The sequence below is a fragment of the Protopterus annectens genome, chromosome 2.part0 (genome assembly GCF_019279795.1).
Source record: "Protopterus annectens isolate FY-2018-M chromosome 2.part0, PAN1.0, whole genome shotgun sequence".
Classification (NCBI taxonomy): domain Eukaryota; kingdom Metazoa; phylum Chordata; order Ceratodontiformes; family Protopteridae; genus Protopterus; species Protopterus annectens.
The window spans coordinates 1,695,627,267-1,695,699,355 of NC_056728.1; positions in this window are offsets into that span (position 1 = coordinate 1,695,627,267).

Here is a 72,089-nt window from a genome sequence, read left to right on the forward strand (position 1 = left end):
CTGATGTTCTTTTTGTTTCACTGTTGCAGTTATTACATTTGAGTAATCTGCTGGCTGGTTGCCCTCAGCCGGCCTGATTAACAAAGTCTTGGGTCCTGCGTCTGTTGCTGTCCCTTCATCCATGACGTCTGGTCGTCGGGGGTATAAAACATGCAGCCGACGCCATTACATCAGTCTTTCGACGTGCGATTCCCGAAGCAGAAGCAGTTTGCAAGTGCCGGTCGGCTGACTCCTGAAATTTTTGTTTTCGAGTTTCAGATCCGTAGTCTTCAACTAAAAAGCTAAGTACCCCGTTGGGGAAACTTTTTCTTGCTCCTTACCGATGTCAGTAAAAATTAATAATTGCATTACTTGTGGGAAGCAAGTACCTCATAAGGATTTTTATTTGTACTGTATTTCTTGCCTAGGCTATGACCACAACCTACCTTGCTGTCGGTTTTGTGCTTTATTTAATCAACGCACTATCAAACGTCTGTACATTTTTGCTTCTAAATATTTTGGCTCACGCTTTAATTATCCAGAAATGTCATCAGTTAGCAATCAGACTACTGGAATTCCTTATTCGCAAAGAAAAAGACAGGCCGTTGAGGTCCAAAACTGCCGACGACACTTCTAAGCCAATCACCAGTTCGCCGGTACTCAGTGAGGCACTTTCGCAGCCCCTGATACCCGCTACTTCTGATTCGCAGGCCTCTACTGAGACCCATTTGGAGTCCAGTATGCCGCGTGATGCTTCAATTATGGAACCTGTGGATGTGTCTACCTTGGATGGGTCCGGAGCCGCTGTGCAGGCGCCGGCTTCTGAGGGTGTTTTTAGGCCTACAGATTTTGTATTAGACAGGCACCTTCAAAACTAAGGCCAAAATCTCGACCTATGCCTAAAAAAACTGCCTGGCCCACATGTGCAGGCCCCTATGCCTAAAAAATGGCTGAAGATTTAATTACTCTGATCAGGGGTAGCCAACCCCCCCCCCCCTCTTCTAAGAGACCTAGGCAAGACTGATTATGAATCTTCTGAACAGGATTCTATTTCTTCTGACTCTTCTAATGAACAGGAATTGTCTATACCTACTTATGAGGACCATTCCTTCTGCTTCTCCCCCTGAGGATTTTTCTTTTGGGGAAACTTTCCATACCTTAAGGGAACATTTCCACTGGGAAAGTCAGGATTTCTCTGAATCTAAAAAGAGACTTGGGGATTTTCTTCTTCCTCAGCATAGGCCTTTGGCTATACCTCCTGTTCTAGACATAATTGATGTTTTTTCAGAATCTAATATGGCACCTGATTCTCTGCCTCCGGCTCCTTGTAAGCCAGAGAGATACTACAGGGATGTTCATCGTGCATACAGCTGCAGTCATAACAGATGGGTTCTCCTGCCGTCAGGCGGATCCTCGGTCGGCCGAATTCCAAAGTCTAGGTCCGGCGTCGGTTGTCGTCGCTTCTTCCCTGACGTCAGTGCGACAGGGGTATAAAAGAACCAGCCGACGCCATTTTCTTCAGTCTTTCTTGCCGCGCGGTGCCCGAAGCAGAAGCAGTTCGCAAGTGCCGGTCGGCCAGCTCCTGAAATTATGAAAATTTTACAACGAAGTCTTCTTGAAAGCTAAGTACCCCGTTGGGGAAACTTTTCTTGCCTCAGACCGATGTCAGACAAGTTAATAATTGTCTTTCTTTTGGGAAGCAAATACCGCATAAGGATTTTCATTCCCTCTGCATTCCTTGCTTAGGCCCAGACCACGACGTCTCGGTCTGTCGTTTTTGTGCTACATTCAACAAACGCACCATTAAGCGTCGGGCGGAGTTCGCCCAGCACTATTTTGGCAAAAAATTGAATTATTATGTCGTCTGATACTCCAACTCCAGTTTTGTCTAAAAAACGCAAAGATAAGGACCGACACACGAGGTCCGCGGCCTCTACCGACACCACGCCAAAGCCGACTACAGGAGGTCCGGTACTCAGCGAGGCGCCTACGCAGCCCCTGCCTACCGACAACACTTCATTGGCGGTGTCTTCTGTGCCTGAGGTCGCAGGCTCCTCAGCCCACACCCCGACTACAGATACCGAAGCCACTCTTGGTGGTGAAATTCAAAATGTAGACAGGTCTGCCTCCTCTCAGTGTCTTCAGACCTTCCTCTTCTTTTTCCATCAAGGCTTTTACTAAGTCTAAAGCAGCCATGCATTCTTAGAGACCAGCTACACAGGGCCCTTCTCCAGGCCCCATGCCTAAAAAACAGATGCTTAAAATGGCTGAGGATTTAATTACTCTGATCAGGGGTTCTCAACCCCCCCCCCCAGAAAAAAGGCCCAGAGTGGAGGAAGAATCCCCCTCCTCTGACCAGGCCTCCATTATTTCAGAGCACTCGGATGAACAGGAACATTCTTACTCCCCTTTTGAAGATTCTGATGCAGAGGAGTCCATTCCCTCAGTCCCCCCCCCCCCCCAGAGGATTACTCATTTGGGGAAACCTAGCATTCCTTAAGGGAACACTTCCACTGGAAAGGCCAAGAGTATTCAGATTCCAAGAAAAGGCTTAGGGATTTTCTCTTGCTACCTCAGCAGAGGCCTCTGGCTATACCTCCTGTCTTAGACATACTAGATGATGTGTATTCGGAGGCCTGCCTTAACCCGGATTCTTTACTTCCTGCCCCAGTCGAGCCTGACAGGTACTACCGGGTTCCTGACTCACACCAATTTCTATATAAAAGCCATGCGGCTGACCCTGAAACTATCTCACAGGGCCCAAAGGGAATTAAGGCCTCCACTGCTAAAAATCCATTACCTTCCGAGAGAGATTCCAGATCTTTAGAAAGGTGGGGAAAAAAGGTATACACCTCGGCCACCTTAACCATGAGTGCATTAAACTGCCAGTTCCATATGTTAAAGTATCAACAGTTTTGGTTACAGTTGAGAAGCAAAATGTCACAACCTGAACAACCAGACTTGAAGGAGTTGCAGGATTTGATGCATAGTGCAGAACAAGTGGGTAAACATACCTTGGAATGTGGTTTTGATGCTTTAGAGGCCTCATGTAGAGCTGCTGTTACAGGATCAGTCATATGTAGACATGCCTGGCTCAAGGAGAAAACCTTACCAGATCATGTCAAAGCTAAATTACTAGATGCCCCTCTACAAAAGGATGTATTATTTGGTGTTAAAGCTGAAGAGGTATTAAAGAAAATGGAGGAAAAGGCTAAATCAGTGCAAACAGTGGAAGATTTTCTACAGGTACAACCCCCACGTTTCAGTAGAAATTGGCCTTCCAAAAATTGGACCTTTCCAGCCACGGACAGACCCCAAAGAGGTAGATACAGGCGCCCGAGGGGCAGAGGGCAATCTCAAGGATCGTTTAGAGGCAGACAATGGCATGCTCCTACACAGAGGTGGTGAAGATAGTTCGCAGCTATTCAGAAAACAAGACCAATGACTTTCCCCTTTGCATGCCAAGCAAGGCTCAAATGGCAGCACCCTCAGGCGGAAAACTGGCATTTTCGAAAAATTGGCATATTGTCACAAAAGACAAATGGATACTGGACATTATAAACAGAGGCTACAAATTCCATTTTCACACCTTTCCAAAAATGAGAGGCATGCCAAACCTGCCACACAATCAAAGGGCAGAGGCACAAAAACAAATTTCAGATCTCATGGACATGAAAGCTATTAGAGGTACCTACTCAAGAACAAGGTCAAGGTTTTTATTCCAGACTATTCATAGGTTCATACTAGGCTATCTGCCCTAGGGCATTTATAAGCCTAGCCAGAGTGTGTATGGCTTTCGCCACCCATTTTAAATTAATTTTGCTATGCCCTTTTTCGAGGTTAGTATACTGTGCCTGTGTCTAACAGTGACACAGAAGTGATACCAGGGTAAACCTACGATCTCCCATCCACTCATCAAGATTCCTCTTGAAGAGAGTCAATGAGGACTCTGCCTAACCTGGACTGGGATTTTATTCAGTGAAGGGAGCCTCTGGGTTATGAATCTGTCCCTCCAGCATGTCCTATTTATTTCAGTGCTGAGGTTTAAGTCCTCGAGCACGAGCTCGATGGGATTTGGATTTTCTGAGGTGCAGCATGTCCATTAATTCGGGTTGGACATGGCTTTATCGTCAGGCATAGATCGCCTCTGAGCAGGCGGTATGCCACTGAGTAGAGCTGGAGTTTCTTTAACCGGCAGCATCGGCATCTGTTTGAGCCCCTTGATCCTCTTGGTGAGGTACTTTTGGGGTCTTTCCAGTTGCTGCAGGTGCCTGGTAAGGTACATCCCAAAGGGGCATTGTACTCAATTACGGGCCTGATGAGGGATGAGTAAAGAGGCACGATGACCTCCCCTGATCTAGATGTGAATCCCTTCATGATTAGATGGGCTATATAAAATGTTTTTCTAACCACTTTGGCCACGTGGTTGTCAAATGAGAGATTGCTATCAACTTGGGTCCCCAGGTCCCTAATTACGTCTTCTGTACTTAATGGATTACCACCTATGTGGTAATTTGTGGGCACTTTGTTTTTGCCAAAGGGGTTGACTATACACTTTTTGGCGTTTAGCTTGAGGCCATGGCTCTGGCACCAGTTGTCTGTTTCTATGAGGCCCTTTTGGAGGATGCTTGTCGGCTGGAGAGTCTATTATGGTGCCCAGTTAGCAGTCATCTGCGAACTTGGTCAGCCACAGTCCTTCCATGTTAGCCTGTACCTCCGAGAAATATATACCGAACAAGAGAGGTCCCAAGACTGAGCCTTGTGGGATGCCACTTGTAACTGGTTTGGAGTCTGACATGGCTCCAGCTATTCTAACCATATTGGTTCTGTCCTTGAGCCAGTTTGCAACCCATCTAGTGACATAGGGGTTTATATTTAAGCCGGTGAGCTTATCTATAATGCCCGAGTGGGGTATTGTATCGAAGGCTTTTGCGAGGTCCAGGTAGGCTGTGTGGACCACCTTCCCCTTGTCAATGGCCTTGGTGACTGTTTCAAAGAAATCGACCAGGTTTAAGAGGCAGGATCTGCCCTTAAAGCCGAACTGGGTAGGATCCAGTGTCTGTAGGTCCCCAATATCTTTATAAGGTCCATGATGATCCTTTCCATAGCTTTGCAGACCAAGCTAGTGAGACTTATGGGGCGATAGTTTCCAGGATCCGTTGAGGCACCACCTTTGTGGAGAGGGACCACTGTTGCTGTATGCCACTCTTTGGGTACATATCCTGTAGTAAGGCTGAGATTGAACAGTAGTTTTATGTTTGGGTTTAGCTCTTCTTGGAGTTCATGTGGGACGCAGCCCGGGACACCGTCTGGTCCCATTGATGCTGTGTTTCTTGCTTTGGAGAGGGCAGCTCTTACCTGAGCATTTGAGATGTCAGGGGGGCAGCACTCTGCTGGGATAGATATTAGCCCTTTTGGTGGGGAGGGGGGGGGAGAAGTTTGCGCTGAACCTGTCAGCTAGGATGTTGGCAATGTCTGTGGGTTCGGTGTATTTTTTGTCATTTTGGACTAATTCTGAGCATATCTGGGAATTCCCACCCAGGTTCCTAACAACTAAAGAAAGCCTTGTGATTATCCTTGGTGTCCTATGCAATTTTTCTCTCGAAGCTGGCCTTAGACTATTTTATGAGTGCCCATAGTTTTTTTGCTAATACTGATCAGAGATGCCTTCCCTTTTTGGGATTTTGCTCTCGTGTAGTAGCTTCCTCCTTCTATTGTATAGTTTGTTTATGGCTGGGGTCCACCAGACAGGACGTCTGCCTTTGGAGGATTGGGTCTTGGTTTTATTTGGGATTACATGATCCATGCATTCCTGAAGGTGTTCATAGAATGTGTTTATAAAGGATTTTGTGGTCTGGGCCGTATTATCCACAGGCCTGGGGGCTTTGAAGGATTCCGCCTCGGATGTTCATCGTGCATACAGCTGCAGTCATAACAGATGGGTTCTCCTGCTGTCAGACGGGAACTCGGTCGGCCGAATTCCAAAGTCTAGGTCTGGCGTCGGTTGTCGTCGCTTCTTCCCTGACGTCAGTGCGACAGGGGTATAAAGGAACCAGCCGACGCCATTTTCTTCAGTCTTTCTTGCCATGCGGTGCCCGAAGCAAAAGCATTTCGCAAGTGCCGGTCGGCCAGCTCCTGAAATTACGAAAATTTTGAAACCGAAGTCTTCTTGAAAGCTAAGTACCCCGTTGGGGAAACTTTTCTTGCCTCAGACCGATGTCGGACAAAGTTAATAATTGTATTTCATGTGGGAAGCAAATACCGCATAAGGATTTCCATTCCCTCTGTATTCCTTGTTTAGGCCCAGACCACGACGTCTCGGTCTGTCGCTTTTGTGCTACATTCAACAATCGCACCATTAAGCGTCGGGCGGAGTTCGCCCAGCATTATTTTGGCAAAACATTTAACTATATTATGTCGTCGGATACTCCGACTACAGTTTTGTCTAAAAAACGCAAAGATAAGGACCGACACACTAGGTCCGCGGCCTCTACCGACACCACGCCAAAGCAGACTACACGTGGTCCGGTTCTCAGCGAGGCGCCTACGCAGCCCCTGACTACCGACGACACTTCATTGGCGGTGTCTCCTGTGCCCGAGTCGCAGGCTCCTCGCCCACACCCGACTACAGATACCGAAGCCACTCTTGGCGTTGAATCTCAAAATGTGGACAGGTCTACCTCCTCTCAAGGTGTCTTCAGACCTTCCTCTTCTTTTTCTATCAAGGCTTTCACTAAGTCTAAAGCAGCCATGCATTCTATGAGGCAAGCTACACAGGGCCCATCTCCAGGCCCCATGCCTAAAAAACAGATGCTTAAAATGGCTGAGGATTTAATTACTCTTATCAGGGTTCTCAACCCCACGGACAAAAGGCCCAGAGTGGAGGAAGAATCCCCCTCCTCTGATCAGGGCTCCATTATTTCAGAGCACTCTGATGATCAGGAACATTCTTACTCCCCTTTTGAAGACTCTGATGCAGAGGAGTCCATTCCTTCTGTATCCCCCCCCAGAGGATTACTCATTTGGGGAAACTTTGCATACCTTAAGGGAACACTTCCACTGGGAAGGCCAAGATTATTCCGATTCCAAGAAAAGGCTTAGGGAATTTTTCTTGCTACCTCAGCACAGGCCTCTGGCTATACCTCCTGTCTTGGACATCCTACATGATGTTTACTCTGAGGCCTGCCTTAACCCGGATTCTCTACCTCCAGCCCCAGTCAAGCCTGACAAGGTACTACAGGGTTCCTGACTCACACCAATTTCTATACAAAAGCCATGCTGCTGACCCAGAAACCATCTCACAGGGCCCTAAGGGAATTAAGGCCTCCACTGCTAAAAATCCATTACCTTCCGAGAGCGATTCCAGATCCTTAGAAAGGTGGGGGAAAAAGGTATATACCTCGGCTACCTTGACTATGAGGGCCTTAAACTGTCAGTTCCATATGCTAAATTACCAACAGTTTTTGTTATCACAATTGAAAAGTAAAATGTCACAACCTGAACAACCAGACTTGAAGGAGTTGCAGGATTTGATGCATAGTGCAGAACAAGTGGGTAAGCATACCTTACAATGTGGTTTTGATGCTCTAGAAGCCTCATGTAGAGCTGCTGTTACAGGATCAGTCATACGTAGACATGCCTGGCTCAAGGAACAAACCTTGCCAGATCATGTCAAAGCAAAATTACTAGATGCCCCCCCTACAAAAGGATGTATTTGGCGCTAATGCTGAGGAGGTATTAAGGAAAATGGAGGGAAAGGCTAAATCAATGCAAACTGTGAGATTTTCTACAGGTACAACCCCCACGTTTCAGTAGAAATTGGCCTTCCAAAAATTGGTCCTTTCCAGCCACGGACAGACCCCAAAGAGGTAGATACAGGTGCCCGAGGGGCAGAGGACAATCCCAAGGATCGTTTAGAGGCAGACAATGGCAAGCTCCTACACAAAGAGGTGGTGAGGATAACTCGCAACCATTCAGAAAGCAAGCCCAATAACTTTCCCCTTTGCATGCCAAGCAAGACTCAAATGGCAGCACCCTTAGGAGGAAAACTGGTATTTTCAAAAAATTGGCATATTGTCACAAAAGACAAATGGATCCTGGACATTATAAACAGAGGCTACAGATTCCATTTTCACACCCTTCCAAAAATGAGAGGCATGCCAAACCTGCCACACAATCAAAGGGCAGAGCCACAAAGGCAAATTACAGATCTCATGGACATGAAAGCTATTCAAGAGGTACCTACGCACGAACAAGGTCAAGGTTTTTATTCCAGACTATTCCTGGTACCAAGGAAGGGAAAAGATTGGAGACCTATTTTGGACCTATCCATCCTAAACACATTTCTACTGCACCAAAATTCAAGATGCTCACTCTACAGCAGCTTCTTCCCATGCTGGGCAAGGAGTCTTGGCTGGTAACATTGGACCTCAAGGAGGCATACCTGCATGTCCCAATCAGACAAAATTGCAGAAGATACCTCAGATTTCTTGCAGGTTCAACCCATTATCAATTCTCTGCATTGCCCTTTGGCTTATCTACTGCGCCCAGAGTATTCACGAAATGCCTGGCATCAGTAATTGCCTACTGCAGACTTCAAGGGGATACAAATATACCCCTATTTGGACGAATGCCTGATCCAAGCAGACAGCAAGCACATTCTTCTGAAACATCTGGCTTATGTAATAATGTTGTTGAACTCTCTGGGATACACAGTCAACAAAAAGAAATCAAGACTAATACCCTCTCGGAAAATAATTTTCCTGGGTGCCAACTTGGACACAAACACCCAGATGGCCTACCTCACGCCAGAGAAGCAGGGGCAACTAACTCAATACTTCAGAGCACTAGCAAATTGCACCAGGCTGACTGCAAGGAAAATCCTGCAGGCTCTGGGATTCATGGCATCTTGCATCTTACTAATCCCATGTGCAAAGCTGCATACGAGGAAACTTCAATGGTACCTGAAAAATCTATGGTCTCAACACAGCCACAGTTTGGAAACAATAATACCACTAATTCCATGTCTTCAAAAGGAATTCCTGTGGTGGGCTCAAGCATGCCAAACAGGTCTTCCATTCAGCAAGCCTCAAGCAAATCAAGTCATCACAACAGACGCCTCGGACTACGCCTGGGGGGCGCACATGACAGATTCATTCATTCAGGGCAAATGGTCCCAAAAAGAAAAGCACCTTCACATCAATCAAAAGGAAATGCTAGCAGTAATAAATGCTATTATAGCTTTCAAAGACCTTCTGCAACCAGGTCAACTATTGATGAGGACTGACAACACCACAGTTATGTGGTACATAAACCGCGAGGAACACATTCATACCCCCTATGCAGACTGGCCATGTCACTTTGGAACATGGCCATGGACTTACAAATCGAACTACAAGCACAGTATTTGCCAGGCAAGGAAAACACGCTGGCAGACAACCTAAGCAGAAATATGACAGATCCACACGAATGGAAGTTGCATCCAAAAGTTTTTACAGAGATAATACAAGCATGGGGGAAGGCCAGACATAGATCTCTTTGCCTCCCACAAAAATCACCAATTGACAAAATTCTGCTCAAGGATTTTCCATCCAAAGGCCTGGAGAGTGGACGCTCTCTCTTTCAGTTGGACATCAATGACAGTTTATGCCTTCCCACCTCTTCCCCTGCTGCCCAAAGTTCTATTGAAAACCAGTGCAGACAGACCAAAGATAATTCTCATTGCTCAAGACTGGCCAAGACAACACTGGTACCCACTCCTGAGGAGCCCGACACATTCTCCGCCATGGACCCTGCCTCTAATGCCTCTTCTGACTCAGCACACCTTCAAAACTCTTCACAGCCAGCTAAAAACACTCAATTTAGCCACATGGAAGATTCCTTAGCATCACAGCAGACCCTACTCTCCAAGGAGGTGCAGGATGTCATTTTGGAGGCCAGAAGGCCGTCAACTAGAAAAGCTTACTCTGCAAAATGGAAAAGGTTTTGTGTCTGGAATGAGAAAAAGGGCCAGGATCCTGGAAAACTGAATTTACCTCAAATACTACAGAATCTAGCTGAGCTGCTAAGCAGTGGACTTTCATTCTCCTCCATCAAAATCCATGCCTCAGCCGTTTCTGCAGAATACAACACTGATCCACCCTTATTCTCTCACCCTCTCTTAAGACAGTTCCTCAGAGGGGCTAAGAATCTAAAACCCCCAAGGAAACAACCAATACCTGCTTGGGATCTCAATTTCATTCTGGAAAAACTGACCTTGCTTCCCTTTGAGCCAGCTGCCTCATCAGATTTGCAATATTTGTCCTGGAAAACAGCTTTCCTTCTGGCTATTACCTCAGCTCGTAGAGTTTCAGAACTACAAGCTCTCATGGCTGTGCAACCTTTTATCATCTTCCATCAGGACAGAGTTTCCTTACGAACCAATCCATCCTTTATGCCAAAAGTGGTATCCAGGGTAGCTTTGAATCAGGCCATACACTTACCTACCTTTTATCTTAATCCTCAAAACAAAGGGGAGAGATTACTACATTCCGTGGACATCCACAGACAACTGCGTTATTATTTGGACAGAACAAAGCCTTTCAGAAAATCAGAACAGCTCTTTGTGTCCTATGCTATAGGAGCTCAAGGAAAGCCAATTTCCAAACAGACAATCTCAAAATGGATAATCCACTGCATACGCTTTTGCTATTCCTTTCATGGCAAAACTGTACCTACAGGCATCAGATCTCACTCCACGAGGGCCACAGCTACCTCTGCAGCTTTCCTCAGAGGAGTGCCTACCAAAGATATTTTGGAAGCAGCCACTTGGAGTTCTGTGCATACCTTCTCCAAGCACTACCACCTTCCATTATACTCCAAAACTAGAGCAGGCTTTGCCACTGCAGTCTTGCAGGGCATCCTGGCTCCTAGTTCCACCTAGTGCCTACCACCCCTTTCTTAGCTTTGAAATTCCACCCATCTGTTATGACTGCAGCTGTATGCACGATGAACATAGTACAGTTTTGTACCTACCATAAATGTAGATGTTAGAGTGCTAATACAGCTGCAGTCCAGGTTTCCCTCCCTCCTTCCCCTCTTGGGACAGGCCTATTGGCTATCACCTCCTCATACAACCTGATTGGGTTATTCATTTATGGTGTATTTGCTTGCAACTACTGTATTTTGATTATATTGCATTGCTTTATTACACAAATTTATGTATTGCCTTCCGTCTGGGGGCACCTGATATCTGGGGCAAGAAAAACTGAAGAAAATGGCGTCGGCTGTTTCCTTTATACCCCTGTCGCACTGACGTCAGGGAAGAAGCGACGACAACCGACGCCGGACCTAGACTTTGGAATTCGGCCGACAGAGGACCTGCCTGACGGCAGGAGAACCCATCTGTTATGACTGCAGCTGTATTAGCACTCTAACATCTACATTTATGGTAGGTACAAAACTGTACTTTTTGAGGAGTGTGAAATTTGCTTTAGAGAAGTTTTTCACTGTGGTTTTCTGGGCATGGGGTGGGGTCGGGATGTGAATATCCAGTGAGATTAGTTTATGGTCTGATCTTACCAGTGAGGGATACACTTCTGGTCTGGAGCATAGAGTCCCCATGTTGGTGATGTTCAGGTCCAGTATGTTTTCCCTTCTTGTGGGAGTGGTAACAAGTTGTTCCATAGCATTTGAGTTTATAAATTCTGGGAACCTTTGGGCTAGGGTGTTGGAGCTAGAGTAGTGCTCCCAGTCTATGGTTGGGTAGTTGAAGTCACCCAATATAATGGTGTTTGGAGAGACCTTCATATTTTCCAGTGTTCTCAGGAAGGCTGAGTGGGGTTCCTGGGTATGGGAGGGTGGTCTGTAGCAGGCTATAAACTGGAAGGCAGTTTTACCCACTGTTAGTTGCACATGGATAGTCTGATCCATCGTGCTGTGCCACCAACCTGGAGGTGTGGGTAACTTTGACGAATATTGATACTCCCCCTCCTTTTGTGGTTCGGTCCAAGTTTTGGGGCCGAAAAGCATGGTATGAGGTATAACCTTGTAGTGCTGGGGTGCTCTCGAGAGCCTTGAACCAGGTTTCTGTTACTGCACAGATATCGATGTTCTCCATGCTAAGGAGAGTTTCGAGTGCGTGCATCTTGAGGTTTAGACTTCTGGCTTTGAGTAGCATTACTCTTAGTTTCTTATCCATTGTGATACCTATGGAGGTGGGTTTGTCTTTTGAGCCTTGCCTAAAAAAGGCACTATGGGGGTAGCAAGAGCCTTTGCCAATATCCGAAAGCCCAGGGGTGACAGGTGCAAGCCATCCCTAGCGAAGCATCGTGGCTTGTCGAGCATGTCATCCCAGGCTGACAGGCATTGGATCCCCTTTGAATGACACCAATACTTAAGCCAATTGTTGAAATTGATAATCTTGTCTTCATACTGTGGCATCATTCTTGGTGAGGGTAAGATGCTACTCAAGGTCAGGGTCATACCGGCCTGGGCTACATGCTCAGAGAGCTCCTCTATGTCTCTCTTCATGTAGTCCAGGGAGGTACGTCTCGGGTCATTCACACCAGCATGGACAATGACTGAGTCATATTTGTACTTGCCTTGGAGTGACCTGAGTGCTTGTGTTATGTGGCGGATCCTAGCGCCCGATAGGCAGCTTACCATGACCTTCTCCTTGTTCAGCCTGGTGAGCGGGACGTCAGTGTGCCTGATGATAGTCACCTATTACAAGTGTATCAGGTGTGTTGTTTAGCCTTAAGGGCTGAGACTGTTCGGCACACTGGCTTTGTGAGCTATGTGTTGCACGTGTTTTGTTTTGGGGTAGCGGTTGCTTAGGTGTCTGCTTTGGAGGTCTCTGCTGCTTAGGCAGATTTTTATTTAGAGCCTCCAAGTATGTTTTTGTGCGTTTGTGTTTGGTTTGCTGTCGTGGTAGGTCTATGTGAGACTGGAATTGTAGTGAGTGTGGTTTCCTTCTCCTGACTGGTTACGCCAGTACTGAGTTGAGAGAGCTTAGCCTCCAGTTTGGCTATATGGTTGCATCTCTCACATGTGTTAGAATTTGTTGGGAGGAGGAGAGGGTTGTCTGTACATTAGGCAGTTGTAACATTGCCTCAAGATTCCCAGGTTCACCAGCTGGACCGGAGAGGAGATTGACAACTGACCTTTGGACATGCTAGAATAGTATTGGGAATTCCTTTATAATTGAAAAAAGGGCCAATGGGGAACAAGTTACTCAAGGGGAGTTTGTGAGGGTGTAGTGCTTTTAATTTTTTAGTGCTGACTTATATAATTGCTTTAGTGAGCAAGTGCTAGGCTTTAGCGTAGGAATAGGGTGTTTATTATGAGAACTAGATCAGTTCCAAGGCTCAAACCCAAATAAGCGGCTGCTTTCGATGCAGCTATGCACAAAATCACGCAAAGCCGTGCTACAGCGGGTTTTATACAGGCGGACTTGAAAGAGCTAGAAATTGGCCCAAAACGGCCAACAGACTACCAGATTCCTGTGCTGGGAACACTCCTCCAGGGACAGATAGGCTGCTCCAAGCTCCCCACTGCCACTGGTGAACAAAGAAGCCTCCCTCTATCCAAGAAAGGAAATGGCAACACAGGAACTTTCCAAAAGTCCAGAATACAGCAAAGCCTGTGTTTGGACTACTCTAGGTCAGGAAAGATGGGAAACAAGGATAACTTCTTTTTTGCAACAAACAGCAGGAAATTGCAATAAATATGTAACACAGGCTAGCGCACTTGAGTGTGTAGCCTCAACAAGTAAATGCAACAAACAGGACAAACTTTAAAAGTGCAGGTGCAAAAACAACTTTAGACAGTTTAAAACAGTTCAAGAAGCAGAAATATTTGCAGTTTGGCTAGATCGGACAGTCGCCCAGGTAGTAGCAGGAAAAAACACTTTTATCAGGTTAGCAGTCGCTCTTTTAGTCTCTCTGCTGCTAGCACCACTCTGCGGGACCACGAGGAGCTTGGCTGAGTAGTAACAAGCGCAAAAACCTCGCCAAAGCGGTTTTACTGGTACCAAGGAAGGGAAAAGATTGGAGACCTATTTTGGACCTATCCATCCTAAACACATTTTTACTCGTACCAAAATTCAAGTTGCTCACATTACAGCAGCTTCTTCTCATGCTGGGCAAGGAGTCTTGGCTGGTAACATTGGACCTCAAGGAGGCATACCTGCATGTCCCAATCAGACAAAATTGCAGAAGATACCTCAGATTTCTTGCAGGTTCAACCCATTATCAATTCTCTGCATTGCCCTTTGGCTTATCTACTGCGCCCAGAGTATTCACAAAATGCCTGGCATCAGTAATTGCCTACTGCAGACTTCAAGGGGATACAAATATACCCCTATTTGGACGAATGCCTGATCCAAGCGGACAGCAAGCACATTCTTCTGAAACATCTGGCTTTTGTAATGTTGAATTCTCTGGGATACACAGTCAACAAAAAGAAATCAAGGCCAATACCCTCTCAGAAAATAATTTTCCTGGGTGACAACTTGGATACACACTCCCAGATGGCCTACCTCACGCCAGAGAAACAGGGGCAACTAACTCAATACTTCAGAAAACTAGCAAATTTCACCAGGCTGACTGCAAGGAAAATCCTGCAGGCTCTGGGATTCATGGCATCTTGCATCCTACTAATCCCATGTGCAAAGCTGCATATGAGGAAACTTCATTGGTACCTGAAAAACCTATGGTCTCAACACAGCCACAGTTTGGAAGCAATAATACCACTAATTCCATGTCTTCAGAAGGAATTTCTGTGGTGGGCTCAAGCATGCCAAACAAACAGGTCTCCCATTCTGCAAGCCTCAAGCAAATCAAGTCATCACAACAGACGCCTCGGACTACGCCAGGGGGGCGCACATGACAGATCGGTGCATTCAGGGCAAATGGTCCCAAAAAGAAAAGCACCTTCACATCAATCAAAAGGAAATGCTAGCAGTAATAAATGCTATTATAGCTTTCAAAGACCTTCTGCATCCAGGTCAACTATTGATAAGGACAGACAACACCACAGTAATGTGGTACATAAACAGGGAGGAACCCATTCATACCCCCTATGCAGGCTGGCCATGTCACTTTGGAACATGGCTCTGGAATTACAAATCGAACTTCAAGCACAGTACTTGCCAGGCAAGGAAAACACGCTGGCAGACAACCTAAGCAGAAATATGACAGATCCACACGAATGGAAGTTGCATCCTCAAGTCTTTACAGAGAATACAAGCATGGGGAAGGCCAGACATAGATCTCTTTGCCTCCCACAAAAATCACAAATTGACAAAATTCTGTTCAAGGACTTTTTATCCACAGGCCTGGAGAGTGGACGCGCTCTTTCAGTTGGACAACAATGACAGTTTATGCCTTTCCGCCTCTTCCTCTGCTGCCCAAAGTTCTATTAAAAACCAGAGCAGACAGACCAAAGATGATTCTCATTGCTCCAGACTGGCCAATACAGCACTGGTACCCACTCCTGAGGAGCCTGACGCATTCCCCACCATGGACCCTACCTCTAATGCCTCTTCTGACTCGGCACAGCTTCAAAACTCTTCACAGTCCGCTGAAAACACTCAATCTGGCCGCATGGAAGATTCCTTAACATAACAGACCCTACTCTCCAAGGAGGTGCAGGATGTCATTTTGGAGGCCAGAAGACCGTCTACTAGAAAAGCTTACTCCGCAAAATGGAAACGGTTTTGTGCCTGGAATGAGAAAAAGGGCCAGAATCCTGGAAAACTGAAGTTACCTCAAATATTACAGTATCTAGCTGAGCTGCTAAGCAGTGGACTTTCATTTTCCTCCATCAAAATCCATGCCTCAGCCATTTCTGCAGAATACAACACTGATCCACCTTTATTCTCTCACCCCCTCTTAAGACAGTACCTCAGAGGGGCTAAGAATATAAAACCCCCAAGGAAACAACCAATACCTGCTTGGGACCTCAATTTCATCCTAGAAAAGCTGACCTTTCCTCCTCTTGAACCAGCTGCCTCAACAGATTTGCAATATTTGTCCTGGAAAACCGCTTTCCTTCTGGCCATCACCTCAGCTCACAGGGTATCGGAACTACAAGCCCTCATGGCTGTGCAGCCTTTTATCATCTTCCATCAGGACAGTTTCCTTACGAACCAACCCGTCCTTTATGCCAAAGGTGGTATCCAGGGTAGCTTTGAATCAGGCTATCCACTTACCTACCTTTTACCTCAATCCTCAAAACAAAGGGGAAAGACTACTACATTCCTTGGACATCCACAGACAGCTGCGTTATTTGGACAGAACAAAGCCTTTCAGAAAAACAGAACAGCTCTTTGTGTCCTATGCTATAGGAGCTCAAGGGAAGCCAATTTCCAAACAGACAATCTCAAAATGGATAGCCCACTGCATACGCTTTTGTTACTCTTTTCATGGTAAAACTGTACCTGCAGGCATCAGATCTCACTCCACAAGGGCCACAGCTACCTCTGCAGCTTTTTCTTCAGAGGAGTTCCTACCAAAATTGGAAGCAGCCACTTGAAGTTCTGTGCATACCTTCTCCAAGCACTACCACCTACCATTATACTCCAAAACTAGAGCAGGCTTTGCCACTGCAGTCTTGAAGGGCATCCTGGCTCCTCCTAGTTCCACCTAGTGCCTACCACCCCTTTCTTAGCTTTGGGATTCTTCCCGTCTGTTATGACTGCAGCTGTATGCACGGTGAACATAGTACAGTTTTGTAACTACCATAAATGTAGATGTTAGAGTGCTAATACAGCTGCAGTCCAGGTTTCCCTCCCTCCTTCCCCTCTTGGGACAGGCCTATTTGCTAACACCTCCTCATACAACCTGATTGGGGTATTCATTTATGGTGTATTTGCTTGCAACTACTGTATTTTGATTATATTGCATTGCTTTATTACATAAATTTATGTATTGCCTTCCTTCTGGAGGCACCTGACATCTGGGGCAAGAAAAACTGAAGAAAATGACGTTGGCTGGTTCTTTTATACGCCTGTCGCACTGACGTCAGGGAAGAAGCGACAACAACCGACGCCAGACCTAGACTTTGGAATTCGGCCGACCGAGGACCGCCTGACGGCAGGAGAACCCATCTGTTATGACTGCAGCTGTATTAGCACTCTAACATCTACATTTATGGTAGGTACAAAACTGTACTTTCCTGACTCACACAAATTCCTTTTCAAAAATCCTGTTGCAGATCCTGAAACCATTTCTCAGGGTCCCAAGTGCATTAAGGCTTCTACTGCTAAAAGTCCTACCCCTTCTGATTCCAGGGCACTGGATAGATGGGGTAAGGAGGTTTACACTTCTGCAACCTTGGCAGTCAGGGCTTTAAACTGTCAATTTCATATGCTAAAATATCAACAGCATATCATGGGACTGTTTAAACAGAAAATGTTAATTTCTGACTGTGGAAAACAAAGATTTACAGGATTTATTGCATTCAGCTGAACAAGTTGGAAAATATACTTGCAATATGGTTTTGATTCTTTGGAGGTCTCTTGCAGGGCTGCTGTAACTGGGTCTTTGCTAAGAAGGCATGCTTGGCTCAAAGAGCAAAATCTGCCTGATCATGTTAAAGCAAAATTGTTGGATGCTCCTTTACAACGGGACCATCTCTTTGGTAATGAGGCTGAAGAAGCTTTTAAAAAAGATGGAAGATAAAGCTAAATCTGTGCAAACAAAGATTTCTTACAAGTGCAACCTCCAAGATTTAGTAGGCACTGGCCTACTAAGAACTGGTAATTTCCAGTTCCTTCAAAAGCCACTCAAGTCAAACCTAGACATTCCAAAGGCTCCAGGTTTCAGTCACAAGGAACTTTCAGAACAAAACAATGGGGTGCCTCCTCTTCCAAATCTGGAAACAAGACACCTCCCTATGGTAAGCAGTCTAAATGACTTCCCTTTACACTTACCAAGCACTTACCTTTTAGCTGCCCCTTTGGGGGGAAAACTGGCTCGTCATGCAAGAAACTGGCAACTTATAACCCAGGACAAATGGGTTTTAAATATAGTATCCCAGGGATACAGATTTCATTTCCACACATTGCCAATTCCAAAGGAATGGCCAGACCTGCCCCCAAATCAGTGTGCAGAGGCCCAGAAACAAGTACTTTCCCTCATGAGCATGGGGACTATTCAACCATTACCAGAAGAGGAAAAGGGACAAGGTTTCTGTTCAAGAATTTTCCTGGTACCCAGAAAAGACAAACCATGGCGTCCAATTCTGGACTTATCTACTCTAAACACCTTTCTGGACATTCCAAAATTCAAGACGCTGACTCTTCACCAGTTACCTTCCTATGCTAGGCAAAGATGCCTGGTTGGCAACTCTAGATTTGAGGCTTACCTGCATATCCCAGTCCGGGAATCTTACAGAATACCTCTGCTTCAAAGCAGGCTACTTGCATTACGAGTTCTCTGCACTGCCCTTTGGCTTATCTACTCCGCCCAAGGTCTTTACAGAGTGCCTGGCTCCAGTAATTCCATTTTGCAGGCAAAGAAATATTCAAATATATCCATACCTGGAAGATTGTCTAATTCAGGCAGAAAACAAGGACACTTTTCTAAACTGGCATTTGTAAAAAGGGTTCTGACTTGTCTAGGGTACACTATAAACGAAAAGAAATCGCAACTGGTACCCTCTCAAAAAATTACATTCCTGGGTGCAAGCTTGAATACAACTGCCCAGATGGCTTTGCTTACACCAGAGAAGCAAATTCATTTGGTGACTTACTTCAAACAGGTGGCCACAAAAAAACGGCTTTCTGCAAGGCAAGCCTTGGGGTTCATGGCCTCCTGCATTCTTCTAATTCCATATGCAAGACTGCATATGAGGAAACTTGAGTGGTACTTAAGTCTATTGAGTCAGCAATGTCACAGCCTGGAAACAATGATTCCTATCATACCTTGCCTGCAACTAGAGTTCCTATGGTGGGCAGAGGCCTGCCACCAAAACAAGGGACTGCCATTCACACACCACCCCCTGCCTCCCAAACCCTAACTACAGATGCATCTGACTGCTTGGGGGGCACATCTGGCAGGGAAGTGCATTCAGGGCAAATGGAGCCCAAATCGATTGCACCTTCATATCAATCAAAAAGAAATGCTAGCTGTACAGAATGCTCTGACAGCCTTCAAGGACTACCTTCATCCAGGACAATTAATGATAGACAACACCACAGTTATGTGGTACATAAGCCGAGGGGTACACACTCCTACCCCCTTTGCAGACTAGCCATGGCATTGTGGAACACTGCCTTGACCCATCAAGTACAACTACAAGTTCAATTTCTGCCAAGAAAGTTGAATACTCTGGCAGACAAACTAAGCAGAAATCTCATGGACCCACACGAATGGAAACTGGAACCATGGATTTTCAACATGTTAACACGCAAATGGGGGAGCCCAGATATAGTTCTGGGTTGAGGAAAAAAGGTCCATCAGTTGGACAAATTTTGTACAAGAACTCATAAAAAAAAAGCCTGGAAAGTGGATGCTCTGTCCTTCAGCTGGCAAAGCCCATCAGTCTATGCCTTTCCCCCTCTGCCTCTGCTCTCCAAAGTTCTACTTTGTCAAACAGGACAAACCAAAAATGATTTTGATTGTTCCAGACTGGCCTCGCCAACACTGGTACCCACTCCTGCGCAGTGTCGCACCTTTCACCATGGCACCTGCCTCAGATACCTTACTGTCTCAGCAAAACAACCAAATTCTGCACACTCAGCTCCAAACTTTGAATCTTGCAGCGTGGCTTATTGCCTAAATTCACCCATAGCATCCCTCAGCAAACCTGTGATGGATGTCATTTTGGTAGCGAGAAGGCCTAGTACTAGAAAATTTTATGCTGACAAATGGAAAAGATTCTGTGCTTGGAATCGGTCTCAAGGGATAAGCACAACAGTGCCCAACATTCCTCAGATTTTACAATACTTAAGTGAGTTGCTTTACAAGGGCCTGTCCTTTTCTTCCATAAAAATCCATGCCTCAGCCATTTCAGCTCATTACAACGCAGAACCTCCCCTCTTCTCTTATCCTCTGCTAAAGCAGCATCTCAGGGGGGGCTAAAAACTTTAAGACCACCCAGGAGAGCTCCAACCCCTGCCTGGGACCTCAATTTTGTATTGGAAAAGCTCACTCTCCCTTCTTTTGAGCCAGCTGCTACTGCAGACTTAAAATTTCTCTCCTGGAAAACCGCTTTCCTTTTAGCAGTCACTTCAGCTAGAAGGATTTCCGAATTACAGGCTCTTATGGCAGTGGAGCCTTTCATCATTTTTCATGCGGACAGGGTATCTCTCAGGACCAATCCATCCTTCATGCCTAAGGTGGTATCCAGTGTGGCTTTTAATCAGATCATTCATTTGCCAACTTTCTTTCCCAATCCACAGAACAAGGGGGAGAGGATTCTGCATTCATTGGATGTACACAGACAACTTAGATTTTACTTAAACAGGACAAGATCTCAAAGAAAATCTGAACTGCTGGTGGCATTTGCTGCAGGGGTAGAGGGAAAGGCTATTTCAAAGCAAACCATTTCCAAATGGATAAGCCATTGTATTCGTTGCTGCTGTATGCACCATGGAAAAACTATCCCCCAGGGGATCAGATCCCATTCCACCAAGGCTGCATCTACTTCTACAGCCTTTCTCAGAGGTGTTCCTACCAGGGACATTCTAGAAGCTGCTACCTGGAGCTCAGTTCATACATTCAACAAACATTACCATTTACCTCTTTTCTCTAAATCCAGAGCGGGCTTTGCCACTGCTGTCCTGCAGGGCCTTATAGCTAGTCCTAATGCTGTATACTTCCCTCCACCCAACCATAGCTTTGGGAATCTACTCAAATGTAATGACTGCAACAGTGAAACACGAAGAACATAGTACAGATGTTCATCGTGCATACAGCTGCAGTAATCACAGATGGGTTTTCTGCCGTCAGGCGGTCCCTCGGTCGGCCGAATTCCAAAGTCTTGGTTCGGCGTCGGTTGTCGTCACTTTCTCTTCTGACGTCAGTGAGGCCAGAGTATACAAGACACAGCCGACGACATGTTCCCCAGTCTTTTTTGGCGCGCGGTGCCCGAAGCAGAAGCAGTTCGCAAGTGCCGGTCGGCCAGCTCCTGAATTACGAAAATTTTGGAAACCGAAGTCTTCATTAAAGCTAAGTACCCGTTGGAAACTTTTCTTGCCTCAGACCGATGTCAGAAAAAGTTAATAATTGTATTTCTTGTGGGAAGCAAATACCGCATAAGGATTTCCATTCCCTCTGCATACCTTGTTTAGGCCCAGACCACGACGTCTCGGGCTGTTGCTTTTGCGCTACCTTCAATAAACGCACTATTAAGCGTCGGGCGGAGTTCGCCCAACACTACTTTGGTAAAGCTTTTGATTATAAAATGTCGTCTGACACTCCAACTACCGTTTTGTCGAAAAAACGCAAGGACCGACAAGCGAAGCCCGCGGTCCCCGCCGACACCACGCCAAAACGGGCTACACGTGGTCCGGTACTCAGCGAGATGCCTTTGCAGTCCCTGACTACCGACGACACTCCTTTGGCGGTGTCCTCTGTACCCGAGACCGCTGGGTCCTCAGCCCTTTCCCAGACTACAACCACCGAAGCCTTTGCTAATGTTGAGCCTACTAATGTGGACAGGTCCACCTCCACCCATGGTGTCTTTAGACCCTCATCTTCTTTTTCTATTAAGGCCTTTACTAAATCCAAAGCAGCCAGGCACCCCAAGAGGCCTGTTGCACAGGGCCCATCTCCAGGTCCCATGCCTAAAAAAACAGATGCTTAAAATGGCTGAGGATTTAATTACTCTTATCAGAGGTTCTCAACCCCCTCCAGACAAGAGACCCAGAGTGGAGGAAGATTCTCCTCTTCTGATCAGGGATCCATTTTATCAGAACATTCTGATGTAGAGGAACATTCTTACTCCCCTTTTGAGGATTCGGATGCAGAGCAGTCTATTCCTTCTGTATCCCCTCCTGAGGATTTTTCCTTTGGGGAAACCTTGCACACCTTGAGGGAACACTTCCATTGGGAAGGCCAAGACTTTTCAGATTCCAAGAAAAGACTTGGGGAATTTCTTTGTTACCTCAACACAGACCTCTGGCGATACCCCTGTTTTGGACATACTTGATGTTTATTCGAGGCTTGCCTCAACCCAGATTCCTGCCTCCTGCACCAGTCAAACCTGATAGGTACTACAGAGTACCTAATTCTCACCAATTTCTCTTCAAAAGCCATAATGCTGACCCTGAAACCATTTCACAAGGCCCCAAGGGATTGAAGGCCTCCACTGCCAAGAATCCACTTCCTGCAGAAAGTGAGTCAAGATCTTTAGAAAGGTGGGGAAAAAAGGTATATACCTCGGCCACCCTAGCCATGAGGGCCTCAAATTGTCAGTTTCATATGCTTAAATATCAACAGTTCCTGTTATCACAATTAAGGAATAGAATGTCTCAACCTCAACAACCAGATTTGAAGGAGTTACAGGATATGATGCATAGTGCAGAGCAAGTGGGTAAACACACTTTACAATGTGGTTATGATGCCCTAGAGGCCTCAAGTAGAGCGGCTGCTACAGGATCAGTCATTCGCAGACATGCCTGGCTTAGAGAACAAAACTTGCCGGATCATGTGAAAGCTAAACTTTTAGATGCTCCTTTACAAAAGGATGTGCTGTTTGGTACTAATGCTGAGGAGATATTACGGAAAATGGAAGAAAAAGCCAAGTCTATGCAAACTGTCAAAGCCTTTTTACAGGTCCAACCACCACGTTTTAGCAGAAATTGGCCTTCAAAAAAACTGGTCCTTTCCAGCCACTGACAAGCCCCAAAGAGGTAGATACAGGCACAAGGGGCAGAGGGCAATCACAAGGATCATATAGAGGCCGACAATGGCAAACTCCAGCACCAAGAGGTGGCGAGGACAGTGCCCAACAATACAGGAAGCAAACCCAATGACTCCCTCATTTCCATGCCAAGCACGTCTCAGCTGGCAGCACCTTTGGGAGGAAAACTAGCATTATTTGCAGACAATTGGCATATTGTCACAACAGACAAATGGATCCTGGACATTATAAACAAAGGCTACAAATTTCAATTTCACACTCTTCCAAAAATGAGAGGCATGCCAAACCTGCCACAGAATCAAAGGGCAGAGGCACAACTACAAATTTCAAAGCTCATAAGCATGAGAGCTATTCAAGAGGTACCGACTCACAAACAAGGTCAAGGTTTTTATTCAAGACTTTCTGGTACCAAGGAAAGGAACCGACTGGAGACCCATTTTGGACTTATCCATCCTAAACACATTTCTACTCGTACCAAAATTCAAGATGCTCACATTACAGCAACTTCTTCCCATGCTGGGCAAGGAGTTTTGGCTGGTAACATTGGACCTCAAGGAGGCATACCTGCATGTCCCAATCAGACAAAGTTGCAGAAGATACCTCGGATTTCTTGCAGGTTCAATCCACTATCAATTCTCTGCATTGCCCTTTGGCTTATCTACTGCGCCCAGAGTATTCACAAAGTGCCTGGCATCAGTGATTGCCTACTGCAGACTTCAAGGGATACAAATTTACCCTTATCTGGACGACTGCCTGATCCAAGCGGACAGCAAACACATACTTCTGGAACATCTGGCATATGTGACACGGTTACTACATTCTCTGGGATACACAATCAAAGAGAAATCAAGGCTAACACCATCTCAGAAAATAACTTTCCTGGGTGCCAACTTGGACACAAACACCCAGATGGCCTACCTTACGCCAGAGAAACAGGGGCAACTATCTCAGTACTTCAAAATACTAGCAACAAGTACCAGGCTTACTGCAAGGAAAATCCTGCAGGCTCTGGGATTCATGGCATCTTGCATTCTTTTAATCCCATGTGCAAAGCTGCATATGAGGAAACTTCAATGGTACCTAAAAAATCTATGGTCTCAACACAGTCACAGTTTGGAAACAATAATACCAATAATCCCATGTTTGCAAAAGGAATTTCTATGGTGGGCCCAAGCATGTCAAGCAAACACAGGCCTCCCATTCTGCAAGCCTCAAGCAAAGCAAGTTATCACAACAGACGCATCAGATTACGCCTGGGGGGCGCACATGACCGACAGGTGCATCCAGGGCAAATGGTCCCAAAAGGAAAAGCACCTTCACATCAATCAAAAAGAAATGCTAGCAGTAATAAATGCAATTACAGCTTTCAAGAACTTCCTGCATCCAGGAATATTACTGATAAGAACAGACAACACCATAGTAATGTGGTACATAAACAAACAAGGAGGAACACATTCATACCCCTTGTGCAGACTAGCCATGACTCTTTGGAACTTGGCTCTGGAATGGCAAATCGAACTTCAAGCACAATACCTGCCAGGATTGGAAAACATGCTGGCAGACAATTTAAGCAGAAATATGACAGATCCACACGAATGGAAGTTGCATCCTCAGGTGTTTACAGAAATAATCCAAGCGTGGGGGAGGCCAGACATAGATCTTTTTGCCTCCCACAGGAATCAATTGGAAAAGTTTTGTTCGAGGACCTTTCATCCAAAGGCCTGGAGAGTGGATGCCCTTTCATTCAGTTGGACAGCATGGACAGTTTACGCATTCCCACCTCTGCCTCTTCTGCCCAAGGTGCTTCTGAAAGCAAGAGCAGACAGACCGAAGATGATACTGATTGCTCCAGATTGGCCAAGGCAACACTGGTACCCACTGCTAAGGAGCCCAACACATACTCCTCCCTGGTCCCTGCCTCTAATGCCTCTCCTGCTGACTCAGCACAACTACAAAACTCTTCACAGTCAGCTGAAAACACTCAATCTCGCTGCATGGAAAATTCCTTAACACCACAACAGACCCTACTCTCCAAGGAGGTGCAGGATGTCATTTTGGAGGCCAGAAGGCCATCTACTAGAAAAGCTTACTCCGAAAAATGGAAGCGGTTCTGTATTTGGAATGAGAAAAAAGGCCAGGACCCTAGAAAACTGAACTTGCCTCAGGTATTACAGTATCTAGCTGAGCTGCTGAACAGTGGACTTAAATTTTCTTCCATAAAAATCCATGCCTCAGCCATTTCTGCAGAATTCAACACGGATCCACCATTATTTTCTCACCCACTCTTACGACAGTTCCTCAGAGGGGCTAAGAATATAAGGCCACCAAGGAAACAACCAATACCAGCCTTGGATCTTAATTACATACTAGAAAAATTAACATTGCCTCCTTTTGAACCAGCTGCTTCAACAGATTTGCAATATTTGTCCTGAAAAACTGCCTTCCTTCTGGCTATTACTTCAGCTCGGAGAGTTTCGGAACTACAGGCCCTCATGGCGGTGCAGCCCTTTCTCATTTTCCATCAGGACAGGGTTTCCCTTCGTACCAACCCATCATTTATGCCTAAAGTGGTATCCAGGGTAGCTTTAAATCAAGCCATACACCTCCCTACCTTTTACCCCAATCCTCAAAACAAAGGGGAAAGGCTGCTACATTCTTTAGACATCCATAGGCAGCTACGTTACTATTTGGACAGAACAAAGTCCTTCAGGAAATCAGAACAACTCTTTGTGTCCTATGCTGTAGGGGCTCAAGGGAAGCCAGTTTCCAAGCAGACTATTTCAAAGTGGATAGGCCACTGCATACGGTTTTGTTATTCCTATCATGGGAAATCTGTTCCTACAGGTATCAGATCACACTCCACCAGGGCCATAGCTACCTCTACAGCCTTCCTCAGAGGAGTTCCTACCAAAGATATTTTGGAGGCAGCCATTTGGAGTTCTGTACATACCTTCACAAAACACTACCACCTGCCCTTATATTCCAGAACAAGAGCAGGTTTTGCCACTGCTGTTTTGCAGGGCATTCTGGCTCAACCCAGTTCCTCCTAGTACTTACCACCCAGTGCGTAGCTTTGGGACTCTACCCATCTGTGATTACTGCAGCTGTATGCACGATGAACATAGTACAGTTTTGTACCTACCATAAATGTAGATGTTCGAGTGCTAATACAGCTGCAGTACAGGTTTCCCTCCCTCCTTCCCCACTTGGTAAAGGCATGGGGCCTGACAACCTCTTCATACAAAATGACTGGGTTATCCTTCTATGGTTTATTTGCTTGCTAACACTGATTTTGGATTATATTGCATTGCTTGTATATTCATATAAGCATAATTTATGTATTGCCTCCCTTCTGGAGGCACCTGACATCTGGGGCAAGAAAGACTGAAGAACATGGCGTCTGCTGTGTCTTATATACTCTGGCCTCACTGACGTCAGAAGCGAAAGCGACGACAACCAACGCCGGACCAAGACTTTGGAATTCGGCCGACCGAGGGACCGCCTGACTGCAGAAAACCCATCTGTGATTACTGCAGCTGTATTAGCACTCGAACATCTACATTTATGGTAGGTACAAATCTGTATTTTGTGTATACTTACCATAAATGTAGATGTTAGTGTATTCACTGTTGCAGTCCTAATTACCCTCCCTCCTGCCCCCTATTTTTCTCTGGCTATACCTCTACTTTCACTATGCTTAATAGCCCTTTTGGTGTATTTGCTTTTGGGATTGGAGGTATATTTTTTGTGTGTTTAATTTTATTTGCTCCCCATTTGGGGGGCACCAGACATCTGGGACAAGAAAAACTGATGTAATGGCGTCTGCTGCATGTTTTACATCCCTGACGACCTGATGTCATAGAAGGGACAGCAACTGATGCAGGACCCAAGACTTTGTTAATCAGGTCGACTGAGGGCAACCTGCCAGCAGATTACCCAAATGTAATGACTGCAACAGTGAATACACTCCGTAACATCTACATTTATGGTAAGTGTACACAACTGTACTTTTTGTGATTTGTTCAATGCCCAAACTGTCGTCATGCTATTTTTGTAGCCAAATATTTTCGATGTTCTTCGTGTTTCTCTGCTGAAGTCATTACATTTGGGTAATCTGCTGGCAGGTTGCCATCAGTCGACCTGAATAACAAAGTCTTGGGTCCTGCGTCAATTGCTGTCGCCTCTTCCATGATGTCACGTAGTCAGGGGTATAAAACATGCAGCCGATGCCATTTTATTCAGTCTTTCTTGTGAACTGCTTCTGCTTCGGGCACCGTGCTGCAAGTGCTGGTCGGCAGACTTGTGAAACTTTTGTATTCGAGTTTCAGAACCGAAGTCTTCAAAATAAAGCTAAGTACCCCGTTGGGGAAACTTTTTCATGATCCTTACCAATGTCAGTAAAAGTTAATTGCATTACTTGTGGGAAGCAAATACCTCATAAGGATTTTCATTTGTACTGTATTCCTTGCCTAGGCCCAGATCACAACGTGCCTTGCTGTTGGTTTTGTGCTAGATTTAACCAACGCACTATTAAGCGTCTGTATATTTTTGCTTCTAAATTTTTTGGTTCAAGATTTAATTATCTTGAAATGTCGTCTGTTAGCAATCCATTTACTGAAGTACATAAACAACGCAAGGAAAAAGACAGACTGTCTAAGTCTAAAACCAACAATGAAGCTTTTAAGCCAGTCGCCGGTACTCAGTGAGGTGCTTTCGCAGCCCCTGATACCCGCTACTTTGAGTCTCAGGCCTCTACCGAGATTCATTCGGAGTCCGGTATGCAGCGAGATATTGAACCCGTGGATGTCTCTCCCTTGGATGGGTCCAGAGCCGCTGAGCAGGCACCGGCTTCTGAGGGTGTTTTCCGGCCTCAACATTTTTATATTAAACCAACTCCAGCAACAAAAACCAGGTCAAAAACAACCTCTGTGTCTAAAAAAACCGACGCATGAGCCACATGCTCAGGCCCCTATGCCTAAAAAACAGATCAAAATGGCCGATTTAATTACCTTGATCAGGGGTTCCCAACCCACACCCCCCACTAAGAGGCCTAGGCAAGGCACTGATTATGAATCTTCAGATCAAGTTTCCATTTTTTCTGATTTCTCTTCTGATCAGAAATGTTCTATTCCACCCTATGAGGATTCTGATGCAGAGGAATCCATCCCATCTGCATCTCCTCCTGAGGATTACTCTTTTGGAGATACTTTGCATAATTTAAGGTAATATTTTCAATGGGAGTCAGGACTTCTCTGAATCAAAAAAGAGGCTTGGGGATTTCCTTCTTCCTCAGCATAGGCCTTTAGCTATACCTCCTGTATTAGACATTGTTGATGTGTTCTCTGAATCAAGCATGGCTCCTGATTCCCTGCCTCCGACTCCTAGTAAGCCAGACAGATATTACAGGGTTCCTGACTCCCACAAATTTCTATTCAAGAATCCTGCTGCTGATCCTGAGACTATTTCTCAGGGTCCCAAGGGTGTAAAGGCCTCTACAGCCAAAAATCCTACCCCTTCTGATAGAGATTCCAGGGCACTGGATCGATGGGGAAAGAAGGTTTATACGTCTGCAACCTTGACAGTCAGGGCTTTAAACTGCCAGTTTCATATGCTTAAATATCAACAGCATGTTATGGGCTTACTGAAACAGAAAATGATTATTTCTGATTTTGTGGAAAATAGAGTTACAGGAATTAGTGCATTCAGCAGAACAGGTTGGAAAGCATACTTTGCAATGTGGTTTTGATTCCTTGGAGGCCTCTTGTAGGGCTGCCATTACTTGATCTGTGATTAGAAGGCATGCCTGGCTCAAGGAGCAAAAATCTGCCTGATCATGTTAAAGCTAAATTGTTGGATGCCCCTTTGCAGCATGATACTCTGGTAATAAGGCAGAAGAGGTTTTAAAGAAAATGGAAGACAAAGCTAAATCTATGCAAACTGTAAAAGATTTCTTGCAAGTGCAGCCACCCAGGTTCAGTAGGCACTAGCCTACTAAAAATTGGTCATTTCCTGTGTCCAACAGAGCTACACAGGGCAAATCCAGGCGCTCAAAAGGATCCAGATGACAATCACAGGGTTCTTACAAGTCAAAGCAATGGGGTGCCTCCACCTCCAAATCTGGAAGAAACTAAGCACAACCCTACAGTAAGCAGTCTCAATGACTTTCCTGTAACATCACCAAGCACTTATCTTTTGGCAACCCCCTTAGGGGGAAAACTAGCACTTCATGCTCAAAATTGGAAGTTAATTACCCAGGACAAGTGGGTATTAAACATAGTATCCCAGGGGTACATATTTCATTTCCATACTTTGCCAATTCCAAACGGATGGCCGGATCTGCCACAAAACTAGTGGGCAGAGGCCCAGAAACAAGTAATGTCCCTCATGGATATGGGGGGGGGGGCTATTCAACCTGTACCAGAAAAGGAAAAAGACGAGGATTTTACTCTACTTTTCCTGATACCCAGAAAAAGACAATTCGTGGCACCCAATACTGGACTTATCGATTTTGAACATGTTTCTGGACATTCCAAAATTCAAAATGCTGACTTTACAACAGCTTCTGCCTATGCTAGGCAGGTATGCTTGGTTAGTAACTCTAGACTTGACGCATACCTGCATATCCCAATAAGGGAATCATGCACAAGATACCTTGCTTCAAAGCAGGTTTTTTGCATTACCAATTCTCTGCACTGCCCTTTGGCTTATCTACTGTGCCCAGGGTCTTTACAAAGTGCCTGGCACCACTAATTGCTTTCTGCACTCAGAGGCATTCAAATTTATCCTTATCTGGACGATTGTCTCATTCAAGCAGAGGGCAAGGACACTCTTCATCATCTGGCGTTTGTAAAAAGGCTTCTAGCATGCCTAGGGTACTCCATAAACGAAAATAAATCACAACTGGTACCCTCTCAAATAATTACATTCCTGGGTGCAAGCTTGAATACAACTGCCCAGATGGCATACTTCATGCCACACAAAGGTAACTGAGATACTTCAAACAAATGGCAAAAACCCAGTTATCTGCAAGACAAATTCTGCAGGCTTTGGGGTTCATGGCATCCTGCATTCTACTAATTCCATATGCGAGGCTGCATATGAGGAAACTTCAATGGTACCTATAAAGTTTATGGAGTCAACATTGTCACAGTCTAGAAACGATTCCTCTCCCTGCCTGCAACAGGAGTTTGTTTGGTGGGCAGAGACATGTCACCAAAACAAGGGACAGTCATTCACTCTACCCCCTGCCACCCTAACTACAAATGCATCAGACTATGTTTGAGGGGCCCACCTAGCAGGGAGATGCATTCAGGGCAAATGGAGCCCAAACCAAATGCATCTGCATATAAACCAGAAAGAGAGAATGCTCTGACAGCCTTCAAGGACTTCATCCGGGACAACTACTGATAAAGACGGATAACACCACAGTTATGTGGTACATAAACAAGCAGGGGGGTACACATTCCTACCCCTTTGCAGACTAGCCATGGCCTTGTGGAACACAGCCTTGACTTACCAAATACATCTTCAAGCTCAGTTCCTGCCAGGAAAGCAAATTACTCTGGCAGACGACCTAAGCAGAAATCTTATGGACCCGCACGAATGGAAACTAGATCCACAAACCTTCATCATGTTAACACAGAAATGGGGGAGGCCAGACATAGATCTATTTTCCTCTCCCCAAAATTATCAGTTGGACAAATTCTGCACAAGAAATCACAAAAAAGCATGGAAAGTGGATGTCCTATCCTTCAGATGGAAAAACCTATCGGTCTATGCCTTAACCCCTCTGCCTCTACTCTCCAAGATCTTACTAAAAGTCAGACAGGAGAAACCAAAAATGATCCTAATTGCTCCGGACTGGCCTCTCCAGCACTGGTACCCACTTATAAGGAATATGTCTCACCTTCCTCCATGGTACTTGCCTCAAATACCTCATCTACTGTCTCAGCAGAACGATTAAATTCTGCACACTCCGCTCCAAAGTCTGAATCTTGCAGCATGGCTAATCAACTAATTATTCAAACATCATCTCTCTCTCAATCTGTGATGGATGTCATTTTGGAAGCCAGAAGGCCTAGTACTAGATAATCTTATGCTGATAAATGGAAGAGATTCTGTGCTTGGAATCAAGCACAAGGAATAGACGCAGCCAAACCAATATTCCTCAGATTTTACAATATTTGTCTGAGATGCTTGACAAGGGCCTATCTTTTTCTTCAATAAAAATCCATGCCTCTGCCATCTCGGCTCATCACAACACAGAGCCTCTCCTCCTTTCTCATCCTTTGCTTAAACAGTATCTTAGAGGGGCCAAAAATTTAAGGCCTTCCAGAAGATCACCAACTCCTGCATGGGACCTCAGTTTTGTGCTGGAAAAGCTCACCCTGCCTCCTTTTGAACCAGCAGCCACTGCGGATATAAAATTTCTATCTTGGAAAACCTCTTTTCTCTTGGCAGTCACTTCAGCAAGAAGGGTTTCAGAACTACAGGCCCTTATGGCAGTGGAGCCTTTTATTATATTTTACCCGGACAGGGTGTCCCTCAGGACCAATCCTTTTATGCCTAAGCTGGTATCCAGTGTGGCTCTTAACCAGACCGTTCATCTGCCAACATTTTACACAAATCAGAACACGGGGGAGCGGATTCTGCATTCATTGGATGTACATAGACAACTAAGATTCTACTTAAACAGGACCAAATCTCTAAGAACATCTGAGCAACTACTGGTAGCATTTGCTGCAGGGTCAGAGGGGAAGGCTATATCAAAGCAGACTATTTCTAAGTGGATAAGCCACTGCATTTGTTTCTGCTATTTGCACCATGGTAAACCTGTGCCTAAGGGGATCAGATCACATTCCACTAGGGCTGCCTCTACTTCTGCAGCTTTTGTCAGAGGGGTTCCAACCAAAGACATTCTAGAAGCTGCTACTTGGAGCTCTCTTCATACCTTCACAAAGCATTATTTACCTCTCTTCTCCAAATCCAGGGCAGGCTTTGCCACTGCAGGGCCTTATAGCCACTCCTAATGCCATTTAGTTCCATCCTCCCATCCATAGCTTTGGGATTCTACCCAAATGTAATGACTGCAACAGTGAAACACGAAGAACATAGTACAGTTGTGTTGTACACTTACCATAAATGTAGATGTTAGAGTGTATTCACTGTTGCAGTCCGGGTTACCCACCCGCCATCCCCCTTTCTATACCGTTCCTTTTCTTCACTATACATAAAAGCCTTTGTGGTGTATTTGCTTTTAGTTGAAGGTAGTTTGTTTCTAAAAGTGCATCTATATATTTACTGTTTATTTATATATATTTGCTCTCCATTTGGGGGGCACCTGACATCTGGGGCAAGAAAAACTGAATAAAATGGTGTTGGCTGCATGTTTTATACCCCTGACGACCTGACGTAATGGAAGAGGAGATGGCAACCGACGCAGGACCCAAGACTTTATTTAGGCCAATTGAGGACAACCTGCCAGCAGATTATCCAAATGTAATGACTGCAACAGTGAATACACTCGAACATCTACATTTATGGTAAGTGTACACAACTGTATTTTCTCGATCTTTGTACTGCGAAATGGCTTCATTAAGCCATCCGACTACCGATCTTCCGAAGCAACGCAAGGATAAAGACAGACCGCATAGGTCCAAAACTGCTGATGACGCTTCCGTTAAGCTAGTCACCAGTCTGCCAGTACTCATTGAGGTGCTTTTGCAGCCCCTGATACCCCTACTACAGATTCGCAGGCCTCTACTGAGACCTATTCAGTCTCTGGTATGTCTCGAGATACTTCAACTATGGAACCTGCGGATGTCTCTACCTTGGATGGGTCTGGAGCCGCTGTGCAGGCACCGGCTTTTGAGGGCATATTGAGGCTTACAGACTTCCATATTAAACCATCAGCATCATTTCAAATTAGAAGTACAGAATTCCTCAGGCCTAAAACTCTCACTGCGCCTAGAAAACCGACTGCCAAACCGATGACTCAGGCCCATATGCCTCAAAAACAAATGCTTAGAATGGCTGAAGACCTTATTACCTTAATTAGGGGAAGCCAGCCTTCCCCCTCTAAGAGACCTAGAACCTATTTTCTTTCTGATTCTTCTGATCAGGAATCTTGTATTTCTGCTCCTTCTGACTACCAGGATTTGCCCTTATCTACTTATGAGGATTCTGATGCAGAGGATTCCTTTTCCTTTGCTTCTCCTCCAGAAGATTTTTCTTTTGGTGAAACTTTGCATATCCTTAGGGAGCATTTTCGTGGGAAAGCCAGGACTATTCTGAGTCCAAAAAGAGGCTTAGGGATTTTTTTCTTCTGCTTCAACACAGGCCTCTAGCTCTCCCTCCTGCTCTGGCTGTTGTAGATTTTCTTCTTGGAAGCTAGCCTTACCCCAGACACTACCTCTAGCTCCAGAAAACCTGACCAGTACTACAGAGTACCTGACTCTCAAGTTCCTCTTTAAGAATTCTACTGCGTTTCCAGAGACCATTTCCCAAGGACCAAAAGGCATTAAGGCTACTGCTTCCAAAAACCCTACCCCTTCTGATAGAGATTCTAGAGCCTTGGGTGGGGTAAGAAGGTTTACACTTCTGCTACTTTGGCCATTAGGGATCTAAATTGCCAGTTTCATATGCTAAAGTATCAGCATATTATGGGACTACTTAAACAGAAAATTGTTGATTCCTGAATGTGCTGAACACAAAGACTTGCAAGATTTAATGATTCTGCAGAACAAGTTGGTAAACATACTTTGCAATGTGGTTTTGATGCTTTAGAAGCATCTTGCAGGGCTGCTGTCACTTAGAAGGCATGTTTGGATTAAGGAACAACCTGCCAGATCATGTTAAAGCTAAATTACTGGATGCACCCTTAAACCAAGACCGCCTTTTTGGCAACAAAGCAGAGGAAGTCCTCAAAAACAGAGGAAAAAAGCTAAATCTATGCAAACTATTAAAGATATTCTACAAGTACAGCCTCCCAGATTTAGTAGGCATTGGCCTTCAAAGAACTGGTCCTTTCCAGTCCCTTGCAGGCCTTCTCAGTCCAAACCTAGTAACAGCAGACCACCAAGACTTCAGTCTCGGGCTACGCACAGATCTAAGCAGTGGGGGGCTCCCACTTCTAAAGCAGGGAGTAGTAAGCCACCCCCCTACGGAAAAATGGCACAATGACTTGATCTTAACCCTTCCAAGCCCTGCTGAACTACTTGCTTCCTTAGGAGGAAAGCTCGCCCTGCATGCAAAAAACTGGGAACTCATTTCCCCGGACAAATGGGTTTTGAACAGTTTCCCGAGGATACAAATTCCACTTCCACACACTACTAACTCCAAATGGTTGGCCAGACCTCCCCCCAAATCAATGGGCGTAAGCCCCAACAGCAGGTTCTCTTCCTTCTCAGTATCAGGGCTATTTAACCATTCCCAGCAGAACTAAGGGGACAAGGTTTTTATTCAAGACCATTTCTGGTACCCAGAATAGAAAACTCTTGGCGTCCTATCCTGGATCTCTCTCTTCTCAACACCTTTCTGGTGGTTCCAAAATTCAAAATGCTAACTCTTCAACAGCTTCTTCCTATACTAGCCAAGGATGCCTGGCTGGCAACCGTAGACTTAAAGGAAGTTTACTTGCACATCCCAATAAGAGAATCTTGCAGACAATACCTACCCTTCAGGGCGGGCTCCATGCACTTTCAGTTCTCTGCACTTCCCTTTGGCTTATCTACTGCGCCCAGGGTTGTTCACAAAGTATCTAGCTCCAGCCATTGCATTTTGCAGGCAGAGAGATATTCAAGTTTACACTTATTCAGGCAGAAAGCCAGGACTTGCTATTACAACACCTGGCATTTGTAAAGAAACTTCTATCCTCACTGGGGTACACCATCAACGAAAAGAAATCTCACCTAGTACCCTGCCAACAGATTGTATTCCTGGGAGCAAGCTTGAACACAACTTGCCAGATGGCATTCCTCACTCTGGAGAAACGAGTTTATTTGACAACCTACTTCAAACTATTGGCCACAAAAGCCCAGCTATCTGCAAGGAAAATACTGCAAGCCACTTGGGTTCATGGCCTCTTGCATTCTGCTTATTCCATATGCAAGACTGCTTATGAGGAAACTCCAATAGTATCTAAAAGGTTTATGGTGTCAACATTCTCAGGACCTGGAAACTGTGATTCCTATCATTCCTTGTCTAAGGACAGAGTTCCTTTGGTGGGCAGAGGCCTGCTACCACAACACCTTTCATTCTACCCTCTGCCACCCAAACCCTAACAGACGCATCAGACTATGCATGGGGGGCGCTCATGGCAGGGAAGTGCATTCAGGGCTAATGGAACCCGAGACAGATGCACCTGCATATCAACCAAAAAGAAATGTTAGCTGTACAGAATGCTCTGACAGCCTTCAAAGACCTTATTCTCCCAGGACAATTATTGGTAAAGACAGACAACACCACAGTTATGTGGTACATAAGCAGGGGGGAACCCACTCTGCAGACTAGCCATGGCTCTGTGGAGCACAGCCTTAAGCTACCAAGTGCACCTACAAGCTCAATTCCTGCCAGGCAAGCTAAATTCACTGGCACATGACTTAAGCAGAAATCTCATGGATCCACACAAATGGAAACTAGAACCCAAAATATTCAAGCTCTTGAACAAATGGGGGACCTCAGCGGTAGACCTGTTTGCCTCCCCTCAGAACTACCAATTGAACAAATTCTGCACCAGAACTCCCCACAGTCAAGCTTGGAAAGTGGATGCCCTGTTCTTTACCTGGGAAAGCCTCTCTGTTTATGCCTGTCCGCCTCTCCTCTCGAAGGTTCTACTAAAGATCAAACCGGACGAGCCAAAAACAAATCTGATTCCACCAGACTGGCCACGCCAGCACTGGTGTACCCCCTCTTGCGCAGTCTGATACTGCTACAACCATGGCATCTACCTCAGAACCCTTCCTTGCTGTCCCAGCAGGCAGGCCAGATTCTGCACCCTCAGCTTCAAACTCTGAACCTTGCAGCCTGGCTAATTCCATGAGCTGCTCTCTAGCATCCCTCAGTAAGCAGGAGCGGGATGTCATTCTGGAGGCAAGGAGGCCTAGTACCAGAAAATCCTATGCTGAAAAGTGGAAAAGACACTGCTCCTGGAGCCAGGCTCAGTGGATGGCCGCAACGGTGCCCTCATATTCTAACGTAAACAGAAATGCTCTACAAGGGCCTATCCTTCTTGTCAATTAAGATTCATGCCTCTGCCATTTCAGCACATTATAATACTGAGCCACCCCTCTTCTCTCACCTCTTGCTAAAACAAATCCTTAGAGGGACCAAAAATTTAAGTCCTCCCAGGAGAACTCCCACTCCAGCCTGGGACCTTAACTTTGTATTGGAAAAGCTCACCCCCCCCCCCCCCTGAGACAGCTGCAACAGTTGAAATTCCTTTCTTGGAAAACAGCTTTACTTCTAGCCATCACTTCAGCAAGAAGATTGTTGGAATTACTGGCCCTCATGGCAGTGGAACCCTTCATTATCTTTCATATGGACAGGGTTTCCCTCTGGTCTAATCCTTCCCCAAGGTGGTGTCTAGTGTGACCCTAAAGAGGTCCATTCAATTGCCTACTTTTTTCTCTAATCCACAAAACAAAGGGGAATGGATACTGTACTCTCTGGACATGCACAGACAACTTAGATTCTATTTGGACTGGACTAAGCCTCTCAAAAAATCTGACCAGCTGCTAGTTGACTTTACTGGAGGGACAGAGGAGAAGGCCATTTCAAAGCAAACCATTTCCAAATGGATAGCCCATTGCATTCATTTCTGCTACAAGCACCATGGAAAAACCTACCCCACAGGGGATAAGATCACATTCCACCAGGGCTACATCTACTTCTACGGCATCTCAGAGGAGTCCCTACCAGGGACATCCTGGAAGCTGCTACCTGAAGCTCTGTACATACCTTCACCAAGCATTACCACCTGCCTATCTTTTCTAAATCCAGCGCTGAATTTGCCACAGCAGTCCTGCAGTGCTTGATAGCTGGCCCTAATGCTCTTTAACTACCTCCTCCCTTCCTTAGCTTTGGGAATCAACCCAAATGTCATGACTACAACAGTGAAACAAGAACATAGTACAGTTGTGTACACTTGCCATAAATGTAGATGTTAGTGTATTCACTGTTGCAGTCCTGGTTACCCTCCCTCCAGCCCCCTGACTTCTCTTGACTTTTACCTTTCCTTCTTGTTTGGTATATATATGTGTGTGTGTGTGTGTGTGTGTGTATGTATGTGTGTGTGTGTGTGTGTGTGTGTGTGTGTGTGTGTGTGTATGTATATATATATATATATATATATATATATATATATAATGTTCATCGGGTGATACTAGGCTATCTGCCCTAGGGCATTTACAAGCCTAGCCAGAGTATGTTTGGCTTTCGCCACCCTTCTTAGATTAGTTGACTGTGCCTCTGTATAGCAGGTCACAGAAGATAGCCCATTTAAGGTTAGTTTACCGTGCCTCTCTAGTAGTGACACAGAAGAGATCCCAGCAATAAATTTACGATCTCCCATCCAAACGTCAAGATTCTTCTTGAAGAGGGTCATTGAGGGGCTCTGTCTGACTTGGATTGGGATTTTGTTCCAGAGTGAGGGGAGCCTCTGGGATATTTATCTGTCCCTCCAGCATGTTCTATTTATTTCTGTGCTGAGGTTTAAGCCACTGGAGCGTGTAGTTCGTATGGATTTGGATTTCTTGAGGTGGAGCATGTCCATTAATTCTGGGTTGGACATGGCTTTCTACGTCCGGCACAGATCGTCTGAGTAGGCGGTAAGCAACTGAGTAGAGCTGGAGTTTCTTTAGCCTAACTGCATAGGGCATCTGTTTGAGTCCCTTGATCCTCTTGGTGAGGTACTTTTGGGGTCTTTCTAGTTGTAGCAGGTGTCGGGTAAGGTACATCCCAAATGGGGCACTGTATCCAATTATGGGCCTGATGAGTGATGAGTAGAGGGGCACAATGACCTCTCGATCTAGATGTGAACCCCTTCGTGATAAGGTGGGCTATATAGAATGTCTTTCTAACCACTTTGACAATGTGATTGTCAAAGGAGAGATTGCTATCTACTTGGGTCCCCAAATCCCTAATTACTTCTTCCGTACTTAATGGATTACCACCCATGTGTTAATTTGTGGGCACTTTGTTTTTCCCAAAGGGGATGACTATGCACTTTTTGGCATTTAGCTTTAGGCCATGGCTCTGGCACCAGTTATCCGTCTCTGTGAGACCTTTTTGGAGGATGCTTGTGTCAGCCGGCGAGTCGATTATGGCCCCCAGTTTGCAGTCATCTTCAAACTTTGTCAGCCATAGTCCTCCTGTGTTAACCTGTACCTCCGAGAAATATATATTGAACAAGAGAGGTCCCAGGACTGAGCCTTGTGGGTCGCAGCTTGTAACTGGTTTAGAGTCTGACATGGCACCTGCAATTCTGACCATGTGGGTTCTATCCCTAAGCCAGTTTGCAACCCATCTTGTGACATAGGGGTTGATATTTAAGCTGGTGAGCTTATTTATGATGCCCGAGTGGGGTGTTGTGTCAAAGGCTTTTGCAAGGTCAAGGTAGGCTGTGTGGACTACCTTCCCTTAGTCTATGGCCTTGGTGACTGTTTCAAAGAAATTGACCAGGTTCAAGAGGCAAGATCTGCCCTTAACAAAGCCGAATTGGGTGGGATCCAGTGTTTGGAGGTTCCCAATGTCTTTGTTTATGAGTTCCATGATGATACGCTCTATAGCTTTGCAGACCAGGCTAGTTAGGCTTATAGGGCGATAGTTTCTGGGGTCTGTTGTGGCACCACCTTTATGGAGTGGGACCACTGTTGCAGTACGCCATTCTTTGGGTGCATATCCTGTTGTAAGGCTGAGACTGAACAGTGATTTTAAGTGAGGGTTCAGTTCTTTTTGGAGCTCATGTAAAACGCAGCCCAGGACACCGTCCAGTCCCATTGATGCTGTGTTTTTTGCTTTGGAGAGGGAAGTTCTCACTTGTGCATCTGTGATGTCAGGGAGGCTACACTCTGTTGGGATAGTCATTTGCTCATTTGGGGGGGAGGGGGAGAGGTTTGCACTGAACCTGTCTGCCAGGATGTTGGCAATGTCTGTAGGTTCAGTGTATTTTTTGTCATTTTGCACTAGCTCAGGGCATATCTGGGAGTTTCCACCCAGGTTTCTGACATAACTAAAGAAAGCCTTGTGATTATCTTTAGTGTCTTGTGCACTTTTTCTTTCGAAGCTAGCCTTAGATGATTTTATGAGGGATCATAGTTTCTTGCTAGTACTGATCAGAGTTGCCTTCCTTTTCAGGGATTTTGCTCTATCATGTAGTAGCTTCCTCCTTCTGTTGTACAGCTTATTTATGGCTGGGGTCCACCAGACAGGTCTCCTGCCTTTGGAGGAGTGTGTCTTGGTTTTATTTGGGATAGCACGATCCATGCATTCCTGTAGGTATCCGTAGAATGCATTTGTAAAGGATTCTGCGGTTTAGGCTGTATTTTCCACTGGCCCTAGGGCTTTGAAGGATTCCACCTCGGTTTTGAGAAGTGGGAAGTTTGCTTTTGAGAGGTTTTGTACCATGGTTTCCTTTGCTGGGGGTGAGGATGGGATATGGATGTCCATAGTGATTAATTTATGGTCGGATCTTACCAATGAGGGGTATACCTCTGGTATGGAACAGAGTCCTCATGTTGGTGATGATCAGGTCCAATATGTTTTCCCCTCTTGTGGGAGTGGTGACCAGTTGTTCCATAGCATTTAAGTTTATAAATTCTAGGAACCGTTGGGCTAGGGTGTTGGGGCTTGAGTAGTGCTCCCAGTCTGTTTGGGTAGTTAAAGTCACCCAATATAATGGTGTTTGGAGAGACCTTCATATTCTCCAGTGTCTTCAGGAAAGCCGAGTGGGGTTCCTGAGTTTGGGAGGGTGGTCTGTAGCAGGCTACAAACTTGAAGGCAGTTTTGCCCACTGTTAGTTGCACATGGATGGTCTCAGATGCTTCGTGCAGTGCCACTAGCCTGGAGGTATGGGTATCTTTGAATATGGATACTCCCCCTCTTCTTGTGGTTCGGTCCGAGTTTTGGGGCCGAAAAGCATTGTATGAGGTATAGCCTGGTAGTGCTGGGGTGCTCTCTGGAGCCTTGAACCAGGTTTCTGTTACTGCAAAAATATCATTCTCCATACTGAGGAGAGCCTTGAGTGCGTGCATCTTGAGGTTTAGACTTCTGGCGTTGAGCAGCATTACCCTTAGTTTCTTTTTCCTTGTGTTGTCTAAGGAGGTGGGTTTGTCTTTTGAGCCTTGCCTAAAAAAGGCACTATGGGGGTGGCAAGAGCCTTGGCCAGTATTCGAAAACCCAGGGGTGACAGGTGCAAACCGTCCCTAGCGAAGCAATGTGGCTTGTCAAGCATGTCATCCCAGGCTGACAGACACTGGATCCCCTTTGAGTGACACCAATACTTTAGCCAATTGTTGAAATTGATCATTTTGTCTTTATACTGTGGTATCATTCTTGGTGAGGGTAAGATGCTACTCAAGGTCAGGGTCATACCAGCCTGGGCCACATGATCAGAGAGCTCCTCTGTCTCTTTTCATGTAATCCAGGGAGGTACGTCTCAGGTCATTCACACCAGCATGGACAATGACTGAGTCATATTTGTACTTACTTTGGAGTGACCTGAGTGCTTGTGTTATGTGGCGGATCCTGGCACCCGACAGGCAGCTTACAGTGACCTTCTTGTTCAGCCTGGTGAGAGGGACGTCAGTGTGTCTGACAATAGAGTCACCTATTACAAGTGTATTAGGTGTGTTGTTTAGCCTTAAGGGCTATGACTGTGTGGCATACTGACTTTGTGAACTATGTGATACGTAGGTATTGTTGTGGGGTAGCAGTTGCTTGGATGTCTGCTTTGGAGGTCTCTGTTGATTAGGCAGATTTTTATTTAGAGCCTCCAAGTATGTTTTTGTGTGTTTGGTTTGCTGTTGCAATAGGTCTATGTGAGACTGGATTTGTGGTGTACCTTCTCCTCCAGACTGACCGTGCCAGTACTATGTTGAGAGAGCTCAGCCTCCAGTTTGGCTATATAGTTGCATCTCTCACATATATTTGAGCTTGTTTGGAAGAGGAAAGGGTGGTCTGTGTACATAAGGCAGTTGTAACATTGCCTCAAGATTCCCATGTTCACCAGCTGGACTGGACCTGAAACTGACTTTTGGACATGCCAGAATAGTATAAGGAATTACTTTGACTTGATCAAAAAGGACCAATAGGGAGCCAAGTACTTAAAGGGAGTATAAGAGGGTGTAGTGCTTTAGTTTATTAGTGCTTACTTATAAGACACTTATCCTAGCTACTGCTGGTTTTTAGAAGGAAAATAGAGTGCTTACTTTGAGATTTGGAACAGTTCTAAGGGAAAAAGTGAAGAGCAGACTTTGTGGAGCCGGGAATAGTTTAAACCTGATTAAGCGGTGCTGCGCTATGCGCAAAACAGGGTTTTAAGAGGGGGGGATCAATGAGTTTGGAATTGACCCAAAATGGCCAAAAAAAATACAGTTTCTAGGCAGTAACCACTCCCACAGGGGCAGCCAGGCTGTTCAGTGTTTACCACTGATGAACACAGAGCCTTTCCTTTAGCCCAAGCAAGCAATGGCCTCCAAGAAACTTACAGTTCAGAACAGCAAATCTGTAACTGAACTTTTTTTTTAATTTCAGAAAGTGGGAAAAAAGCAAGATTTTTTTTTGTTTTGTTTAAAGATAGCAGAGATACACAAGTAGCAACAAGTTAGAACAGTGCAATAAATGACCCCACATTTGAGTGCTAGGCCAGAGACAGGTAAAATGCAAGTTTTAAGAAAAAAACGATTTTAAAATAAGTGCAACACAGGAAATGCAGTAAACAGGATTTAGATGTGTTCTAAATACAATTCCTAAAACAGATATCAAGTTTAGCAAGCTGGAAAACGCCAAAAAGTAGGCTGCAATGCAGAAATCTTAACAAATAATCTGAAGAAAAATACTTAAAATGTCAAAAGTGGCTCCTTTCTTCTCTCAGGGTTTTCTCCTCTTGGTGGGTGCTTCAACAGCCAACTAGTCTGAAAAGATGCCAAAACCACGAGACAATTGGGTTTTAACAGAGGGGGGATCAAGGAGTTTGGAATTGACCCAAAATGGCCAATAAAACTACAGTTTCTAGGCAGTAACCACTCCCACAGGGGCAGGCAGGCTGTTCAGTGTTTACCACTGCCACTGCTGAACACAGAGACTTCCCTTTAGCCCAAGCAAGCAATGGCCTACTAGAAACTTAAACAGTTCAGAACAGTAAATCTGTAACTGAACTTTTTTTTAAATTTCAGAAAGTGGGAAAAAAGCAAGATTTTTTTGTTTTGTTTAAAGATAGCAGAGATACACAAGTAGCAACAAGTTAGAACAGTGCAATAAATGACCCCACACTTGAGTGCTAGGCCAGAGACAGGTAAAATGCAGGTTTTAAGGAAAAAAACGATTTTAAAATAAGTGCAACACAGGAAATGCAGTAAACAGGCTCTAGATGTGTTCTAAATACAGTTCCTAATACAGATATCAAGTTTAGCAAGCTGGAAAATGCCAAAAAGTAGACGGCAATGCGGAAATCTTAACAAAAATACTTAAAATCTCAAAAGTGGCTCCTTTCTTCTCTCCGCGTTTTCTCCTCTTGGTGGGTGCTTCAACAGCCAACAAGTCTAAAAAAAAATATACATATATAATTTTTTTTTTATGCGTTTGGTTTTCGATAGGGGTGTACCATACCATATAATTGCTTCCTACTGTGAGGGCACTTGACATCTGGGGCAAGAAAAACTGATGTAATGGCATCGGCTGCATGTTTTATACCCTGGACGTCATGGAAGCAACGGCATCTGATGCAGAAATCCGAAGAGACTGGTATTCAGGCCGGCTGAGGGCTACCTGCAGGCAGATAACCCAAATGTGATGACTGCAACAGTGAATACACTCTAACATCTACATTTATGGTAAGTGTACACAACTGTACTTTTTCGTTTACGAATTGTATCATCCTGAAGTCTTCTAAAGCCAAGTACCCTGTTGGGGATCCTTTTTGCTTGCTCTAACCGATGTCAGAAAAACTAACAGTTGTCTTGCCTGTAGAAAGCAAATATCACACCGAGATTTCCATTCTTACTGCGTCACTTGTTTAGGCCCAGACCACTACGTACCTCGCTGTCAGTGTTGTGCCTTGTTCAACGCCCAAACTATTTGTTGTCTGGCCCTTATTGTCGCTAAATACTTTCGATGTTCGTTGTGTTTAACTGTTGCAGTCATCACATTTGGGTTATCTGCTTGCAGTAGCCCTCAGTCGGCCTGATTATCAAACTCTTGGGTCCTGCGTTAGTTGCTGTCTCATCTTCCATGACGTCCGGTAGTCAGGGGTATAAAGCATGCAGCTGACGCCATTACGTCAGTCTTTCTTGCCGTGCGGTGCTCGAAGCAGAAGCAGTTCACAAGTGCCGGTCTGCCGACTCCTGAAATTTTTGTTTGAGTTTCAGAACCAAAGTCTTCAACTAAAATTAAGTACCCTGTTGGGGAAACTTTTTCTTGCTCTAAACCAATGTCAGTAAAAGTCAGTAATTGCATTTCTTGTGGAAAGCAAATACCTCAGATTTTCATTCTTACTGTATTCTGTGCCTAGGCCCTGGCCACAATGTACCTCGCTGTCTGTTTTGTGCCTTATTTAAACTATGAACTATTCATCTGTATAGTTTTGCTTCTAAATATTTTGGTGCTCTGTTCAGTTGTCCAGATATGTCTTCGGTAAGCCACCCAACTACCGACATTCAGAAAAAACACAAAGATAGACAGGCCACCTAGGTCCAAAGCTGCAGACGACGCTTCTAAGCTAGTCGCCAGTTCGCCGGTACTCAGTGAGGTGCTTTCGCAGCCCCTGATACCCACTACTTCAGATTCGCAGGCCTCTAATGAGACCCATTTGGAGTCCGGTATGCCGCAAGATGCTTCAACTGTGGAACCTGCGGATCTCTCCATCTTGGATGGGTCCGGAGCTGCTGTGCAGGCACTGGCTTCTGAGGGTGTATTCAGGCCTACTGACTTGCATATTAAATGGACGCCATCTTCAAGGCCTAAAACTTGAAACTGACCAGACCACATGGTCAGGCCTCTATGCCTAAAAAACAAATAAGAATGGCTGAAGGTCTTACTACTTTAATCAGGGGAAACCAACCTTCCCCCTCTGAGACCTAGGACTGAATTTACTTATACTTCTGATCAGGATTCTGAAATTTGTTTCCTCTGACCAGGATTTACCCTTAAACACCTATGAGTATTCTGATGCAGAGGACTCTTCACTCTGCTTCTCCCCCAGGGAATTTTTCTTTTGGTGAAACCTTGCATACTCTTAGGGAGCATTTTCACTGGGAAAGCCAGGATTACTCCGATTCTAAAAAGAGGCTTAGAGATTTTTTTTACTCCTGCCCCAACACAGGCCTTTAGCTATCTCTCCTGTATTGGACATTGTTGATGATGCTTTTTTGGAATCTAGCTTGGCCCCCGACTCTACCTCCTGCTCCCAGAAAACCTGATGGATATTACAGGGTTCCTGATTTTCAAGTTTCTTTTTAAAAATCCTATTGTGGATCCTGAGACCATTTCACAGGGACCCAAGGGCATCAAGGCTACTGCTGCCAAAAATCCACCCCCCTCTGATAGAGATTCCAGAGCCCTGGATAGATGGGGTAAGAAAGGTATACACCTCTGCAACCTTGGCCATCAGGGCTTTAAACTGCCAGTTTCATATGTTGAAGTATCAGCAGTATATTATTTGGTTGCTTAAACAGAAAATGATTCCTGGTTATACTGAAAATAAGAATTTACAGGATTTAATGCATTCTGCTGAACAGGTTGGAAAACATACTTTGCAGTGTGGTTTTGATTCACTAGAGGCATCTTGCAGAGGGCTACTGTCACCGGGTCTGTAATTAGAAGGCATGCTTGGCTTAAGGAGCAATCTTTGCCAGATCATGTTAAAACTAAATTGCTGGATACTTCCTTAAATCGGGACTGCCTGTTTGGCAACAAAGCTGAAGAAGTTCTTAAAAAGATGGAGGAAAGCTGTTAGATTTCTTACAAGTTCTGCCTCCAAGATTTAGTAGGCATTGGCCCTCAAAACATTGGTCCTTCCTACCTCTTCCAGGCCTTTTCAGTTCAAACCCAGAACCAGGCTTCAGTCCCAGGGTACGCACAGGACTAAGCAGTGGGGGGCTCCCACTTCCAAATCAGGGAGTAGTAAGACTCCCCCTATGGTAAACTGTCTCAATGACCACTTTAAATCTTGCAAGTACTTCTCAACTGACTGCTCCTTTAGGGGGAAAGATTGCTCTGCAAGCAAAAAACTGGGAACTCATTACCCAGGACAAATGGGTTTTAAACCTAGTTTCCCCAAGGATACAGATTTTATTTCCACGTTACCAACCCCAAACAGCTGTCGAGATCTACCCCCAAATCAGTGGGCAGAGGCCCAAAAGCAAGTACTCTCTCAAGATTAGAGGCTATTCAGACTGTACCAGAAGAGGAAAAGCGACAAGGTTTCTACTCAAAACTTTTCCTGGTAACCAGAAAAGACAACTCATGGCACCCTATCTCGGACCTTTCTATCCTCAACACCTTTTTGGTGATTCCCTATCCCGGACCATTCTATCCTCAACACCTTTTTGGTGATTCCAAAATTCAAGATGCTAACTCTTCACCAGTTGCTTCCCCATGATAGGCAAAGATGCCTGGTTGGCAACACTAGATTTAAAGAAAGCCTACCTGCTTATCACAATCAGGTAATCTTGCAGGAGATACCTACGCTTCAAAGCAGGCTGCATGCACTATCAGATGTTCTTCGTGTTTTACTGTTAGTCATTACATTTGGGTAATCCTGCTGGCAGGTTGCCCTCAGTCGGCCTGAATTCCGAAGTCTTGGGTCCTGTATCGGTTGCTGTCGCCCCTTCCCTGACGTCAGGTTGTCAGTGGTATAAAAGATGCAGCCGACGCCATTTTCTTCAGTCTTTTTTGCCACGTGTTGCCCGAAGCAGAAGCAGTTGGCAAATGCCGGTCAGCTGACTCTGGGATTTTAGTTCTTGAATTTCAGATCCGAAGTATTCATTAAAAGCCAAGTACCCCGTTGGGGAAACTTTTTTCTTGCTCCAGACCGATGTCAGAAAAAGTTAATTGTATTTCTTGTGGGAAGCAAATACCTCATAAGGACTTTCATTCTTACTGTATTCCTTGCCTAGGCCCTGACCATGACGTTTCTAGTTGTCTGGTTTTGTACCAGATTTAACCAACGCATTAAGCTATTTTGGGCACAAATTTAATTATACAATGTTGTCGGATAGCCATCCGACTACCGGAGTTCACAAAAAGCAAAAAAGAAAGACAGGCAACCGAGGTCCAAAACCAACGACGAAGCTTCTCCTAAGCCAGTCGCCGGTTCTCAGTGAGGCGCTTTCGCAGCCCCTGACACCTGCTACTTTAGAGTCGCAGGCAGCTACCGACACCCATGAGGAGTCGGTCAGGCTGCTTGAAACTCGAGGTATTGGAGCCTCGGAGACTATTCCCTCAGATGGGTCCGGAGCCGCTGAGCAGACATCGGCTTCTGAGGGTGTATTCAAACCTAAAATATTATACGTTAAACCGACTTCAGCTTTAAAGGCAAAGACTAAAGCACCTTTAAAAGCAAAGAAACAAGTTCACCAGCCACATGAACAGGCCTCCATGCCCAAAAAACAGATGCTCAAAATGGCTGAAGACTTAATTACCTTGATCAGGGGTTCCCATCTCCCTCCTGATGAGGCCTAGGCAAGAGATAGACTATGAATCTTCAGATCAGGTTTCCATTTCCTCTGAGTCTTCCGATCAGGAATGTTCTCTCCCCCCCATGAGGATTCTGATGCTGAAGAATCTATTCCTTCAGCTTCTCCTCCTGAGGGACTATTCTTTTGGGGAAACCTTGCATACCATGAGGGAGCATTTCCACTGGGAGAGCCAAACTTTTTCAGAATCTTAGAGGCTCGGGGACTTCCTTCTACTGCCTCAACACAGGCCTCTAGCTATTCCACCTGTGTTAGATATTATAGATGTGTTTTCAGAGTCTAGTCTGACCCCTGACTCCTTACCTCCAGTTCCAGTTAAGCCTGACCGATACTACAGGGTTCCTGACTTTCATAAATTCCTTTTCAAAAACCCTGCTGCAGACCCAGAAACAATTTCTCAGGGTCCCAAAGGGGTTAAGGCTTCCACTGCAAAAAAAACCTACCCCCCCCCTCTGACAGAGATTCTAGGGCATCGGATAGATGGGGAAAAAAGATTTACACATCTGCTACCCTGGCTATAAGGGCTTTAAACTGCCAATTTCATATGCTCAAATATCAGCAATATGTCATGACACTGCTTAAACAAAAAATGTTGGTAAATTCTGAATGTGCAGATAAAGAAATGCAGGATTTATTGCATGCAGCTGAACAAGTTGGAAAGCATACTTTGCAATGTGGTTTTGATTCTCTGGAGGCCTCCTGCAGGGCCGCTGTTACAGGTCCTGTAATTAGGAGGCACGCTTGGTTAAAGGAACAAAATCTGCCTGATCATGTCAAAGCTAAATTATTAGATGCACCATTACAGCATGATACCCTGTTTGGTGTTAAGGCAGAAGAGGTGTTAAAGAAAATGGAGGACAAAGCTAAATCTATGCAAACTGTCAAAGATTTTTTACAAGTACAGCCACCTAGGTTTAGCAGACACTGGCCTACAAAGAATTGGTCCTTTCCAGTGTCAGACAGACCTCAAAGAGGCAGATCCCAGCCGCATGGTTTGTACAGGTCTAAGCAATGGGGAGCTTCTACCTCCAAAAGTGGAGAAGACAAATCCCAACCATACAGGAAGCAGTCCCAATGACTTCCCCCTGCCAGCACCAAGCACTTATCTACTAGCAGCACCCTTAGGGGGAAAATTAGCACTTTTTTCTCAAAATTGGCACATTATAACCCAGGACAAATTGGTTCTAAACAGTGTCACAAGGCTACAAGTTTCACTTCCATACCCTGCCAAGGACACATGGTTGGCCAGAAATGCCAAAAAAATCAATGGGCAGAGGCTCAAAAACAAGTCTCATCCCTCATGGACATGGGGGCTATTCAACAAGTGCCACAGCAAGAGCAGGGACAAGGCTTTTACTCGACTGTTCTTGGTACCCAGAAAGGACAAAACATGTAGACCAATACTGGACCTATCTATTCTAAACACTTTCCTGGATATACCAAAATTCAAGATGTTTACCTTACAGCAGCTTCTGCCCATGCTGGGCAGAAAGGCTTGGCTGGTCACTTTAGACCTAAAAGAGGCATACCTGCATGTCCCAATCATGCAGAAGATACCTCAGATTCAAGGCTGGTTCAAAGCATTACCAATTCTCTGCACTGCCCTTTGGCTTATCTACTGTGCCCAGGGTCTTCACAAAGTGCCTGGAACCAGTAATTGCTTTCTGCAGACAGAGGAATACAAATATATCCTTACTTGGACGACTGCCTCATTCAAGCAGAGAACAAGGACATCCTACTACAGCATCTGGCATTTGTGAAAAGACTTTTACCATGCCTAGGATACACAGTCAACGAAAAGAAATAAAAAATAGTACCCTCTCAAGAGATATTCCTGGGTGCAAGCTTACATACAACTGCCCAGATGGCTTATTTCACGCCAGACAAAGGCAACTGACTACCTATTTCAAAGGAATGGCAACAAAGACCCAGTTATCTGCAAGAAAAGTTGTGCAGGCTTTGGGCTTCATGGCATCCTGCATCCTACTAATTCCATATGCAAGGCTGCATATGAGGAAACTTCAATGCTACCTAAAACGTGTCTGGACACAACATTGCCACAGCCTGGAAACAATGATTACTCTCATTCCCTGCCTGCAACAGGAGTTTCGATGGGCAAAGGCTTGTCACCAAAACAAGGGACAGCCATTCTCACTTCCCCCAGCCAGGCAGAACCTAACAACGGATGCATCAGATTATGCCTGGGGGGCCCAAATGGCAGGAAGAGGCATTCAAGGTACCTGGTCCTCAAGTCAAATGCATCTACATATAAATCAAAAAGAGATGCTAGCTGTTCAAAATGCCATGACAGCCTTCAAGGACCTAATTCATCCGGGACAACTACTGATAGACGGACAATACCACGGTCATGTGGTACATAAGCAGGGGGGCACGCATTCTTACCCTCTTTGCAGACTAGCCATGACTTCATGGGACACAGCATTGACTTACCACGTTCATCTGCAGGCACAATTCCTGCCAGGAAAGGACAATACTGTGGCAGACAAACTAAGCAGAAACCTCATGGATCCCCATGAGTGGCACCTGGATCCACAAGTCTTCAGCATGATAAAGAAATGGGGATGCCCGGGCATAGATCTATTTGCCTCCCCTCACAACTATCAACCAAAAAGGTTCTGCACAGGGACTTATCACAGACAAGCATGGAAAGTGGACGCCTTAGCTTTCAACTGGAAAAACCTATCAGTATATGCCTTTCCTCCACTGCCTCTCCTCCCAAAGGTACTCGTAAAGGTGAGACAGGAAAAACTAGAAATGATTCTGATTGCCCCAGACTGGCCCCGCCAGTACTGGTATCCGATCTTAAGGAACTTGTCTCAATGCCCAGCCTTTACCTTGCCTCAAATACCTCACCTACTGTCCGAACAAAACAATCAGATTCTGCACAGCCAACTCAGGACTCTAAACCTGGCAGCATGGCAGATAATGTAGCCATACAAAGCACACCTCTCAGTAAAGCTCTGATGGATGTCATTTTGGAAGCCAGAAGGCCTAGTACTAGAAAATCCTATGCTGGAAAATGGAAGAGATTTTCTGCTTGGAACCAAGCTCAATGAACTGACACAGCTGTACCAAATATTCCTCAGACTTTGCACTACTTAACTGAGATGCTGGACAAAGGCCTATCTTTTTCATCAATTAAAATTCCTGCATCTGCCATTTCGGCTCATTACAATACAGAGCCGCCACTTTTTTCACATCCTTTATTAAGGCAGTACCTCAGAGGAGCCAAAAATGTAAGGCCTCCAAGGAGACCGCCAATGCCTGCATGGGACCTCAATTATGTATTGGAAAAACTCACCCTATCTCCTTTTGAGCCAGCTGCTATTGCAGATATAAACTTCTTATCTTGGAAAACAGCTCTGCTCCTAGCAATAACTTCTGCAAGACGAGTGTCAGAGCTACAGGCTCTCATGGCTGTGGAACCTTTTATCATTTTTTATCCAGACAGGGTCTCTCTGAGGACAAACCCTACATTTATGCTAAGGTGGTGTCCAGTGTAGCCCTTAACCAAACTATTCATTTGCCAACTTTTTATCCAAATCCACAGAACAAGGGGGAGAAAATTCTGCATTCTTTGGCTGTACATAGACAACTTAGATTCTATTTGGACAAAACTAAAGTTTTCAGAAAGACAGAACAATTACTAGTGGAATATGCTACAGGATCACAAGGAAAGGCTATCTCCAAGCATTCGTTTCTGCTTCTCTCAGCATGGCAAGCCAGTGCCTAAGGGCATTAGGCCACATTCAACCAGAGCGGCAGCCTTTCTCAGGGGAGTACCAACGAAAGACATTTTAGAGGCTGCTACTTGGAGTTCAGTGCACACCTTTACAAAGCATTACAATCTGTCACTTTACTCTAAATCCAGAGCAGGCTTTGCCACTGCAGTTCTGCAGGGCCTCATAGCCGCTCCTAATATTGTTTAGCTCCAGCCCCCCAACCATGGCTTTGGGACTCTAGCCAAATGTAATGACAGCAACAGTGAAACACGAACATAGTACAGTTGTGTACACTTACCATAAATGTAGATGTTCGAGTGTATTCACTGTTGCAGTCCAGGTTACCCACCCGCCATCCCCCTTATTTCTGCTGGAACTTATCTTTACTTCTCTGATCTATACAACCTATGTGGTGTATTTGCTTGTAGATGAAGGTAAAGTTTATTTTGCTGCATGTATGTTTTTTTACATGTATGTATATATATATATATATATATATATATATATATATATATATATATATATATATATATATATATATATATACACCTAGCCTACCCTTTTGGGGGCACCTAACATCTGGGGCAAGAAAAACTGAAGAAAATGGCATCTGCTGCATCTTTTTATACCCCTGACGACCTGACAGGGAAGGGGCGACAGCAACCGACGCAGGACCCAAGACTTTGGAATTCAGGCCGACTGAGGGCATCCTGCCAGCAGGATTACCCAAATGTAATGACTGCAACAGTGAATACACTCTTACATCTACATTTATGGTAAGTGTACACAACTGTACTTTTTCTGTACTGCCCTTTAGCTTATCTACTGCGCCGAGGGTATTCACAAAGTGTCTAGCTCCAGTCATTGCATTTTGCAGGCAAAGAAATATTCAAATGTACACATACCTGGACGATTGTCTAATTCGGGCAGAAAGCCAGGATATTCTTTTGAATCACCTGGCATTTGTACAAAAGGTGCTAACTTGTCTGGGGTACACCATAAACGAAAATAAATCACAGCTGGTGCCCTGTCAAATTATATTCCTGGGAACAAGCTTGAACACAACTTCCCAAATGGCTTTCCTCATGCTAGAGAAACATTCATTTGACAACTTACTTCAAACTAGTGGCCACAAAAACCTTGCTATATCTGCAAGGCAAATACTGCAAGCCTTGTTCATGGCCTCGTGCAGTCTTCTAATTCCATATGCAAGACTGCATATGAGGAAACTACAATGGTATCTAAAAAGCCTATGGTGTCAAAATTCTCAGGATCTAGAAGCAATGATTCCTATCATACCTTGCCTTTGGTTAGAATTCCTTTGGTGGGCAGAGGCCTGCCACCAAAACAGGGGACTACTATTCCTCTAACCCCTGCCGCCCAAACCCTAACAGACACATCAGACTATGCATGGGGGGCTCACCTGGTAGGGAAGTGCATTCAGGGCAAATGGAACCCAAGTCAAATGCACCTGCATATCAATCAAAAAGAAATGTTAGCTGTACAGAATGCTCTGACAGCCTTCAAGGACCACATTCTTCCAGGACAATTAATGGTAAAGACGGACAACACCACTGTTGTGGTACATAAACAAGCAGGGGGTACCCATTCTTACCCTCTCTGCAGACTAGCCATGGCTCTGTGGAACACAGCCTTGAGCTACCAAGTGCATCTACAGGCTCAATTCCTGCCAGGAAAACTAAATACACTGGCAGACGAACTAAGCAGAAATCTAATGGACCTACACGAGTGGAAACTGGAACCAAAGACTTTCAACATGTTGATAAATTGGGGGAAGCCCAGGTATAGACCGGTTTGCCTCCCCCCAGAACTACCAATTGGGCAAATTCTGCACAAGGACTCTCTACAAACAAGCTTGGAAAGTGGATGCTCTGTTCTTCAGCTGGAAAAATCTATTAGTTTATGCCTTTCCTCCTCTGCTTCTCCTCTCCAAAGTACTACTAAAGATCAAACAGGACAAACCAAGGATGATACTGATTGCACTAGACTGGTCACGCCAACACTTACCCCCTCTTGCGCAGTGTCACAGCTAGCCTTATGGCACCTGCCTCAGACCCCCTACCCTGCTGTCACAGCAGGGGAGCCAGATTCTGCTCCCCCAGCTTCAAACACTGAACCTGTCAGCCTGGCTAATTACCTAATGTCCCCGTTACTATCCCTCAGTAAACCAGTGTTGGATGTCATTTTGGAGGCAAGGAGGTTTAGTGCTAGAAAAATCTTATGCTGAAAAATGGAAAAGATTCTGTGCCTGGAACCAAACTCAAGGGATGGCAACAGCATCACCAAATTTACCTCAGATTCTTCAATACTTAACTGAGATGCTTCATAAGGGTCTTTCCTTTTCCTCCATCAAAATTCACGCCTCAGCCATTTGAGCTCATTACAACACAGAACCCACCCCTCTTTTCTCACTCACTGCTCAAACAGTTTCTCAGAGGGGCCAAAAACTTAGACCCACCCAGAAGAGCCCCAACTTCAGCCTGGGACCTGAACTTTGCATTGGAAAAACTCACTCTGCCTCCTTTTGAGCCAGCTGCAAGTGCAGAGTTAAAATTCCTTTCTTGGAAAACCGCTTTCCTTTTAGCAATCACTTCAGCAAGAAGGGCATCTGAATTACAGGCCCTTATGGCAGTGGAGCCTTTCATCATTTTTCACGAGGACAGGGTGTCCCTCAGGACCAATCCCTCCATGCCCAAGGTGGTATCCAGTGTAGCTCTTAATCCATTCATTTGCCAGCCTTTTCTAATCCACAGAATAAAGGTGAACGGATACTGCACTCCACAGACAACTTAGATTTTACTTGGACAGGACTAAACCTCAAGGGAAAACTGAACAACTGCTGGTGGCATTTGCTCCAGGGGTAGAGTGGAAGGCTATTTCAAAGCAAACAATTTGTAAATGGATAGGCCATTGCATTAATTTCTGCTATAAGCACCATGGAAAACCTATCCCAAAGGGGATTAGACCCCATTCAACCAGGGCTGCATCTACCTCTACAGCCTTTCTTAGGGGTGTCCCTACCAGAGACATCCTAGAAGCTGCTACATGGAGTTCTGTACATACCTTCACAAAGCATTAACAGTTGCCAATTTTCTCAACTCCAGAGCTGGCTTTGCCACTGCAGTCTTGCAGGGCCTTATAGCTGCTCTTAATGCTATCTAAATTCCTCCCCTCATCCTTAGCTTTGGGAATCTACCCAAATGTGGTGATTGAAGCAGTGAAACACGAAGAACATAGTACAGTTGTGTACACTTACCATAAATGTAGATGTTCGAGTGTATTCACTGTTGCAGTCCTGGTTACCCTCCCTCCAACCCTGTCTTCTTTTGGCTATACCTCTACGCTCCTTTAGTATGCTTAAAAGGCTTTTTGGTGTATTTGCTTTTTTGTTGGAGGTATATCCATGTGTGTATATATGTGTGTGTGTGTGTGTGTATATATATATATATATATATATATATATATATATATATATATAGTGTGTGTATTTAATTGCTTCCCATTAGGGGGGCACCTGGCATCTAGGGCAAGAAAAACTGATGTAATGGTGTCTGCTGCATGCTTTATACCCCTGACTACCTGACATCATGGAAGATGACAGCAACTGACACAGGATCCAAGACTTTGATAATCAGGCCGACTGAGGGCTACTGCAAGCAGATAACCGAAATGTGATGACTACAACAGTGAATACACTCTAACATCTACATTTATGGTAAGTGTACACAACTGTACTTTCCCGATCTCCGTATTCCGAAATGGCATCGGTAAGCCCTCCAACTACTGATATTCCGAAAAAAGTAAGGCTAAAGACAGACTGCACAAGTCCAAAGCTGCTGACTATGCTTCCATTAAGCTTGTCGCCAGTTCACTGGTACTCGTGCTTTAGCAGCCCCTGATGCCCGCTTCAGTGGATTCACAGGCCTCTACAGAGACCTGCTTGGAGTCCAGTATGCGGTGAGAGACTTCTTCGACTATAGATCCTGCAGATGTCTCTACCTTGGATGGGTCTGGAGCTGCTGAGCAGGCCCCGGCTTATGAGGAAGTTCTTCACACTACCTATGTTCGAGACAGACTTCTTTCATGTCTTCAGTTTTGTCTAAAACTACCGAGTTTCTAAGGCCAAGAGTACGCTCTACGCCTAGAAAACCGACCAAAGCGCATGCAACTATCCACAACATCAAATGCTTAAAATGGCAGAAGACCTAATGCTGATTAGGGGAAGTCAGCCTTCCCCTGCTAAGAGAAATAGACCTTTCCCCAGCAGCTTCAACAGACCAAGAGTCTGACTCCTGAGGTATCTGATTATAAAGATATGCCCTTTTCTGCTTATGAGTTTTCAGATGCAGAGGAATCCATTTCCTCTGCCTCTCCTCCAGGAGAGACTTTCTTTTGGTGAAGCCTTACATACTTTGAGAGCATTTCCATTGGGTTTGCCAAGGCTATCCTCAGTCCAAAAAGAGACTCAAAGAATTTCTAGATTTGCCACAACATAGGCCTTTATCAATAACCCCAGTCCTGGAGGTTGTGGATGATGTCCTTATGGAATCCAGTTTAACTCCTGATACTTTACCCCCTGCTCCTAGGAAACCAGATGGATAATGCAGAGTACCTGACTGTCGCAAATTCCTTTTCAAAAATCCTACTGCTGACCCAGAGATCATCTCCCAGTAGCCTAAAGGTATCAAAGCAACTGCAGCTAAGAATCCCACTGCTTCGGACAGGGATTCCAGAGTTTTGGACAGATGGGGTAAGAAAGTATTTACCTCTGCAACTCTCGCCATTAGTGCTTTGAATTTTCAGTGTCACATGCTGAAGTACCAACAACATGTTATGGAACTTATTAAGCAAAAAATAGCAACCTTTACAGACTGTGCAAAAAATAAAGAATTGTAACCGCATATGCATTCTGCAAGCCAAGTCAGCAAGCATACATTGCAGGGTGGCTGACACCCTAGAAGCATCTTGCAGGGCAGCAGTCACTGGTTCTGTACTGAGAAGACATGCTTTGCTTAAGGAGCAGACCTTGCCAGACCATGTCAAATCAAGTTATTAGATGCTCCTTTGAACAAGGACAATCTGGCACCAAAGCAGAAGAGGTTCCTAAAAATATGGAAGAAAAAACTAAATTTATGCAGACAAAGAATTCTTACAAGTACAGCCTCCTAGATTCCATAGGCATTGCCCCTCGAAACATTGGTCCTTTCCAGCCCCCTCAAGGTCATCCCAAACTAGACCCAGGGTAAATAGACCCTCCCAGACTACAGTCTCTGGGTATGTAGAGATCTAAGCAGTGGAGTGCCTCCACCTCCAAAGCAGGGAGTGCTAAGCCACCCCCTTACGGAAAGAATTCACAATGACTTCTCTACTTCACTCCCCACCTCTGCCCAACTGCTTGTGCCCCTAGGAGGAAAACTTGCCCTATGCAAAAAACAGGATGTCCATCACCAAAGACCGATGGGTCTTCAACATTGTACCAGGGGTACAAATTTTACTTCCACTCTCTGCCAAACCCAAAAGGGTTCCGAGACCTTCCTCCAAACCAGTGGGCAGAGGCACAAAACCAAGTTGTATCCCTTCTCTCTATCAGGGCAATTCAACCTGTCCCTGTGGAACAGATAGGTCAAGGATTCTATTCCAGACTTTTCCTGGTACCTAGAAAAGAGGCTCTTGGCACCCAATCCTAGATCTTTCAATTCTCAACACATTCCTGATGGTACCAAAATTCAAAATGCTCACCCTGCAGCAGCTTCTACCTATGCCAAAGATGCCTGGTTAGTCACCCTAGATGTAAAAGAAGCCTATCTGCACATCCCTATAAGGGAGTCATGCAGGAAATATCTACATTTCAGGGCCAGATCTATGCATCATCAGATATTCGTGTTTCACTGTTGCAGTCATTACACTTGGGTTATCCCCGCAGTCGGCCTGAATTCCAAAGTCCTGGTCCAGTGTCGGTTGCTGTCACCTCTTCCCTGACGTCAGTGCGCCAGGGGTATAAAAGATGCAGCCAAAGCCATTTTCTTCAGTCTTTCTTGCTGCCCAGTGCCCGAAGCAAAAGCAGTTCGCAAGTGCCGGCCGACTCCTGAGATTTTCAAAACTGAATTTCAGATCCGAAGTCTTCATTAAAGCTAAGTACCCCGTTGGGGAACTTTTTCTTGCTCCAGACCGATGTCAGAAAAAGTTAACAATTGTATTTCTTGTGGGAAGCAAATACCTCGAGGATTTTCATTCTTACTGTATTCCTTGCCTAGGCCCTGACCACGACGTTGCTAGCTGTCTGTTTTGTGCTAGATTTAACGAACGTACTATTAAGCGTCAGTACGATTTTGCCTTTCATTACTTTGGCCGAAGATTTAATTATATAATGCCGTTGGAACAGCCGACGACCAGAGTTTATAAAAAGCGAAAGGAAAAGGACAGGCATCCGAGGTCCAAAACTGACGACGAGGCCTCCGTTAGGCCAGTCGCCGGTTCTCAGTCAGGTGCTTTCGCAGCCCCTGACACCCGCTACCTCAGAGCCACAGGCCGCTTCCGACTCACACGTGGAGCCGACTAGGCCTCTGGATACTCAAGGTATTGGACACTCGGAAACTATTCCCTCAGATGGGTCTGGAACCGCTGAGCAGGCATCGGCTTCTGTGGGGGTTTTCAGACCTACACAGTTATATGTAAAGCCAACCTCAGCTTCAAAGGCAAAGACTAAAGCAGCTCTAAAGACAAAGAAACAAGTACAGCATTCTCCTGCACAGACTTCCATGCTTAAAAAACAGATGCTTAAAATGGCCGAAGACCTAATTACTTTGATCAGGGGTTCCCATCCCCCTCCTGATAAAGAGGCCTAGGCAAGAGCCAGAATATGAATCTTCAGATCAGGTTTCCATTTACTCTGATTCCTCTTCTGAACAGGGATATTCCCTTATTCCCTATGAGGATTCTGATGCTGAAGAGTCTATTCCTTCAGCCTCTCCTCCTGAGGATTATTCTTTTGAGAAAACCCTTCATACTATGAGGGAGCACTTTCACTGGGAGAGCCAAGATTACTCAGAATCTAAGAAAAGGCTCAGAGACTTTCTTTTACTACCTCAGCACAGACCTCTTGCTATTCCACCTGTTCTAGACATAGTAGATGTATTTTCAGAGTCCAGCCTGTCTCCTGACTCTTTACCTCCTGCACCGGTTAAGCCAGACAGATACTACAGGGTTCCAGATTCCCACAAATTTCTATATAAAAACCCTGCTGCTGACCCAGAAACTATATCTCAGGGTCCCAAAGGGGTCAAGGCTTCCACTGCGAAAAACCCTGTCCCCTCTGATAGGAATTCTAGGGCACTGGACAGATGGGGGAAAAAAGTTTACACTTCTGCTACCTTGGCTGTAAGGGCTTTAAATTGTCCATTTCATATGCTTAAATATCAGCAATATTTAATGTCACTGCTTAAACAGAAAATGTTGACAAATTCTGAATGTCCAGATAACAAGGAAATGCAGGATTTATTGCATGCAGCTGAACAAGTGGGAAAGCATACTTTGCAATGTGGTTTTGATTCACTGGAGGCCTCTTGCAGGGCCGCTGTTATGGGTACTGTCATTAGAAGGCATGCTTGGTTAAAGGAACAAAATCTGCCTGATCATGTTAAAGCAAAATTTATTGGATGCTCTTTTACAGCATGATACTTTGTTTGGTGTTGCGGCAGAAGAGGTATTGAAGAAAATGGAGGATAAAGCAAAATCTATGCAGACAGTTAAGGATTTTTTACAGGTACAACCACCCAGATTTAGCAGGAACTGGCCTTCAAAGAATTGGTCCTTTCCAGTGTCAGGCCACAAAGAGGCAGATACAGACGCCCTAGAGGCAGATCCCAGCCCCAAGGCTCATACAGGCCTAAACAATGGGGTGCTTCTACCTCCAAAAGCGGAGAGGACAAATCACAGCCATATAGAAAACAGTCCCAATGACTTTCCTCTGCCAATACCAAGCACTTATCTTTTGGCAGCCCCCTTAGGGGGGAAAACTAGCACTTTTTTCACAAAATTGGCATATAATCACCCAGGACAAATGGGTCTTGAATATAGTGTCCCAGGGCTACAGGTTCCACTTTCACACCCTGCCAAAGGCAAAAGGTATGCCCGACCTGCCACAAAATCAATGGGCAGAGGCACAAAAACAAGTTACATCCCTCATGGACATGAGGGCCATTCAGCGAGTACCACAGCAAGAGCAGGGACAAGGATTTTACTCAAGACTATTCCTGGTACCCAGAAAGGACAAAGCCTGGAGACCAATACTGGACCTGTCTATTCTAAACACTTTTCTGGACGTTCCAAAATTCAAAATGTTGAGACTGCAGCAGCTTCTGCCCATGCGGGGCAAGAAGGCTTGGCTTGTAACTTTGGACTTAAAAGAGGCATACCTGCATGTCCCAATCAGACAATCTTGCAGTTGATACCTCAGATTCATAGCGGATCAATGCACTACCAATTCTCTGTACTGCCCTTTGGCTTATCTACTGCGCCCAGGGTCTTCACAATATGCCTGGCACCAGTACTTGCTTTCTGCAGACAAAGGGGAATTCAAATATACCCTTACTTGGACGATTACCTTATTCAAGCAGAGAACAAAGACATTCTACTGAGGCATCTGGTATTTGTAAAAAGATTACTAATTTGCCTAGGGTACACGGTAAACGAAAAGAAATCAAAACTAGTACCCTCTCAACAGATAATATTCCTGGGTGCAAGCTTAAATACAACTGCCCAGATGGCTTCTCATGCCAGACAAACAAAGGCAACTGACCTTTTACTTCGAAATGTTGGCAACAAAGACCCAGTTATCTGCAAGAAAAATTCTGCAGGCTTTGGGCTTCATGGCATCCTGCATTCTACTAATTCCATATGCAAGACTGCATATGAGGAAACTACAATTATCTAAAAAGTGTTTGGACTCAACATTGCCACAGCCTGGGAACATTAATTACCCTCATTTCCTGCATGCAACAGGAGTTTCGATGGTGGGCACAGGCCTGTCACCACAACAAGGGACAGCCATTCACTCTACCCACGGCCAGGCAGACACTAACAACAGATGCATCAGATTATGCCTGGGGGGCCCACATGGCAGGAACATGTATTCAGGGAGCATGGCCAGCAAGCCAAATGCATCTTCAGATCAATCAAAAAGAGATGCTAGCTGTTCAGAATGCCATGACAGCCTTCAAGGATCTACTTCATCCAGGACAACTGCTGGTAAAGACGGACAATACTACAGTCATGTGGTATATAAACAAGCAGGGAGGCACACATTCCTACCCCCTCTACAGACAGGCCATGACCTTGTGGAACACAGCATTGACTTATCAAGTACACCTGCAAGCACAATTCCTACCAGGAAAGACTAATACTCTGGCAGACAAACTAAGCAGAAATCCTCACGAGTGGAAACTAGATCCACAAATCTTCAGCATAACAAGGAAATGGGGATGCCCAGACATAGATCTATTTGCCTCCCCGCACAACTGCCAACTACAGAGATTCTGCACAAAGACTTATCACAAACAAGCATGGAAAGTGGATGCCCTATCATTCAGCTGGAAAACCCTTACAGTATATGCCTTTCCTCCACTGCCTCTCCTCCCCAAGGTACTCCTAAAGGTCAGACAAGAGAAGCCAAAAATGATACTGATTGCCCCAGACTGGCCACGCCAGCACTGGTACCCAATCCTAAGGAGCTTGTCTCAAGGCCCAGCTTGGACATTACCCCAAATTCCTCATTTGTTGACCCAACAAAGCAATCAAATCCTGCATGGCCAACTCAGAACCCAAAATCTGGCTGCATGGCTGATAATGTAACCATTCAGAATACACCTGTCTCTAAAGCAGTTATGGATGTTATTGTGGAGGCCAGGAGGCCCAGAACCAGAAAATCTTACACAGAAAAATGGAAGAGATTCTGTGTTTGGAATCCGGCACAAGGAAGGGACACGCTTGTACCAAATATTCCTCAGATTTTACAATACCTAACTGAGATGCTGGACAAAGGCCTATCCTTCTCATCAATTAAGATCCATGCCTCTGCCATTTCAGCTCATTACAATACGGATCCACCTATTTTTTCTCATCCACTGCTAAGGCAGTACCTCAGAGGGGCCAAAAACATAAGACCTCCAAGGAGAGCCCCAACACCTGCATGGGACCTCAATTTTGTCTTGGAAAAGCTCACACTGCCTGCTTTTGAGCCAGCCAATACAGCTGAGATAAAATACTTATGGAAAACAGCTCTACTCCTAGCAATAACCTCAGCAAGAACAGTCTCCAAGTTACAGGCACTAATGGCTGTGGGAACCTTTTATTATTTTTCATCCGGACAGGGTTTCTCTAAGGACAAACCCAACATTTATGCCTAAAGTGGTGTCCAGTGTGGCTCTTAACCAAACCATTCATTTGCCTACCTTTTATCCAAACCCACAGAATAAGGGTGAGAGACTTTGGACATACACAGACAGCTACGCTTCTACTTGGACAAAACTAAGCCTTCAGAAAAACTGAGCAACTCTTAGTGGCATATGCTGCAGCATTGCAAGGAAAAGCTATTTCAAAGCAGATTATTTCAGAATGGATAGGCCACTGCATTCGTTTCTGCTATTCACAACATGGCAAATCAGTGCCTAAGGACATTAGGCCATATTCAACCAGAGCAGCAGCCACTTCAGCAGCCTTCCTCAGAGGAGTACCAACCAAGGACATTTTGGAGACTGCAACTTGGACTTCAGTGCACACTTTTACAAAGCACTACCACTTACCTCTTTACTCTAAATCCAGAGCAGGCTTCGCCACTGCAGTTCTGCAGGACCTCATAGCCACTCCTAATCCTATCTAGGCCCAGCCACCCAACCTCAGCTTTGGGATTCAACCCAAGTGTAATGACTGCAACAGTGAAACACGATGAACATAGTACAGTTGTGTACCTACCATAAATGTAGATGTTCAAGCGTATTCACTGTTGCAGTCCAGGTTACCCTCCCTCCATCCCCCTTTCATTGCTGGGACTTATCTGTACTTCTCTATTCTATACAACTTATGTGGTGTATTTGCTTGTAGATGAAGGTAATGTTTATTAGTGCATGCTTTATTATGAGCAGAATTTTTAGCCTTCCCTTTTGGGGGGCACCTGACATCTGGGGCAAGAAAAACTGAAGAAAATGGCGTTGGCTGCATCTTTTATACCCCTGGAGCACTTACGTCAGGGAAGAGGCAACAGCAACCGATGCCGGATCAGGACTTTGGAATTCAGGGCGACTGCGGGTAGCCTGCCAGCAGGATAACCCAAGTGTAATGACTGCAACAGTGAATGCACTTGAACATCTACATTTATGGTAGGTACACAAATGTACTTTCTCTGCACCTCCCTTTGGCTTATCAACTGCTCCCAGAGTATTCACAAAATGCGTGCCTCCAGCCATTGCTTACTGCAGGCAGAGAAATATTCAAATTTACCCGTACTTGGATGACTGCCTGATTCAGACAGGAATGCTGTTGCAGCACCTGAAGTTTGTAAAAAGCCTAACATCCTTTGGGTACAGCATCAATGAAAAGAAATCAAAACTAGGCCCCAGTCAAAAGATTGTATTCCTGGGAGCAAGCTTGGACAAAGCATCCCAGATGGCATTCCTCACTTCAGAAAAACAAGCCTGTCAGACTATTTTACTCAAATGGCCACCAGAACCCAGCTATCCGCAAGGAAAATCCTGCAGGCCCTAGGGTTCATGGCTTCATGTATCCTACTAATTCCATATGCCAGACTACATATGGGGAAACTTCACTGGTACTTGAAAATTCTTTGGTGGCAACATTCTCAGGACCTGAAAACTGTCATTCCTATCATACTCTGACAGTGTTTCTTTGGTGGGCAGCAGCATGTAACCACAACAAGGGACTGCCCTTTACGCAACCCCACGCCATCCAGACCCTAACCACAGATGCACCAGACTATGCCTGGAGAGCACACATGGATGGCAAGTGCATTCAGGGCCACTGGAGCCCAAGTCAAATTCATCTGCACATCAACCAAAAAGAGATGCTAGCTGTGCAGCACGCTTTGACAGCTTTCAGATCCCTACTCACCAGGACACCTGCTAATAAAAACAGACACCACAGTTATGTGGTACATCAAGCAGGGGGGAACCCGCTCTTACCCACTCTGCAGGCTAGTCCATGGCCCTGTGGAACACAGCCTTGGACAGTCTATCTGCAAGCTCAATTCCTGCCAGGCAAACAAAACTCACTGCCAGATGACTTAAGCAGAAATCTCCTAGACCTACACGAGTGGCAATTAGAGCCCAGCACCTTTAACCTTCTGATTCAGAAATGGGGGACCCAGAGGTGGATCCCCCCCCCCCCCTGCAACCACCAGCTCAGCAAATTCTGCACCAGAAATCCTTACAGTAGGGCCTGGAAAGTAGATGCCCTTTCTTTTCAGTGGGTAAATCTCTCTCTATGCCTTCCCCCTTCTCTCAAGAGTACTATTCAAGATAAGACAGGACAGACCAAGGACAATTCTGATTGCCCCAGACTGGCCACGCCAGCACTGGTACCCACTTCTGCGCAGGCTGTCACTGGTGCCACTCTGGCAACCGAACCCAACCCTGCTCTCTCAGCAGAGGGGACAGATTTTGTATCCACAGCTGCAAACCCTAAATCTTGCAGCCTGGCTTATTCCTTGAAATCTCCCCCAGTAAGCAGCCTAAGCAAGCAAGTGTTGTATGTCATTCTTGAAGCCAGAAGACCCAGTACAAGAAAATCCTATGCTAAGTGGAAAAGGTACTGCTCCTGGATTCAGTCTAAAGGAGAGGACACAACTCTGCTCTCCCTGCCTCTAATCCTGGATTACTTAGCAGATCTACTCCACAAAGGCCTGTCCCTCTCCTCCATTAAGATGCATGCTGCCATTTCAGCTTATTACAACACTGAGCCACCTCTCCTCATACACCCCCTTATTAAACAGTTCCTGAGAGGGGCAACTTAAGGCCGCCAAAGAGAGCACCCACCCCTGCTTGGGACCATAACTTGGTACTGGAAAAGCTCACGCTTCCCCCTTTGAATCTGCAGCGTCAGCAGAGTTAAAATTCCTCTCTTGGAAAACAACCTTGCTTCTGGCCATCACTTCAGCTAGAAGAGTGCCAGAGCTACAAGCACTTATGGCTGTGGAACCCTTCATTTTCCATGCTAACAGGGTTTCCCTCAGGACTAACCTTTCCTTTATGCCTAAAGTGGTGTCCAGTCTCTCTCTCATCCAACCCATCCAGATCCTGAGAATGTTGCCAGCCTTCTTCCCTAATCCTCAAAATAAAGGGGAAACGTTCCTTGGACATGCACAGACAGCTCAGATCCTTGATAGGACTAAGCCCTTCAGGAAATCTGACCAGTTACTAGTCAGCTTTGCAACAGGGACAGAGGGCAAGGCCATTTCAAAACAATTTCCAAATGGATAGCACACTGCATCCGTTTCTGCTACAAGTATCATGAAGAAACCAACCCTTCAGGGGGTCAGAACACATTCCACTAGGGCAACCTCTACAGCATTTCTCAGGGGAGTCCCTACCAGGGACATCCTGGAAGCTGCTACCTGGAGTTCTGTACACACCTTCACAAAGCATTACCACCTGCCTATCTCTTCCAAATCCAGGGTGGGTTTTGCAACAGTAGTCCTGCAAGGCATACTAGCCATCTTGACTGCCTCCACCCTTCTTCAGCTTTAGGAATCTCTCAAAATGTGATGACTGCAACAGTGAAACACAAACAACATAGTACAGTTGTGTACACTTACCATGTTGTGTCTTTCGGCTTTTCCCAGTTAGGGGTCGCCACATCGGAACTCTGGTCCACTAATGATTAGCAGTAAATGTTTACGTACTGGCTTGCTGGGCCTAATGCACAACCTTCAGTGAAGGAACGCCCATTCACGCATGTCGCCACACAGAAGATGCTCTAACTGAGAATCGAACGGGCAACGTCTAACTGTGAGGTGACCGCTACCGCAGCACCACCACCGCAGTAGTTGTGTACACTTACCATAAATGTAGATATTCAAATGTATTCTCTGTTGCAGTCCTGGTTTCCCTCCCTCCAGCCCCCTGGTTTCTCTCTCTCTCTCCTCTCTATGGCTATTACTCACCCCTTTCAGGGGTATTGGTATTTACCTTTTACTAGTGGTGTTTTCCCGACCATAACATAGCTCCTTGTTTGGGGGGCTCCTGACATTTGGGGCAAGAAAAACTGATGTAATGGCATCTGCTGCCTGTTTTTATACCTCTTACGACCTGACGTCAGTCCTGGAGTGACAGCATCTGACGGAGAAATAATAAGTCTCTGGTATTTGGGCCGACTAAGGGCTACCTGCAGACAGATAACCCAAGTGTGATGACTGCAACAGTGAAACACGAAGAAAGTACAGTTGTGTACACATAAATGTAGATGTTCGAGTGTATTCACTGTTGCAGTCATTACATTTGGGTAATCCTGCTGGCAGGTTGCCCTCAGTCGGCCTGAATTCCAACGTCTTGGGTTCTGCGTCTGCTGCTGTCACCCCTTCCCTGACATCAGGTCATCAGGGGTATAAAAGATGTAGCCGATGCCATTTTATTTAGTTTTTCTTGCCCCAGATGTCAGGTGCCCCTAAAAGGGTAGCCAAAATTTATATATATATAAATACATGCACCAATATAAACTTTACCTTTATCTACAAGCAAATACATCACATGGGTTGTATAAATCAGGGAAGGAAAGATGGGTTCCATCAGAAGAAAGGGGGATGGTGGGTGGGTAACCTGGACTGCAACAGTTAATACTCGAACATCTACATTTATGGTAAGTGTACACAACTGTACTATGTTCTTCGTGTTTCACTGTTGCAGTCATTACGTTTGGGTAGAGTCCCAAAGCTATGGATGGTAGGCTGGAGCTAAACAGCATTAGGAGCGGCTAAGAGGCCCTGCAGAACTGCAGTGGCAAAGCCTGCCCTGGATTTAGAGTAGAGTGGCAGATGATAGTGCTTTGTAAAGGTGTGCACTGAACTCCAAGTAGCAGCCTCTAAAATGTCCTTGGTTGGTACTCCCCTGAGAAAGGCTGCTGAAGTGGCTGCAGCTCTGGTTGAATGTGGCCTAATGCCCTTAGGCACTGGCTTGCCATGGTGTAAGTAGCAGAAACGAATGCAGTGGCCTGTCCACTTTGAAATAGTCTGCTTTGAGATGGCCTTTTCTTGTGATCCTGCAGCATATGCCACTAGTAATTGCTCTGTCTTTCTGAAAACGTTGGTTCTGTCCAAGTAGAGTCTAAGTTGTCTGTGTATGTCCAAAGAATGCGGAATTCTCTCCCCCTTGTTCTGTGGATTTGGATAAAAAGTTGGCAAATGAATAGTTTGGTTAAGAGCCACACTGGACACCACATTAGGCATAAATGTTGGGTTTGTCCTCAGAGAGACCCTGTCTGGATTAAAAATGATAAAAGGTTCCACAGCCATGAGTCCCTGTAGCTCAAACTCGTCTTGCAGAAGTAATTGCTAGGAGCAGAGCTGTTTTACAAGATAAAAACTTTATATCAGCAGTAGCAGCTGGCTCAAAAGGAGGCAGGGTGAGTTTTTCCAAGACAAAGTTGAGGTCCCACGCAGGCATTGGTGATCTCCTTGGAGGCCTTAAATTCTTGGCTTCTCTGAGGTACTGTTTTAATAAGGGATGAGAAAAGATTGGTGGCTCTGTATTGTAATGGGCCAAAATGGCAGGGGCATGAATTTTAATAGATGAAAAAGATAGGGCTTTGTCCAGCATCTCAGTTAAGCATTGCAAAATCTGAGGAATGTTTGGTACAGCTGTATCAGTTCCTTGTGCCTGGTTCCAAGCACAGAATCTCTTCCATTTTCCAGCATAAGATTTTCTAGTACTAGGCCTTCTGGCCTCCAAAATGACATCCATCACAGCTTTACTGAGAGGTGTGTTTTGTATGATTACATTATCCGCCATGCTGCCAGGTTTAAAGTCCTGAGTTGGCTGTGCAGGATCTGATTGTTTTGCTGGGACAGTAGATGAGGTATTTGAGGTAAGGTCCAAGCTGGGCATTGAGACAAGTTCTTTAGGATTGGAAACCAGTACCGGTGGGGCCAGTCTGAGGCAATCAGTATCTTTTTGGCTTCTCCTGTCTGACCTTTAGGAGTACCTTGGGGGAGAACAGGCAGTGGGGGAAAGGCATATACTGATAGGTTTTTCCAGCTGAAAGATAGGGCATCCACTTTCCATGTTTGTCTGTGATAAGTCCTTGTGCAGAATCTTTTTAGTTGGTGGTAGTCAGGGGAGGCAAATAGATCTATGTCTGGGCATCCCCATTTCCTTGTTATCATGCTGAAGACTTGTAGATTCAGCTGCCACTCATGGGGATCCATAAGGTTTCTGCTTAGTTCACAGAGTATTTTTCCTTCCTGGCAGGAATTGTGCCTGCAGATGTACTTGGTAAGTCAATGCTGTGTCCCACAAAGTCATGGCTAGTCTGCAAAGGGGGTAAGAATGTGTGCCTCCCTGCTTGTTTATATACCACATGACCGTGGTGTTGTCTGTCTTTATCAGTAGTTGTCCTGGATGAAGTAGGTCCTTGAAGGCTATCAGGGCATTCTGAACAGCTAGCATCTCTTTCTGATTGATATGTAGATGCATTTGGGTTGAGGACCATGTGCCCTGAATGCATCTTCCTGCCATGTGTGCCCCCCAGGCATAATCTGATGTGTCCGTCATTAGTGTCTGCCTGGGTGGGGGTAATGTGAATGGCTGTCCCTTGTTTTGGTGACAAGCCTTTGCCCACCATCGAAACTCCTGTTGTAGGCAGGGAATGAGAGTAATCATTGTTTCCAGGCTGTGACAATGTTGAGTCCAAACACTTTTTAGGTACCATTGAAGTTTCCTCATATGCAGTTTTGCATATGGAATTAGTAGGATGCAGGATGCCATGAAGCCTAAAGCCTGCAGAATTTTTCTTGCAGATAACTGGGCCTTTGTTGCCAACATTTTGAAATAGGTAGTCAGTTGCTTTTGTTTGTCTGGCATGAGATAAGCCATCTGGGCAGTTGTATTTAAGCTTGCACCCAGGAATATTATCTCTTGACAGGGTACTAGCTTTTATTTCTTTTTGTTGACTGTGTACCTTAGGCATGTTAGAAGTCTCTTCACAAATGACAGATGCTGTAGAAGAATGCCCTTGTTCTCTGCTTGAATTAGACTGTCCAAGTAAGGATATATTTGTATTCCTCTTTGCCTGCAGAATGCAATTACTGGTGCCAGGCACTTTGTAAAGACCATGGGCGCAGTAGATAAGCCGAAGGGCAGTGCAGAGAATTGGTAATGCATTGAGCCAGCCTTGAATCTGAGGTATCTTCTGCATAATTGTCTGATTGGGACATGCAGGTATGCCTCTTTAAGTCTAGAGTCACCAGCCAAGCATTCTTGCCCAGCATGGGCAGAAGCTGCTGCAAAGTCATCATCTTAAATTTTGGTATATCCAGGTATGTGTTCAGAATAGACAGGTCCAGTATTGTTGTCCAGTATTGGTCTCCAGGCCTTGTCCTTTCTAGGTACCAAAAACAGTCGAGTAAAATCCTTGTCCCTGCTCTTGCTCTGGTACTTGTTGAATGGCCCCCATGTCTATGAGGGATGAGACTTGTTTTTGTGCCTCTGCCCATTGATTTTCTGGCAGATATGGCCAGCTGTTTGCCTTTGGCAGGGTGTGGAAATGTAACTTGTACCCTTGTGACACGATATTTAGAACCCACTTGTCCTGGGTTATATGATGCCAATTTTGAGAAAAAAGTGCTAATTTTCCCTGTAAGGGTGCTGCCGGGAGATAAGTGCTTGGTGCAGGCAGGGGGAAGTCATTGGGACTGTTTCCTGTATGGTTGTGATTTGTCTTCAACTTTGGAGGTAGAAGCACCCTATTGCTTTGACCTGTAGGAACCTTGCGCCTGGGATCTGCCTCTAGGGCATCTGGATCTGCCCTTTGAGGTCTGTCTGACACAGGAAAGGACCAATTCTTTGCAGGCCAGTGTCTACTAAACCTAGGTGGCTGTACTTGTAAAAAAATCTTTGACAGTTTGCATAGATTTAGCTTTGTCCTCCATTTTTTTAACACCTCCTCTGCCTTAACACCAAAGTATCATGCTGTAAAGGTGCATCTAATAATTTAACTTTGACATGATCAGGCAGATTTTGTTCCTTTAACCAAGCATGCCTCCTAATTACAGAACCCGTAACTGCGGCCCTGCAGGAGGCCTCCAAATAATCAAAATCACATTGCAAAGTATGCATTCCAACTTGTTCAGCTGCATGCAATAAATCCTGCATTTCCTTGTTTTCTGCACATTCAGAGTTTAAGAACATTTTCTGTTTAAGCAATGCCATGACATGTTGCTGATATTTGAGCATATGAAACTGTCAGTTTAAGGCCTAATAAACCAAAGTAGCAAATGTGTAAACCTTTTTTCCCCATCTATCCCAGTGCCCTAGAATCTCTGTCAGAGGGGGGCAGGGTTTTTTGCAGCGGAAGCCTTAACTCCTTTGGGGACCCTGTGAAATAGTTTCTGGGTCTGCAGTAGGGTTTTTAAAAAGGAATTTGAGAGTCAGGAACCCTGTAATATCTGTCAGGCTTAACAGGAGCTGGAGGTAAGGAGTCAGGGGTAAGACTAGACTCCGAAAACCCATCATCTACAATATCTAGCACAGGTGGAATGGCTAGTGGCCTGTTTTGATGTAGTAAAAGGAAATCCCTGAGCGTCTTTTTAGATTCTGAAAAATCTTGGCTCTCCCAGTGGAAATGCTCCCTCATGGTATGCAAGGTTTCCCCAAAAGAATAGTCCTCTGGAGGAGAAGCTGAAGGTATAGATTCTTCGGCATCAGAATCCTCATCGGGGGGGGGGGGGGAGAATATTCCTGATCAGAAGAGGAATCAGAAGAAATAGAAACCTGATTTGAAGATTCATAGTCAGTCTCTTGCCTAGGCCTCTTAGGAGGGGGATGGGAACCCCTGATCAAGATAATTAAGTCTTCGGCCATTTTGAGCATCTGTTTTTTGGGCATAGAGGCCTGTCCACGTGGCTCTTGAGCTTGTTTCTTTGCTTTAGAAGGTGCTTTAGTCTTTGCCTTTGAAGCTGAGGTTGGTTTAATGTAAAAATGTTTAGGACTGAATACACCCTCAGAAGCCTGTGGCTGCTCAGCGGCTCCAGACCTATCTGAAGGAGTAGTATCCGAGGCTCCAATACCTTGAGTTTCCAGCGGCTTGGCCAACTCCACGTGGGAGTCGGTAGCAGCCTACGACTCTCAAGTAGCGGACGTCAGGTGCTGCGAAAGCGCCTCACTGAGAACCGGCGACTGTCTTAGGAGAAGCTTCATCATCGGTTTTGGGCCTCGGTTGTCTATCTCTCTCCTTTTCTTTGCATTTTTTGTGAACTCTGGCAGTCGGATGGCTATTCAATGACATTTCTGGATAATTAAACCAGCGTCCAAAATAGTTTAAAGCAAAATCATATAGACGCTTAATAGTGCATTGGTTAAATCTAGTACAAAACCGACAACCAAACGTTGTGATCAGGGCCTAGACAAGGAATACAGTAAGAATGAAAGTTCCTATGAGGTATTTGCTTTCCACAAGAAATACAATTATTTACTTTTTCTGACATTGGTCTGGAGCAAGAAAAAGTTTCCCCAGCTGGGTACTTAGCTTTATTGAAGACTTCGGATCTGAAACTCTAACAAAAATCTCAGGAGTCGGCCGACCGGCACTTGCGAACTGTTTCTGCTTCGGGCACCACGCGGCAAGAAATACTAAAGAAAATGGAGTCGGCCGCATCTTTTATACCCCTGACGACCTGACGTCAGGGAAGGGGTGACAGCAGCCGACGCAGGACCCAAGACTTTGAAATTCAGGCCGATTGAGGGCAACCTGCCAGCAGGATTACCCAAATGTAATGACTGCAACAGTGAAACACGAAGAACATCATAGTACAGTTGTGTACACTTACCATAAATGTAGATATTCAAATGTATTCTCTGTTGCAGTCCTGGTTTCCCTCCGTCCAGCCCCCTGGTCTCTCTCTCTCCTCTCTATGGCTATTACTCACCCCTTTCAGGGGTATTGGTATTTCCCTTTTACTAGTGGTGTTTTCCCACCCATAACTTAGCTCCCTGTTTGGGGGGGGGCTCCTGACATTTGGAGCAGGAAAAACTGATGTAATGGCATCAGCTGCCTGTTTTTATACCACTGATGACCTGACATTAGTCCTGGAACGACAGCATCTGACTTAGAAATACTAAGTCTCTGGTATTTGGGCTGACTAAGGGCTACCTGCAGGCAGATAAACCCAAGTGTGATGACTGCAACAGTGAATACACTCTAACATCTACATTTATGGTTAGTGTGCACAACTGTACTTTCCACCCTCTCCTTCTGCCCACCTGTACTTGCCCCTAGGAGGAAAACTCTCCTTCCAAGCAAGCACCTGGTCTACCATTGCCAACATCCGCTGGGTCCTCAACATAGTGCCCCAGGGATACAGATTTTCTTTCCACACACTACCAACCACAAAAGGGTTCCCAGTTCGTCCTGCAAACCAATGGGCAGAGGCCATAAAGCAAGTCCTTTCCCTGCTCTCTTGAGGGCAATAGAACACGTTCCTGCACAACAAATAGGCCAAGGTTTCTACTCCAGGCTCTTCCTGGTACCCAGAAAAGAGGGCACCTGGCAACCAATCCTCAATCTATATATTCTAAACACCTTCCTGGTGATACCAAAATTCAAAATGCTCATCCCCCCCCAGCAACTACTATCTTTGCTCTCCAAGAATGCTTGGTTAACCACCCTAGACCTAAAAGAGGCCTACCTCCACATCCCAGTCAGGGAATCCTGCAGGAAATATCTACGTTTCAGGGTAGGATTGTTATCCACTGCTCCCGGAGTTTTCACAAAATGTATGCTTCCTGCAATTGCTTTTTGCAGACAAAGAAATATTCATATTTACCCATATTTAAACGACTGCAAAGCTGCTTAAGCACCTGGCCTTTGTAAAGGCCCTATTGACCTCCCTAGGGTACACTGTCAATGAAAAGAAATCCAAACTAGTACCCACCCAAAAGATTATATTCCTGGGAGCAAGCCTGGACACAGCATTTTAGATGGCATTCCTTACTCCAGAAAAACAAACTTACCTGACAGCCCATTTCTCTCAACTACCCACCAGACCCCAGTTATCCGCAAGGAAAATCCTGCAAGCTGTAGGGTTCATGGCATCTTGCATTCTACTCATTCCGTATGCCAGACTGCATATGAGGAAACTTTGGTAGTATCTAAAAAGCCTTTGGTGTCAACACTCTCAAGACCTAGAAACTCTTATAGCAATGATACCTTGCCTAAGGAAAGGTTTTCTGTGGTGGGCAGCAGCATACTTAACCACAAGGGACTACCCTTCTCACCATCCCATGCCGACCCGACCCTCACCACACACACATCAGACTATGCCTGGAGTGCATACAGGGCCAATGGAGCCCACATCAAATACATATGCACA